This window comes from Ixodes scapularis, unplaced genomic scaffold, assembly GCF_016920785.2.
Source record: "Ixodes scapularis isolate PalLabHiFi unplaced genomic scaffold, ASM1692078v2 PGA_scaffold3__209_contigs__length_174095766, whole genome shotgun sequence".
Classification (NCBI taxonomy): Eukaryota; Metazoa; Arthropoda; class Arachnida; order Ixodida; family Ixodidae; genus Ixodes; species Ixodes scapularis.
The window spans coordinates 70047339-70110467 of record NW_024609868.1 but is presented as its reverse complement, the minus strand read 5'-3'; the positions used below and the strand labels follow the sequence as shown (position 1 = coordinate 70110467).

The 63129-nt window shown below is 43.6% G+C and overlaps 1 protein-coding gene across 1 annotated transcript; it reads right to left on the bottom strand.

Moving 5' to 3' along the window:
* Positions 1-24005: 24005 nt before the first annotated feature.
* LOC8052899 (LIM/homeobox protein Lhx3) lies at positions 24006-56036 on the bottom strand. Its single transcript, XM_040501360.2, has 4 exons — positions 55982-56036; positions 55303-55477; positions 25985-26460; positions 24006-24253 (listed from the first exon to the last, which is right to left on the bottom strand). Exons 1-4 carry the CDS (start codon positions 56034-56036, stop codon positions 24006-24008), a joined length of 954 nt encoding a protein of 317 aa, XP_040357294.1.
* Between the last annotated feature and the right edge of the window lie 7093 nt (positions 56037-63129).

The following is a 63129-nucleotide window of genomic DNA, read 5'->3' as shown; positions in this document are numbered from 1 at the left end:
CTGGGTCACGACACAAACCACTGTTTTGATTTCCGGGTTTCACCTCTTAGAGGAAGGTAGGGCCGCTATTTGATAACCTTGAAAGCTATGAACTTTAAGATTTCATACGAGGGACAGCTGAGGTTTCTATCTCACCATTCCACCCCGCGCTGCACCATAGAAAAGCGGTAAAATAGAATAAAAAAAAAATCAAGCTTTCCAACGACTACGTCAAGGAGTTTAGTGATTTTAATGTGTCTTTTTTAAGTTTTGTCTTGGGACAGTTACTATTACTAATGACCAGGGCGACAATGTCATGTGGTACACGTGCCCTTCTTAGAAATCCAGGGCAGGCTTACACACGCCGATTAATAGATATTTTAATTTTCAGTCTTTAAAAGTATGGAAACATAAAAATCAACATCTTTTATTTCGGAAAATTGGGAATATAATAACTCCGTATATTCGGCAAGAAATGAACCCCAAAAAACAGTCTCCAAATTTCACGATAAATAAACCCTGAAGACGCGATATTTTACTCATCGCCAACACAAGCAGCCCGGGGGGGGGGGGGGGGGGGGGGGGTCACGTGACATTCTAGTGACGTCATCTGTCTACGTCACGCATCTCTGCCGGTGAGGGCCACGCGACCTTCCTTTTCCTAGCGTTTTGTCGGTTGGCGTTATTTGGGTTCCTGGATCGTCAAGCTGATCTCTCGGCGAGTGGGTAGGCTCGGAGGAGCGGGTGGGTCAAGTGGGTTAACATTCGTTTAATGAGCAGCCGAAGGAAGTGTGTGAGTGCGTGTATGTGGGAAGGGGGGGGGGGGGGGTTAACACGCTCCCCCGGTATAATAAACAGAAATTCGTGACGCAGAGAAACAACGACACTAAAGCACCACGTGACCCCCCCCCCCTCCCCCCGGCCGGGTTGATGCTGTGCAAATAGCAACTCCCGTGTGTTACGCTTATCATCCGTGTATGCATAGGACGAAAAGGATACGGTTAGTAAACATCTGGGCTCTGCTCCGCACTTGCTATCTAGCAATAGGTAACGGTTATCCTATTTGGCGATGGTCAAATCACAAACGACAAACACCGGAATTTTGACGTGTTTCTTTGCACTTCATCTCCATTTTATGTAATGTGTATAATTTAAACCAGCTCACATGTTTGCTGTTTTTGATTCAATTTGGTCGGCCAACCGGTGGAACAAAATAAACACTTAGTCGACTCGTTTAAGCTTCCGCAATATCGTAATGTCCCGCTTATATGGACCCCCCCCCCCCCTTCCCCCTTAAATCGTTCCTAATGTGAGTCGTTTTTAACGACGACACAAACATGCACGTATTTACCAAGTTCGTTTTCGAAAATATTGTCTATGTAGCGGGCCATTCTTAATACTTCAATAAATTCTTATTAACGAGACAGCGGATGTGTACTGCTAATTCACAATTAAGCGTTTTCTCTGTTTCTTTCCTTCTCTAATATGTAAAAATCGATGAATATGTTGGCACTGACTTCACCAGCGCCGGCCACTCCATATTATTTAAAACAAAACACACACACACCCAAAAAAAATCGAAGGTTGTGTGTAACTATAACATAAATATAACATAACATAAAACATAGTATGTCCAACTATATGTCACGTACAGATTACACCCGATCGAAAGTATGGAGCGCAGCTGCACCATATATTTACGCATATTCTTCCGGGGTTATCTAAACAATTCTGATTGCATCCAGTCAATAGTTATTTGAGTTATCAGTTTTGATAAGCAAGTCGCAAGAAGCACGCTGTGCTCTCTTTTGAAGTGCTGGAGACGGCCCTAGTCCTGGCACTTCGGGGAGTGCGAAAGGTCGACTGTCCATCGTTCCTAGCCACTGCTCCAGCCACTGGCGTTCCCTAAAAATAAATGAACAAATTCTAACGCTATACTTGAGTCACAAATGACAAAATCGTTATACACTCTAAGAAATACCGTTAAAACACGCGCACGATGTTTCACGCATAGTTACGTCTTGGTTCGTATTACAGCGCAGGCTATTTTAATTTTTTTTTTATGTCGAAACATTTATTTGAAGTTTTCCATTCGTCGAGCTCCCCATTGCTACTATTACCTCTCCTAAGGGATTTGCAGGAAAGTAGACGCACTGTACTTTTAAAATGTACCTAGATTACATATTTGGGTACGTGAATCTCGGCGCAATGCTTTACGTACCTATGCTAGGAACGCTATTGGTTGCGCCGCAATCGTCACATGGTCACCAACGGCAGCCAATGGAAGCGACGTGCCGCCCGCGAGGCAGCCCTGCTGTAGCAGTGACATTTTATTTCTCTCGGCTCTGATGCTATATCCGTTTTCGCTTTCAAGCATTAAGTCGTTTGAGCCCATTAGTGGATTTACGTGGTAAACCAACGAAGGACATCTGGCACACGCTCGGCGGGGGACTGAGGATCAATTTCGGCCACTGGGGATCTTTTGACGTTCATCCGAGAGGTCGGTTACTCGGCGCCTTCTCTGCAATAGGTCTACGTTGATTGGGGGGCACTTCAACCGTGATTCAAATCCTCGTACCGTGGGCAGGCCCTTTGCCCGGAGTCACAGGAGCACGTTTTTGCGTATTGAGGCGGAGTCGGTTCATTGACGTATCGACAGATCTTCACAAGTCTGCATCCGCTGGAAACAGGGAGGAGGACCTGTACTTCGTGTCGCCTTAAGTCCAGACGCAGTTGACGCTACGAGCTGATGGAACGGATCAGACAGCGGGAAAAGGGCACCATCATGGTGTTCGTTATGGTTTTGTACATGTTCCGTCATCGCTGAACCAATCATAAACATGCAAGGCCTAGTGACTTGTGCTTTGGACGCCGCTTGATTGGTCCAATTACCTCGTAGCGTCGGCTACGTCTAGACTTGAGTTGAAACGAAGTATAGAAAGTAAAGAAGAGAGGTTTAGACAAGTTCATTGAAGAAAGGGTAAGTAAACAGGCAAGCTAATTATTGTTACAAATAAAAAAAAAAGGACGACGGGTGAAGAAAGAGACAAACACAAAACGTCTCATGCTTGTTCCCTTCGTCCGTCGTCTCCGGTGATTTTTTTTCAAAGATGCGTTAAGTTCATTAAAGCTGGCAACGATGCAAAAGGTGTATCACCGTAAAATAAAAAGAAACATGTTTACGAAGAAAAATAAAAAATAACAACGGAAGGCTCAAACAGATTGCATTAGGTTTTCGATCAAGAACAATATTTCATAAATCTACCGTTTACCGCCAAGAGAGTATCGTACTTTTTTGTTTGTACGTGTGAGTTCGCGCTGTATTTTTTAATTTTTTTTTGTGTAGGAAGCCTGTCAGCAGCAGGGTGGGGAACGAGAAATTAATATAATCTGAATAGTGATTTAAATCACTATTTAAATTGGGTTATATATTACGATATAAATTGTGATATACATCACACTTGCTTTACCAGTATGGTTTACATCAAACCTACCAAGGAAAAATATTTCGAATAGACTTTTCTCGTTTAATATTTCTTTATCATTTTACGCTTTCTTTGTGCATTTGTTTTGCCTTTAAATAATAAAAAAATAATGCAGAAAACATTATATCCGGCTAAACACGTTCGAAACCGAGCGCTCTTCTGAGCAAATCAGAGCGTTCAGCATGAGTTCAAGCGTCCCCTTCATTCTTCAGCTACGTTAAGTCCCATTTCCACAGAACTTGGAAAAAAAAACAAAAAGACAACAACAACAACTGGAAAAGTAATATTTTTTTGCAATCAAGTCAGAACTAAAATAAATCAAACATTTGTGTTTCACTAACCGAACAATTAATCTGTTTTTGTTCCAATGCGGCGGAGGTCGCAGTAATAAAATGTTGTTAATTACACTATAGTTTACATCTACAGTGATTATTTCTTACGCACTGGTATCGGTGATCGGACAAATTGATCAGTCAGTCTGCCATGTTAAAAATATACGCCCGTGGTAAAGAATCCTTATTTTCTAGCTGCAGTGATCTAAATAAAATTAATGTGAGTAAAATAAAAGAAAAATTATTTAAATCAAATAAACCTTATTGATTTCGTAATAAGAAACAATTATGATTTTTTTGCACTTTGGTCGTTCCCACGAATGCCATAATGCCCCTGTGCCCACTGCAGTATGATATGATGACTAACCTCTGTTAAGCGTCTGGCCATGTGTGTTCATAACATGCGGGAAAGAGAGGAAAGCTTTGTAATCTGTTTAAACCAGAGTAGAAAAAAATCATGATCTTTTAAATACGTTATTTATTATATTTATTGCTTTAAGTTATATGAATTTTATTTAAATCACTGTGATCTAGAAGATAGTGGCAGATTGATTGATCAATTCGTCCGATTACTGATAACAATGCGAAAGAAAGGATTACTGTAAGTATAAAGTTGTTTATTTAACCTGTTTTTATGGCTGTAATATCACAGCCATACTGGAACAAAAAGGGCATAATTGTTTAGTCAGTTAGTTGCTTTATTTAATTTTTCGGGGCCTTCTGACTTGATTGGAATATTACATCACTTTTCTTCTAGTTTTCGTGTTTCTTTTTTTCATTGTGTTTGAATGTATGTTATATAACAGCTTCTTATGTAGCTGACGAACGAGGTGGACGGTAAAAATCAAGCTCAACGCTCCGATTTGCACAGCAGAGCACTTATTGTTGCTCGGAATCAGGCTTACCTAAATCTTCCTTGCTTAATAATGTTTTTATTATTTTATTTTAGATACAAAGCAAACGCGCATAGTAAGCATCAAAATCTAGACAAGCAGTTTATAAAAAAATATTTTCAGTAATATTTTTGTGAGAAAGTTTTGATCTATACGATCACAGAAAAAAAAAAAAAACGGTCTCGATTTAAATCACGATCTAAATCATATTTATTTTTATTCTCCACCATGGTTCAGACCAGCTAGTTCTGCGGACTTGCGGTTTGCTCAATAAAATAAGGTACAGAAAAAACGACGTGCAACTCCGACGTGGTTAATGAGGTTAGTTGAGAAAGGCGACTTAACTGGCGGGCTTTTAATTTCGGTATATATTATAAATTAAAAATAAAAAAAAAGGCACATGCATTTTACACAACAAATCCTTAGGAGTATTCACGCACACTTAGTGTATTTGTTGTAAGAATGGAACACAGTTAGTGGAACTGATACCAAAGGTTACACTGCTGATATTTTCTTGGGGTTTTATGCTTCATACTGGGAGCTGGACGACGGGAGCATCCGCGAGGCACAGACATAATTGTACTTTTAAAACGAAAATAGGGAGGGTGCGGGGAGGGGGGGGGGGGGGGCACACATTTTTCGGACGTGAGTGTACTATATAATCGTACATCAGTCTTCTCATTTGTAGTATAAGTTGCAAGAGTACGCATCTTGCAGTGATCTCAAATAATGCCTGAAAAAGCTTGGATTCTGAAGAAATTCTGAAAGTACCCCAGAACCTTCGAGTTTGTTCACAAAGCTAAGGCAAATTAAGCTAAGGAAGATTGCATCATTTCACTTATGTGCGTCCGACAAGGGAAAACCCTAGATCCTAAACCCTTCTCTGTGTCTCTCATGAGCTCTCTTCCTTCAGATTCGATGCTATACATAGCTCTAATACCTTTTTTTAAAGCACGCCTTGGTTCTTATTTTGTTGTAGGTCACGAACCCTTGCCCACGCCTAATTTTGGCCTATTTAGGACACCGTATAAACATGTTACAATAACACTTTGTTGGAAGAAGATGGTATTCGTGGTCACTATATAGTGTGGTAGTAGAAAACATGTTATGTGTGAGGTCAAATAAGAATTGCTTGCTTGCTTACCGATTCGTACTTAACTCCTTATTTCTCTTCTCAGGTTTGTATGAACGAATCTTCCATAATCGAGTGTTCACAGGACAAGTGAACACACGTTTGTTATTAGTATCATAAGTTCAGCGAACGAGACTCTTTCCACTACAACCGCCAAATACAGGGTAGGCGGAAAGTCGCTCTCTAATTTCAGGTGGCTACATTATTAAAATTAAATATAATTACACAAAGTAATAGGTGTATTGTTTTGAAGTCGATGGAAATGATTTTTTGCACACTAAACATGTATATAAGCGCCCGCGTTGTTCACCATGCAGGCGCTGCAAGCATCGCTGTATGTCATAAAGTGTCATGTGAAGGAAATCCTGGGAAACATTTTCTAGCGCTGATTGATATGTTCCTTTAGCTTTTGCAACCGACCCAGTTGTCGTGAAGTTTACGTAGAGATTTTGTACCGCGTTGGGAAAAAGTGTACCTTGTCGACCATGAATGGTACCATCCTCACTGCACAAGGAGGACTCCAAATTTGAAGCTATATCGGCGTGATTCTTCTGAGACAGTTTTTCCGTCATTTTTCTCACTCGATATTGCGTTACAAGACAAAAAGTACCTCTGTACAAAAGAGCTTCCCTTCCTTTATCGAAATGAAGACATAGTTCAGGCGCAGACGTATAGAACTTTTTGAAGGATTGTACACCGTTTACAGAACTTCCTACATCAGGTTAAATCTCCGTAAAACATATTAATGAGATCGTGAAATTCTTCTATAGTGCAGAGGACGACGCGGTACTTCCAGGCCAATGCTGATAGGGACAAGTATGTCCTTTCATATTCCTGCCGAAACAAACGTGCTGGAGTTCTCTGCCGTGCGAAAAACACATCGAAAAAGACCAGCTATGTGACTCATGACGCACAAAAAAGTTTGGCTTCAAATTCTGTCGTAACCAAGGCTCTAGGATACTCTGTAGTTTAAGGTCCAAGCTTAGGCTCTAAAGTGAGTAACTTTCTTTGTGATATTAGAGCATGCCTACAAGGGACTCGTACCGCCACCGACCGCACCATAACGTCGTCTCCTCGTTCATTTATGAAGGTAGCCTTTTGTAGAACGAAGCCCACGCCCTCTGGATGTGTGTGTAACGTCCTAACCCACACTTGAGATGACTATCAAAAGAGAACAAACACCTCGCCAGAAAAGAACACAAGAGTCAAACGACAAGACACACATGTACAGAGACAGAAAAGTCCATTCGCATAAAACAAAATAAAGCACAAGAACAAAAACAAAATAAAAGAGACTGGGTTATACTCCGTTCGTTTACTTCTAAGCTGACAGTGCGATGGAAGCTATAGTTCTTGTTGGACCAATCGTGCGTCGATTTTTTGGCCACGTGATCACGCCCCCGCCAATTACCACGCCCAGAGAGCGCGGGGTGAGTAAATAAAAGGGATCTGGTTCATTGGTACGGCGAGCTCGCAGCCACCCCCGGACTATCAGCTCAGGGGTGAACGAAGTGGAGTGGCGCGTCATCTGTGGCTCGACACTGGCTGTCCGCAACCAAAAGAGCGAGTTAGCCCACGCCGATTTCCGTGGGTCGACCAGTCGTCCCAGCGAGACCGCAACTGAACGAGTCTCTTCTTGCAGGTCGTAGGATGGAAGCAAAATGAGGGCACGTCGTACGTGCACTAGGGGGTCGCTAAACAAAATGCAGCGCCTTCGAAAAAGAGAGGCGGTGTGGCTACAGAGATCCCCTTCATGCGGCCTTTGAAATGCTGGGTCGACTATTTATGAAGACAGACAGAGGGATTGTCGAACTGGAGGACTGTTTCGAATGAGGTCGATGTGTCCACGCAGTTAACGGAAAAGCACAAAGTCCTGCTTTGATTCATCGTACCGTTTACTACTGAAAAAGAGCTCATATAAGCTATAGGGTGCTCTAAATAGGATAAGCTTTACGAGAAAAAAAACACACACACACACAAAAAAACAAGAGTGTAGATTGAAAAATGACTAATTTACATCGCTCTTGTAGAAATAAGAGAGAGAGGGAGAGAGAAGGCGAAACCTCGTGTGGCTTTAACTTGGTATGGGGCCGCCTAAAAAACAAACATGTAAAAATAAAAAAAAAATATAATAATAAATTTGCTGCAAAAAAAGAAAAAAAGAAAAAAAGAAAAGGCTCACGAGCAGTGTTTGACTGAATATTAAGATCTAAACGTTTCTTCAAAAAGACTTCAGACTATGCGGAGTGCAATTTCGTCTGCTTCTTTTGCAGTCGTTGTGGTGACGTCAGAACGCCGAGCTCGGATTGGCTCTGGTTGAAGGACAGTGAATAGACCATAAAGGAAGCTGCCGATTGAGGCCTACCCACTATCCTTTAATCAGAACCAATCAGAGCTCGGCCTTCTGACGTCACCACGACCCCTGGAAAAGAAGCAGACGAACTTGCGTTCCGCATAGCTTTTGCACTAAATTTTCCTCCTACGTTGATAATACGTCAAACAAACACACATGAATAAAATATTTTGGCAACATAAAAAAGAGACCGGTATTTTCGATCACAACCTCTTTTTTTTTTTTCTGCATCAAAATGTTCGCTATACTATGTCTCATCCTACAATGGACTAAAGGCCAAAGCTACGGGCCGCCAGGTCCAATCACGTTCCACGCTATACTATGACACGCTTAACATTGATAAGGGGTGGACGAATAATGCTGGAATCCAAAAGCGCCGCATCATTCCTATAGCTTCGACGCTGCAAAGAGCCTATATGTCGTGACTTACTTTGCGATGTAAAATTGTTGAGTCACTCAGTGCTCTTCAATTCGAACCACTGTCCACTCGTCCGCTCATCAGCGATCCGGGACGCGGGCACCGATACGTGCATCGAAGCGAAATAACGCACAATTTCTAAGTGGCTCGTGATTGGATCTGGCGGTCCGTAGCTTTTGCTTTTAGTCCATGGTAGGATGAGACGAAGTATAGAAATGCACCACTAATTAATAATAAAAAAAATATTTTGTGATGTTAATATTGATTATCACTTCTTCCCTCAAGAAAACAAAAATGAATGTTTGCAAATATTTCAAGCGCTACGTAAAGTTAGACTCTTGCATCGCTTATCACCTGAGCGAAAAATGCTGAGTCACTGAGCTGTGGACGCATGCGCAGAGTTTGATATACCGCATAGCAGATGAACAGCTCGTGCTCAGAAGGCGTTCCACAGCTCAGCAGACAAATATGGCAGCGCGCAGAGGTCGATTTTTGCGAAGGTGTATAGGTCTTGCGAGTTTTGATTGTCAGAGAAAAGGTATAATCCTTGCGTGTGACGAGCGTACGTTTTGATTAAACTTCGAACAATCAATTTTATATGTACACACAAGCATATATGCCTAACATTTTAAATACGCACAAGTAGTGCATAAACACGGAAATTAGTAACACTCCGCTGGGCGGCGAACTGGTTTAATACGACGCGTAAGATAAAAGCGAGAATATTTAGAGCAATATTTTACACTTCATATCTCAACATTTTCTTCGTTATACATAGTACGAGTGGCGATTAATAAGTTTTGCTGTCTAGACTAACCTTTTTATTTCGTGGTGGAATTAAAAAAAAAAGAAAGAATGTTACATTCAAATGAAAGTTTGGAATTTCTTCTTTCCCAGGAGCACATAACTTTTCAATATAGGCCCCACCGGCGGCGATGCACTTCCACTGTCTGTGCAGTACTCTCTGCATGCCATCGTATATGATTGAGGACGGCTGTTGGCGACACCAACGGCGCTCTGCCTCGCTAACCTTGTCGTCGAACACAAACCGTGTACCATTCAGTGCACGGTGAACACTACACTAACGCCCGTTTCGGCGTTAGGGTAGTGTTCAAGAATGACTTGAGATGAAGTAGGTTGACTCCTTTCATGGGAGGTAGAGAAGGTTGCGGAAAAAAACATAGTATTTAGTATTTATCCTGCCGTTGAATGTCAAGGAGGTGTTGTTTGTAATATTCCTCTGTGGATTTTCATACATAGGTCAAACTGACCGTTGTGTAAATAAGCGACTGATGGAGCACGAAAGGCGTGTTCTTCTGCAGTCTCCAAATTAAAAAAATTGTAAAACATTTACAAATTTGCAACAATTGTCATCCGGATTGGACGGCCACCGCGGTGAAAAGCCGAGAGCGCGATCAGTTTTAACGCGTAGTGAAAGAAACTCCTAGTATTTATTCTGTCGGAAATTGTGTAAGAGTCCCGTCAATGGTTATTGACAAGCGGGTACAAACAGTTTTGTAATTTTTTTTGTAAGTGTTGGTCAGTTGGATCACCTTGCCAAATGTGGAGGCGTCGAGGGCAGTTTTTTTGTTTGTCCTTGCTGACAAACTGGGGGTATGACTTGATGTGAAGGTTCTTGGCGGTGACTGCGGGTGTACCCCTATAAAAGGGTGCGGTTTTAAAATAAATTGCTTCAGTTGTGTTCGAGACGTTGTGTGTGTCGTCCTCTGTTTCGTGTCCCCCTTTCCTTCTTCCGGTGTCTCAGCTTTAGTATGTCTGCAATTCACCAGCTTGCCTGTACCTTTACTCTTCTCTCACTTACCCTTTAGATGTTCCTTTATACTGGAAAGCAGGCAAAAGTCCGATGGGGCGAGGTACGGGCTGTAAGTTGAATGAGGAAAAACACATTGGGACTGCAACTCCTCCACCGCGGCGTTGGTCTCGTCTACAGCCGCGCTCAATAAATTACAACGGCACGCAGTAGCGGAAGTGGACCGCGCCGGTGGGGACACTATGCGTAGAGCAAGTCGTCTGCTTCTTGCACAGGAGTTGTGGTGACGTAAGCACGACACCGAGCTCTGATTGGTATTGATTGAAAGGATATTGGGTAGACCTCAATGCTAGGTGTTCTGAGGCCTACTCACTTTTTTGTCTCTTCTTTTGCAATTAGCCAATACAAGATTGGCTTTCTGACATTATCACAACCCCTTTGCAAGAAGCAGACGAACTTGCACTTTGCAATAAAAAGTTATGTGCTCCTGGAAGAAAGGGCATTCCAAACTAATTTGAATGCAAGGACTTACTGTTTCATCACTAAATGAAGAACAAAATATAAAAAAGCTACAGCCTAGGAGGCAAAACTTATTGATCACGCCTCGTATTTCCGTGAACTGATGCCACGACGCTTCCACGAAATAATGTAACCTCACAACAACTCAACTTATAATGCAGACAGAAACTGAGGGAGAGGAGGAGAGGAAAGCGCGCGGGGACGACCAAGCGCCGTGCTAATTGGACTGAATAGAGGGTAGACGCAAAGCTAGTTTCATCTGTTTCTCACTGTTTGAACGCAATCGAACGTCAAGCGCCGGCGTCCGGCGTTCGGCGTCCGCGTTGGAAGGTGTTCGAACGCCTTTGAACGCGCTGCTGTTCGAATACCTTAGGACGCGTTGGTCGTGCTTTCAGTATAGTATATTTCAGGTGGTATTTCTGGACTCGCAAAGCCCACCGTTGGCTTTATGGCGACATCATGCTGGATATTATATCAAGCCGGTAGGTAGTTCCGTAGAGGCTTGATGTGACATGACATATTCTCAACAAAGTTATTTAATTATGTAGACAGACATTGACGTACGAAGAGTGAGGTGGTTATGGTATTACTTCATACTGGCCATCGGAATTTTACAAAACCAATATGCATTTTGGATACGGATTGAGGTCTCTGAGATAACGTTGAGGTTGCTCGTTTGCCAGAATGGGAAGGTGTGTATAAAGTACACACGCTTAGGTTTTATTAATAGACCTCCAGAACCAGCCGATACCATCGCAGTTAAACATTTTGGCAATGAGAAGTGTTTGGCCGGATACCCCATGCCATTTCTCTGGCATTATATACCAGCGTGCGTTTTTGTTTTTTCTCCACCAATAAGATACTTCAACACGGAAGTCGATTTCAAAACACGCATTGGAACACAACATCGGTCTGACGGTACTCCATTTTATCCTAGGATGGACGACTAAGGATGCTACGAGCCTCTCGGAGCTAATCCAATGCCGTGTGATAGTCACGTGACCTCCGGGTTGGGCGCATCGACGCGCGGGGTGCTTATCACGTGATAAGTGATAAAAAGAAACGAGCATATGTGACCGGCCCACCTAAAATGCAATAGTTATGTACGATTGACATATAATCTTGTTCATATACATTAGGCCAACGTTATTAGATAACCTCAGTTACGGAACTGCTCATAGACGCCGCATGCACGAACAGTTCCCACCCTCACTCACCACGACCCGCAAAGCGTCGCTCGACGCGCCGCCAGACGGCTGCTTTGGTAGCTGAATCAGGATACGTGCGTTTCAACGTTGCTAGAAACGTAAAAACCAACAAAAAAAAAAAAAACACTCTTTTTGTAGTAACTTTTATTAGAGTTTAGTACAAAATGGGGGGCGCGTGATGTTTTCTAAAATCTTTAGTTTGCTAGGTTTTGCGGCACAATAATATATTTTTCATACAACCATGCCTCAGCGGTGATTTCAGGTAGCGCGTCCCGACCAAGGCTCATCTTAACTTCGGGGTAAATTCGTGGCGCGTCCGCTGGGGAGACGTGGTTGGCATCCCTGTCTCCTGTATCTGTTTCGGCTCCAAAATTGCCGATTAAAGCCAAAATAGGTGTTAGGTGCAGTTCCTCGAGTGACCGCTGCAGGGTAAATGGCGGCGTTGTGATCGCCATTTGGCGCTTCAGCTGGGCTCTTTGGAACGCATAGTTAGGAAACGAAAATATAGACGGCGTTTCGAACGACGCTTGGCGGATTGAAGTGAGTGAGGGGAGGTACCCCCCTCCGTGGGAGTTCCACAACTGCGGTAATCTAATAACGTTGCATGAGACTAATAAATGTCCTCCAAAGCTTTGCACGTCCAAAATATGATGGGGGGTAACTAAAAACACACGACCAAATAAAAATAACAATAAGCCATAAAAAAAAGAACGCTGCAAAACTATTTTGCGTAAACACCGTAGAAAAATAAGCTTTCCATCATGATTTATTTACTTAGATTTGATTTGTTAGCAATATCTTGTCCAACGAAAACAAAACAAAAATTAATTTGACCAATTAAAGTTATAGAAACGCACATAAGCTACATTTTAGTGCCCGGACGGAGACACTACTGCATATATATGCACTAGTGTTTTGAGTGGGAATGTTTTGGAATAATAAAGATGTATTAGTATCGGACATAAACCTGCTGTTGCGACAGGTTAATATCTGCTTCATTAACTGCGGGGATTTAAAGTTGGTTTGAATGAACTAAAAAAATATCTATAGTTTTCCTTCGTGGAAATGAAAATGATAAGCACCGTGGTGCGTGCTTTGTACTCTCTACTTTGTACTAGCCGCCCTTGATGGTAATATTGTGTCATTAAACTCGGGAAGCTCTTCCATTGATTGCTGTTTTCTGTGTAGTGTTAAGCAATAAATCACATCCAATCGAAACTATCTAAGCGTTAGATGACTGAAATTGCTCTGAGTAGGTGTATTGCATACGTTACTCAATAAATTCGGTATTTACGAAATGTCAACCTCATAAGCGTGTATGCTCGTCGCCACAATATGTGTGCTAAGGAAAATTGAAAAAATAGGCCGGAAAAGGAGTATGAGAAGAGCGAACCGAAAGAAGAGTTATAAAATAATTACTGAATTTATTCAAAGAAATAGTGATTTCCGGCAGTTCCGACTCGAACATCTATCAAGCTTTTATAAACTCTTCTTTGTGCTTATCATCAGAATTTGAGAAGATAAATGGAGATTGTAATTATTGTAGAGATGTAGCCGGACACTTCAGCAATATTTAAAAAATCACGCTCTCCTGAACTTGATGTACATGTAAATAAATATTATTTATTAACTTTCCCCAGCCCATTATTTCTGGCTTAGTTTCCTTACAGGTATACCCTACAACACGAAAAATAGCTAAAGTGACGTTTCTTTATGTATTACTTCATTTTTACCCTGATTCAGCGTCTGCCTTAATTCCAGCTACTTCCGATTTCAAAATCGCGTCGAAAAAAAATGACAAATTTATGCAGAGGGCTTGATAATTAGAAAAAGACACCAACAGATGACGCAAAGCAAAATTCTAAACTGGATTATAAACAACCACTGCTTGGCGGAACGCTGCCGGTTTCTGAAATTTTTACCCTCATTCGAAGGGGGGAGGTTAATTCGTTTTTAATCTGGATTATGATTTTAATAATTATTCGGGTCTTTGCATGTAAACCAGTGGTCTTTAATAAGTGCAATTTCAGACACGGGCTGCAAGTAAAACGCTAGGAACGCGTATTATGACAATTTCAAGCAAAATATAGTTCGTGTAACGAAGTAAGATGATGATCCCCTTTTGGTTACGTATCGTGATTTTATACTCAGGTAGAAAGCAGTCTTGCCAAAATTAGCAAAGCTTACAAATAAAATGGAGCTTCAAACTGGTTCTAATTTTTACGTATTGTGTGCATTTTATTTGTTTGCGCGTCATGCATGATTGTTGTAAGTCTCGTATTGCACCAGAATAACAAAGAACCCCCATAAAACTGCTGCCGCAAAACTTAGCTCCACTTCCTTTTGATTATTTATTCAGAAAAACCCAAATATTTACTGAAAGAAGAGTTAGGGCACAGGCGAGCAGGTGAATATTGAGCAACATACGGTGTTGTGTGTGTCCTTCATGTTTCGTGTCTCCGGTTTTATTATGTTGCAAATTTCTACCGTTTCTTGGGTGCTTTAACTTAAGCAGCCTGCCCAATCGTGCATTGCAAAATACAGGGGTCACAGATTCAATCCCTGCCCCTGCCCGTTTCGATCTTTGTGAGAACGGTACCAACGCGCAGTTGTCGCAAAGTCAAAAAGCGCTAGTCCGTGTTGTATGTGTCTCTTCTTTATCCGTGTTTTTTGCGCGTTTTAGTCCTCTAGATCACAATAAACCCACTAGCCTAATCCAAAGTTTTAATTCAGCAAATACTACATGAGTGACGTTAAAGAGACACCTCCAAAATATTTTAAATATTTTTTCCAGATGATTCAAAATTACACGAGAGCGCTTAAGCTTTGACTTTAAAGGTGGAGCGCGATAGCTACACACATAAACCCTTGTTCGTTCCCGAGGCGTGCAAGCCTGCCTGCGTGGCCAGATTTCCTTGTTCGGCTGCCGAGCAGTGCGCTCGCACGAATGGCGAGCTTCGGTCGGTCTTTGAAAACAACCGCCGACGGCCGCGGTGACAGGGCTTCATGCGTACCGGCGGACTATCGGATTCTGGTCCCGACGCTGCCGGCTGCGGCGATAGAACGACACACCAGTTCCACCTGCACTGCGATGTGAACGCCAGCCCATTGAGGATTGGAGACTTCAGGGAGCCTTTGGAAAAGGTCGATGGTGAACCGAAATTTGGACTAAAAAAAAAAAAAACAATGCAGGAGATGTAGGCGGTACGCTACAATCCCTACAACACTACTCGTAAGGCGAGATCTCGAATGGACGGCCGTAGTTTTGAAAGAAGAGATCGAGATTGAACCAGGCCGACGAGGCGCGTGACGTCAACATATTTCGTTTCCTCCTCTCTTCGCTTCGCTCCCTCACGGCAGCGAGGTGGAAAAGAATCGAGGCTGTTCCCCCTCCTTCTCGGAAAAACAAGACATTTCTGTCAGATGCGGCTCCTTTTTTTTTTTTAAATACGGTCATCCGTTCGAGATATCGCTGTATGAGTGATGTTTCGCGGTGTATGTAGCATCCCGTTGCACGCTTTGGCTGCGTGTTTTATGGAATCCAGATTTCGGTTCCGCGTCCCTTTGAGGACGTCACAGGGTTCGGCGTGTGCCAGATGGGCCACGTGTGGCTGTGCAGCCTGAAGAGCTCGTACGCAAAGCAACGTTTGCTCAAATTGGGCTTGCTGACTATAAGAGGAAAGCTGTGCATTCCTGTGGACCCCAACAGGCAAGAAGTTAGGGTGAAACTCCACTGGGTGCCTTTCGACGTGCCCAATGAGGTGCTCCGCAAGGCCTTGGAAGAGTTAGGGTCCGTCGGCGAAGTGACCAAGCAAAAATGGCGAGTGGACGGCTTTGAGGACATCGAGTAAACCACATGAATCGCCTAACTGACGCTCAAAGAAGTAGTGACGCTGAAAAATCTGCCTCACCTGCTTAGAACCAACGGATGCATTATCCTCGTCGCCGTACCCGGACGCGCACCGCTATGTCTGCCATCGGGCAGGGCGCATTCGGCGGGACTGCCGAGTGGCCCGGTGCACGGAGTGCTGTGGTTTTTGCCACGTCACTCAGGTTCTCCAGTGTGAGATTAAGGGATTAAGGGATTAATAAATGAATAGTAACTGTGCCGTTCAGAGAACGGAGAATGGAGAACGGCATAGTCACATATACACTGGTTCTCCAGTGTAGTGAGTATGCCGTTCAGAGACCATAGGTAGGTGACGTTTAACGTGGGTAAACGCCAAAAGCGTGGCAGTTTTTCGTGGAAGTTGTTGAAGTTCAACGCAAATCTGCTGGACGATAGAGAATTAATTTACAAAATCAAAAGTAAAATACAAAAAAATAACGGGGGGGGGGGGGGAGAGAGAAAGGAATTTTTAGAGAGTGGGAATGGTTTAAACAGAAAGTAAACTAGACGCAGTAGCAAGGGCATGTCAAATAAAGCGGGAAGAGCGAAAAGTAGAAAACGAACTACGCCTTGATTTACGAAGGCTTCTCGACGAAGAAGGAAAGACACAGGGCGCCTTTAAAGGTGACATCGGCACTATTAAAGCGAATCTTGAAAAAACATTATGAAGAAAGATACAAAGGGGCGATGTCCTAGCCGGGGCTGAGACGTTACTGGTCGGAGAAACGCCCACGGGGCGGGCCCTCGCGCTAGAAAAGAAATACGCTGGAGGTAACAAAATCGCGAGCTTATACAGCAAGCATTTGTAGGATATTATTAACCCCTTGTTCAAAAAAAGAAGAAAAAAAAAACACCAAAAGGAAATGGGTTTGATGAATAATTTTGCCGAATTTAGCGAAGCTAGATAGCGACACCGCGCAGTTTTTGGAAGAGCCGATCAGCGTAACTGAGATCGAGAGCGCTATAAATGAACTCAGCAACAGCAAGTCGTAGGGACCGGATGGGCTCAGCGCAGCATTTTATAAAAAAGTTTAAGCCGGAGATTGAGCCCTTGCTGCATCGTATTTTTTGTCATTTTTATCAGGACCATGAGTTGCTCGTATCTTTTCTGTCCGCACATATTTTCCTGATCCCCAAGAATGTTGAGTCCGCAAAGCTCCGTAGTATTAGCTAAACTCTCTTAATACTTATTTTACAAGTAACGACAGCCATTACAAATGAGAAAGCACATTCCGCTGGAACAAAATGGCGTCATTCAATTCAGACCTCTGCTGTGCACCGCAATTCGCTTCCTAAAACGTGCACCGTCACGCAGTCGGTGCTTCAAAAAATGTCGCTACTTGTAGGAAGCTCTTATCTATACGGACTTTACTAGCCACTATAGGCTAGTTATTCTGGCCAATGTCGACTATTACATTTTAATGAAGCTGTTAGCACGGAGGTTGCAGAGTGCAATTTGGAAAATTGCAGGGCCGCATTATTTGTACAAACACTCACACTGCTAGAAGCATTCTTGAAGTTTCTGACGCCGAGTATAGACAAATAGCAATGCTCCAGATAGATTTAGGGAAGGCTTTCGACCATATGTGCCACAATGTCCTTTTTTTGTAGTTTAGAATATAGGGTGTTTTTGTTTAAGATGTACAGATTTGTTTTAAAAAAAAGATGTGAAAGCTACACGTGTGCAGTTTTTGCAGATGAGTTATACGGCCAGGGGACATAGTATATGGGGCTAATCGTAACGATCAGTCGGCTAATTATGTGAAATTTGTTATTGAATTTTTAATTAGTAAAAATAGTTATATGGTTCCAATTAGAGACTTGTTAAGCGTCGTCAAAACCCCTAAATTAATATTTTATCTAAAGACTTTGAGCGCGTGAGAAGCGCTGTAGTGCGCTAAAGATACCACTCGTGAAGCAGGTAAAAGGCTGGGCTAGATGAGAGACGGAAAAATCGCGCGGGCGCCTCACCGCAACTACTAGCCTTGTACCTGCTCAACGAGTGATAACTTTAGTGCACTACTATACGCTTCTCACGCGCTCAAAGCCTTTCTGAAAATTACTGATTTAGTGGTTTTCGATGACGCTCAGCACGTTTCTAATTAGTACCATATGTCTACCTTCATTAATAAGAAAGTTAACTAAGAAACTTTATTTAATTAGCCAACTGATCATTACGATTAGTCCTCTTTTCTATGTCCCCCTGGCCATATAGCTCACCTGCACAAATTACATAAGTGTAGCTTTCACAACTTTTTTTTTTTAAACATACCTGTAAAGCTTCACAAAAAAACACCCCGTGTATTGCCATTGGTTCACTGATTTTCAAAGGCGTAAAGATGGAGTATTTGCGCAACAAACTTAGTTCCCAAATCAATGTCCGTTCCTCGGTGCGACAAGGTTGCCCCTTTTCTCCATTGGTTTTCGCAATCTATTTGGAGCCTTACTGGCGATACGTCATTCAGTGTACAGGCATTTAAGGATTTATTTTTAATGAAATTGAAGTTAAGCTTCTGTCATACGCAGATGGCGTAGTCATTTTTTGATACGGACGCCCAGAGTGTCTCGAAAGCCGTTGAAGTAACGAGGAGGTTTTGCGATCTCACTGCTTGTGCCGTCGACTGGTCTATATGCTACGGGCTTTGGCACGGTGAGTGGACAACTGTGCCAACTTTTTCTGAATGGTCTAGCGTGCCACGCAAGTGCCTGGGTGTTCCCCTTGAACATTACGACGAGACTGCCGGATACTGGCAGGAGGAAACTGTTAAACTGAAAGCGTCAGCTGAACAGCACGTGAGGAAGGATGTTTCAATTTTCGCGCAAGCGATTGACTGTAATTTGTTTTTGTGTATCAAAGCTGTGGTATGTACTTCAAGGGCTACATTTCTTGCGAATCAATATTCAACGTCTCAACCGTGTTTTCGCAGTGTTTATCTGGGCGTCTCGATGGGAACGAAAAAGTTGAACGAATCTTTTTCTTCCGCCCAGAGCGGGCGGCGTTGGACTCTGTCATCTATTTATTCGTCAAATTATTTCTCGTTTCATGTTTATACGCAATCAATCCGGCACTTTTTTTCTAACGGTGATACAAACCAAGCTGTCTGATGTGTTATCAGGTTTTGTAGTATCGACTTGCTATGTGCGCTATGGACCGTTGTCGGGTTTTCTGAGAGGTAGTATCTACATGTCGTTTTCTTTTCGTACGTTTTTGCTTCGAGTATCTGTCATCAATATCGCGCAAAAGGTTGAAGCAGGACCTCTCGAATATTCTGATGACTACACCCAAATACCGGTCCTTATACACTGGAGTCTCATGACAAGACGTACTAAACGTGTTATAATAATTGGGGTTGTGGGGATATTTATACAGCGTGTAGTTAGTCGGCCATTTCAAAGTTGCGACGAGTCACTCGCTGTAGATGGGCAATTTAGCCAGCGTAGTAAAACCGCTAGCCTGGGGTCTTTAACGTGCACCACTCAGTAGTGATACACGATCACACGCCGGTACGATGCTCATCCGGATCGAAACGGGCACGGGTGGGGATTGAACCCAGGATTCCTAAGATCTGCAGCGCGAGCTTTCGCTCCACGTGCTCCGAGCTGGTGTGCGCTTGTGCACACGGCCACCAATCCCCCCTAGACGTGTTAAAAAAGAATTGGTTCAGCCAGGGGTCGAAGCATTATTTTTTTAAATAGTACAGTGAAACACTGTCACTAAAGACATTTTTAAAGAAAAAGGGAATGAACATTTACTGGACGGTTAACTGTACGTTATGCAAACAACCGGATACTATTGAACACGTTTTTTTTTTTTTTTATTGCAGGGATGTTTTTTTTTTTAGTTGGGACGTGCTCCAGCAAACCATTAAAATGGAACTCATGTTGTGACCGCATTGCGTCCGGTTTTGAACGGTTGACAGTTTACCGGTGCCATACGATAATCATGCTCTTGGGGCTCCATAGTATATGGAAAAGTATGATGGCGGTGCGTCATGCGGACGCAGGCCCTCGCACCTTTCGTGAATACTTTACTGAAAAGGATGAAACGGATTCGAGAATGTAAAAAGGTGATAAATATTGGCTTGTATTTGTTGCCAGTATTGGACTAAATGGCCACTTCAAAGTTCTTTTGACCTCACTCATCGTGGCTCTCAACCAAAAGACTAGTTGTGAGTCATTTCAACATAACGTGTACTTGTCGTTTGATGCGATAATATCGTCATTGTATTTATCTCGCCAGCGTTCATCTGATGTACGGCATAGCATTGCAAACTGGAAATAAAAAAAAAAAGTATCTGGGTGGCCCAGTCGGTAGGGCGTCTGACTCGCAACCGAAGGTTCGAGGATTCGAATCCCGCCTCCGCCTGAAGTTCTTCAAATTTTACGTTTCAGGCAAATGGATTACTGTAAAACCCTTAATGTTCGCGAGCACTTAACTTTAGCGAATTTTGCGAATTGAAAATTTTGCGAAATTCAAGGGCACTCGAAAATTTTGTTCCTTGAGGGTTTTAACGCAGGCGTCTGGAATTCGTGAAATATAATGGCCGCGATTATGTCTCTTTGACCGATTCGCGGAAATAAAGGATTTTGCAGTAATTTATACATTTGAGTCAATTGAGACATGTGGCGATCTTTAATTCGCATTACCTGTCATGTTTTATTCACTTTCATTCCACACGTGACGTCACGTTTCACGTGAGCGTTGTGGGTTGTTTGACATTCCCGCGCGATGTCATATGACTGTGACGTCATTACCATATCGACCAATGAGGATTTTCGAGGCTTTTCTAGGGCGCCACCGGCTTTTCTGGCACACCATCGAGGGCGCGCGACACGAGCTCCATAAAGCTAATACCCTGTCACAAGACTACCCAGTCAATATTTTACTAGTCACGTACATTTTTAATAAAGTAAAAAAACAAACAAAAACGGAACTGCTCGAAACCGAAGTTGAAACTGAACTGGGGAGGAAGAAGAAATATAGAGGGGAGAGTTGCTGGAAGTCACGTGGCTACACCCGACCGCGTTTTTTTTTTTTTTTTTCGTTTTCTTTTTTTGTTGGTGAGAAGCCGACGAGAAACTCGAACATATCATGTCGCACGAAAAGCGCAAAAGTCAAGCACTTTTGCTTGACGTTTGCGACTATTTAAAGCTCTTACCAGTTTGTGTTCGTAAGACGACCGATGTCTTAGGCCAGGAGAAGGGGCGACGACTCAGCGACGTCTTTGTGCGAATCAACTTGGTCGGGCGTTTCGTACGGAATAAACCCGCTATTTTGATGGGCAAACGATTTCTCTTTTGAAGCTAGACAGATTTGCCGGTACCGCGAGCAACAGTTCTGAAGTAGAGGTCCCCCCCTCGTCGTCCGACGCCATCGCCTACCTCGCTTCGTTCAGCCGTCCAGCACGCGACTTCCGCGATACGACGCCATGTTGAGAATTACGCAAAGAAGACACAACTTTTTGTAAACTTTTTTTATCAGCGCATTTGAAGTCACAAAAAAAAATGAGTATCATATTTTTTATATTTTTAATATTGAGTGTGTGCCCTCGATGACCCTCGACTTCGATTATATTCTGTGTATGTGTCTAAGCCATAAGGAACGGCACGTACGTGACCACGAAAAAGAAACTGAGCTCGACTCAAACCGGCCAGTTCTCGATCAGCAGTTTTCGGGCGGAACAGAATCGAATTTCGAGCTGCAAATTGTGTTCGGGGTAGTTGAGCTCTCATATGTCATGTACAAATAAAAACCTTGGCGATCATAATTACCCTGTCAGTGTCCCTTTAAAAACCCCAGGTTAACCGTCGTGCGTACTGCACTGACTAAAATTGTATCTACGTCGGAGGCAGCATAACCATTTCAGGGCATGCTAAATGTAACTCTCCATACATCAAACTGGCAAAGCTTGAGTTACCTTCCTTTTGCAGGGGAATACCCATCCGCATCCTCGCGATGTAAGCTCCAAATTGTACAGTTTTATTTTTAGTATTGGGTGACTCAATATTATGATTTTTGAAAACGCTGGTTTCTGTGGGATTATCTTTACGCGTCTTATTATTAATAAAAAATCGCCACTTCAAATTTGTTAGAAAGGCACCAATCTAACCGTTCGCGCCATGCCCATACTTTCAGAGTAATAATGAATCCTTCAAGAATGCCGATTTCTGCCATTCCAAAGAAACACAAAACGCCTGCTGAAGGACACCAGATTTTGCACTTCCCCATTTTGGCTACCAGGGTACTACAATGCTCTATTAACCAAATATGTTGCATCGTCTCGCCTTTTCGGGATTGTTCGAGGAGTCACCGTGACGTCCGGAAGAGAGTTCGTTCACTTGCGGCTCTGTCTATGGTTTCGTCCTACCACAGGTGGCCAAAACGTCAACGCTGCTTGCAGCCATGTAAGGTTTGAGTAACTCTTTCGAAACCAGTGTTGCGCTCATCATAATCGACTGGTCTCTAAAGAGAATGTCCGCGAACCAACGGTACCAATAAAAATCGTTTTGGGTTGTTAGAAATCTGGTTGTACTACGGCGGGGAGCAGAACTGGCTCATTGTTAAGCGCCGTTTACACACATGCAGCCGAGTAAGACCGAGAGAGTCAAGACCGGGTTTTAAGCCTCTTGCGACGGCGGAGGACGGGATGCGCTGCTGCGGAGCAGGTCCTGTGCCATCGCAAGAGGCTTAAAAACCGGTCTTGTCTTTCTTCGTCCTACCCGGTTGCAAGCGCGTGTGAACGGCGCTTTAACGTAATGAGGCTAGTCATTTTATATTCTAACGCGGTTACTTTTGAACATTAAACCATGCCGGCCTCTACCTTTCCTTGTTCTTCTCACACCCCTTGACTTGTGAATTGTTTGCTGCAAAAGAGGACAAAAAAAAAAGACCGCATTTCCACGCGGTGAATGATGTTGATTGGGGCGAAGCATGGTGGTGCTGATGACACTGATTTTGTTCATAGGTAGTGCTGATGGTTTTGATTTCTTTTTATTGCTCATAGGTAGTGCTGAGTTCCGGGTTGCGTTGGTATGGAACGTGGTTATATACGCATTTGAGCATTTGACCGCAGCGCCCTCTCGTCAATAAACGTTGAGCCAACGCCTGCAAAGTTTAACGCAATTATATACGCATTTGACCGCAGCGCCCTCTCCTGTATAGACGTTGAGCGGCTACATGCAACGTTTCATCCATGACATCCCCAGCTCTTGAGTTACTACCACATCTCAGAGTCCCCTGCTCGTCCCGCAATAGTGGCCGAGTGGTTAAGGCGATGGACTAGAAACCCATTGGGGTCTCCCCGTACAGGTTCGAATCCTGTCGAGTGCGCAAACATTCCTTTTCTTTTTTTTTTAAAAAAGGCAGATAATATGATGAGTTATGTGAACACGGACGCCGGACGGTCAAGCCTAGACCCTAAGGAGCTTCGCCTCTAAAACATTCGTGAGTCAACTTTTATCGCATGTGTGCCCAGCAGAACACCCTCGTCCAGTCTTCTGCGCATAGACGGCGTGCAGGAACGCCGAATCCGCAGCTGAAAGCATGCAAGAGACTTCCGGTCTTTGACTTGGGAATATATTAATATGTATTCACGTCTTATGTACACACACTACTCTCTTTGATGTGACTCCAAATAGTCCCCTCGAGGCCGGTGTCAGGAGGGACAACAGAGGAAAAAAAAATCACACAAGGAAACCCTCCAGGGCAGACAGAGTCCGTGCCAATGGTCGGTAGGAAATCTCCTGGGCAGGCAGGATCCGTGTCATTGGTCGAAGACCCTTAGACGGAGTCCGTGCCAATGGTAGAAAGGAACCGTTATGGGCAGACAGGGTCCGCACCATGGGTCGGTAGGAACCCTCCTGGGCAGATAGAACCCGTGCCAACGGGCAAAGGAGCTCTCAGACAAAGTCTGTGCAAATGTTCGAAGGGAACCCTTCTGAGCAGACAGGGTCCGCGCCAGTGGTCGAAAAGGACCCTTCTGAACAGACAGAGTCGGTACGAACGGTCGACACTGTGCACCGGTTCTCAGAAGTTGGCCGACGAAGGCGTGCTGTCCATGTCTTCGAGCCACGAGGCCGGACTGGGCGGGAACTCCCCGTAGGTGTCGTCTCCGCGTCCCGGGAACTGCTCTCCGGAAAGGCCGAAGTGCGGCCCCATCTGGGCGCCGGGGCTGGCAGGGAAGTAGGACGAAGCCCCGCTGTGGCCCGAGTGCTGGCCCGGCGAGTGGGAGGCCTCCGGGTCGCTGCCGGTCATGCCGAACGGCTCAGAGTCCTCTGAGGCCGCCGGCAAAAGAGACACCACGCGCGGTGGAGGACTTTGTTAGTGTCGCGGCAAAACGGGTTTATCCGATATCGCAGAAAACGCTTACCCGTCCTCTAGGAATTCAAAAATTATTCTAGAGAAAGAGCAAAATGGTATCGTATGAGCTTTCTGCACTCTGTATGTAGAGCTCGAGAAGCCGCATTTTCGAATCATTCATAACAATCGCCAATTGTGCCCGCTACGCCCTAAGCACCACTGAAATGGCCGCACCTCCAAGAAAATCTAGAATTGGAGATACGATGTTCTAAGCGTGACTTGTTTAGTGACTCCGGTCAGTGTTAAGCAACAAAGGCTTTACTAGGCAATTCGTTTATGAACAGGGCGATTAATTTGATTGTGCCTTCAATATATTGGGACATCGAGTCACTAAAAAGATCTTCGCTTAGAGAGCATCAGGACTTCCTTCCCCTACTGTATTGTGGGCGCCGCCATTCTGATGCTGAGTGAGGAGCTGGCGCCAGTGACGATAGTCACGATTCGAAAATGCGACTTCTCGAGCTTTCGATGCGGTGTTGGGAAGCTCAGGCGATATTGCTTTGCTCTTTCGCGGACTTTTTAGCATTTCTGGAGGACGAAAGAGTGTTTCGTGCGATTCCAAAGAGAGCTTTGGGTAACTGACAATAATGAGTTTGAGCACTAAGATGTTCAAAACGTTGAGAATGGTTTTAAACACTATGATGTTGAAAATAATTTTCTATGCTAGGTGGCGGAAGGTACGCCGGCCGTTATAAAGGGTACAGCCGTTTGCATTCATCTATCCATCTATCCGATGGCGGAAGTGTTGTCACTTTGACGCGCAGCTTATCTAGTGGCTGTATTGACGCGTTCATCAGTCACTTCACCGAGCACGTTGCACTATCTCCCAATGTGGAGCATAAGAGGGTACAAGTCTTGTTCATAATCTTTGCCTGTGCGATTACATTAAATTCAATGAATAAATAAATTGTTTATTTAAAGTTGGGTAATTAATTGAGAAAAAGCTTATTTTATCACTGTGTGAGGTCATTTTGCTATAAAAATGTGATGAGCGCTGCTTCTTTACTTAGGTCCATAAAATGGTAGTAGATTATGAAAGTCTGCTGATGATCAATGTCCTATGTTATATTGATGTCAAAATAAATAGCACTAGACCAAAGTGTTGGTTATATTTGACTTTGTTTTACTCTGAACTTACGCATATTTAATTACACGTGGTGAAATATATAAAAGGTAGAACACGTGGAGATTCATGACTGAGGCGCGGAGGCATTCTCATCATCGCAGTTAACTGTGTCACAAGCCAAGACCTCTCTTGTTGCGGTCACCTGTAGGCAGTCGACTTTGTCGTGAATCTGGAAATCTGTTCTTGGGGGGGGGGGGGGGGGGGAGGGGGGGGGGGTGCTAATCTTGGGGATAGGATCGATCCCCAAGATAATTACGCAACATAGCTTAGCACGTTGAGTAATGAACACAATTTGTTGTTTGAAGATGTGCACTTTAGTTGAACGGTGGGAGAGTTTATATTTAAGGGCCTGAAGGCTTTTAGCGCCGACGACATAAAACATCTGCTCAATGGCCTCGCGGCAGACCTTCTGTGGCACACGTTTTCCACCACAGTATTAATTTCTCTCAGCAAGAAGTAGAAATGGTCTAGAGTGAGCACCAGCGTGGTACCGGTGACGTCAAGCGCAAGCCATGCATACCTGGATGGTCCTTGATATCCCGCTTGATACTCGCGCCGGACGAAGACCGGAAAAAGTCTCCCCAGCGCGTCTTGCCGGCGTCCTTCTTGAGACGCTTTTCTTTGGCGCGTCTGTTCTGGAACCAGACCTGGACGACGCGCATGTCCAGGCCCGTGTCCTGGGACAGCTGCTCTCGCACGTGCCTGGCCGGCTTGGGACTGTTGTTGTAGGCGCTCTTGAGCGTCTCCAGCTGTTTAGCCGTGATGGTGGTCCGCGGTCGCTTGGTGGAACCCTCGCGCGCTTTGGCGGCCTCGTAGTCCGCCTTGCAGACAAGTTTATTGTCCTCCATGAGGTAGAACTCGTCGCCCGTGTTCAGCTGTCGCTTGCACAGGATGCAGGCGAAGCAGTGCAGATGGTACACGTTGTCCTGCGCGCGACGAACCACTTGCGTCGGCGGAATGCCGAGCTCGCAGCCCGCGCACTTCGTCCCGTAGCGCCTGTGGGGGGAGAAACCAGTAACGACTCAATTAGGGGCACAGCTGAAGCAAATATGCAGTGGGTCTGTACTCCGTTTTACCTGGGGTGCTATCCTGCATGGTCATAAACGTGAACGTTTGAGTTTCAGTATTACACCTCCCCATGAGAACCGCGCGCTCCCCTTCGGCCAGATTGCATGTGATAATTTGAAGCTGCTGCCATGGGGACGCTCGCAAAAGACGAAATCACCCGTTTGCCGTAACAGTCCATTTCTGAGTTTGGGTCGTGACGAGAAAGTGACGCATGACTACGTATGATCTACGCGGCACATAGCAGAAGTCGCGTAACTGGATTAACTCCAGAATTGCACTGTTTCACCCTAAGTGCGAGCTACTGCGAGTGTAGGAGGTACACGAACGTGCTCCGGGCTTCCCTTTTGAGCTGGCGCGCATGCGCAGTGCAAGCATCGTTCGGGGTCATGTGCTCGTGCTTGTAGCTCCTGCTTCGATCACACGAACAGGATCTAGGCACGATTGTGGAACGTAAAGAAATGAAGGCAATGCTCGTTGTGCAACGATGGTTCAACCAACGAGCGCAACGACGGGTTTTTCGCGAGCACGCAGTTCCCTTCGCAATGCTCGACGACTGCTTACGCATATTTATTCGTCGCGCAGCTGTGTGACCAGCTGCGCGACGAGAGACGGCGACCATTCGCAACTTTCACATGATTTCAAATGGTTGTCATATAAATGATCGTCGTTTAACAGCCGTACGAGGTTGGGTCTGCGACCCATAAGTAATTCTAATTTTCTAAAACACGAGCGATGTAAGAGCCTAACCTCATTATTCGACGTCAGGATAGTGTAGGCAAGCTACTTAATTCTAAAGCCTATCATCCAGGAGCTAGGGATCGCAATTCTCACACCGCGGTCCCCACTATCGCTTAAAGTTGCGAATAATCACCGTCGAGCAGCAGCTATTAATCGCGCTCCGATTTTTCGCAACGGAGAATTGCAAGGGCATGGCCACCACCGATGAGCAAATCGCTAATGTCTAGTCGATGGTAAGCAGAGCCGTGACGGACGTCATTTCTGTCGTAAAGTCAACCGGCTGGGAAGAGACAGCTTGGTCGACTTCCCCGAATCAAGGCAACCAAGGCAGCTGCGAAAGAAGGCTTCCGTCGCCACCATGACAAGCTCACCGACGTCGTGGGGTGCGTTGACTATACCTAGAGTTAACTGAAACTTCGTTAGCATCATCGATCTGAAGGAGATCGTCCTACATTTTGCCGCGAAGACCACCTGGCCATTAACATCATTGCGGTAAACTAACGTTAAAATTTGTGTTTATACCACTTGGTAGTTCGTGCACGCTTAGTGCCTAAGCCTAGAATCGCCCATTTGTTGCGCTTTGTAACTACTGTCATTCACGCAGTAAAGTCTGAATGGGTTGTTGATGGCATTTTTCTGCATTAATTAGATATTTGACCTATTCACGCCAAGCTTCTGCAGTTGTATGCCACTCATCGGGCAGGGTAAAAAACATTCAGTCAACTGAACAGGTGTGTTTAAAAATGAGTCGTTAGTTCTTTAAACAGCACGAGTTCAGTCTCCCAGAGAATGGCCACATAGTTGCCCACTGTAGACGAGAAATTTAACCACAGCAGTAAAAATGTTAGCCCAGAGACTTTCACGTGTGTCGCGCAGTGGTGATACACTACCGCACATCGATACGATGCTCATCCAGTTATAAACGGGCTGGAGGTGGTATTAAACCCCTGGTGGGTCCAACGATTTTGGTAAACTATTGTAAACTGAACCGGGCGTCTATGTTGACGAGGATGAAGGTTATCAGTCATCCCTGTGGATGATTGTTGTCTTCGTGACCAAGGAAAAAACTAAAATATAGGGTGAGTCAAAGGGATTGATGGGTGTTTGAAGGGACGGCACAAATTTGTTTCTGAATGTATCAAGCTAAAATTGTGCACAGAGGTGGTCGCCGACCGTGTATAAGAATATAACATTTTCTTTGAGCAAACTTACCTGACTTTACGGTCACACATATTTTTTCAGTGATGACGAAAGTATGACTTATGGGGACTGTCGTCATAATTACTTTAGATAAAGAGGGCAACAAGCCTACCGGTGCACTTTGAACCGAACTCACAACCTGTGGATTATCATCAGCGAGTCATTTTCAGCGCGCTACCTATTGAGAGACCTAATCGCAGTCACCACGGCAAGCAGGACACTTCATTCACGGCTTGTGTTCAGGGTGGTATCGCATTTGAGGCTTCACGAAAGATGATCGGTGTCGCGACGAACCGTTACACACTACAATTTCTTTTCATAACCACATCAACATCCTCGAAAACAAAAGTACCGACGACGCAAACAAGGCGTCAACACAAAATCGACAACATCATTTCCGCTGCTTCCAGCATGTTTGTTATGGAAGACTGTAGGACAAAACAAGTTGAGATATTTTAGCTTAATTTACTTTCGTTGGGGGATCGGTGACTGAGTGGGCTAGCGCACATTAGCTCTGGACACGAAAGATTGCGCTGCAGAACCCAGGAATCCTGGGTTCAATTCCAAACCCTGCCCGTTTCGATCTAGATGAGCATCGTACCCGCGCGCGGGCATGTATCACTGTACTGCGTGATACACGGTAAAGACCCCAGGCTAGCGCTTGTGATGCACCACCTTAATTTCTGAACCACTCCTAAGAGACCAGACGTCCAATAGAGTTTGAACGCTCCCCCCCCCCCCCCCCCCCTTTTCCGAAAAAAAAATCAAGCCGACATTATCCTTTCATTTACACATCCATTTCAACCCCCTTCCCAACTCCCTGGACCCAAAGTCATAAACATACCAGCTACCTGACCCCCCCCCCCCCACCCCTTCCCCCCTCGTCTTTTACACGTGCACGCACAAAAAATATTCATGGTTACGCCACTGGTATCAATAGCCCTCAACGGTTAGTCAACAATATCAGAATAAGGCAAAGAACCTTTATATAGGAGACTATATAGGCAGTGTTACAGTAGCTTTACAAACATGGATGCAAAACACAATTCCACACACTCAATTTCGAAACGAAACGCGCTAGTTCTTTAAAGCGCTGGCCTTACACTTATATTGCGTTTAACCATAGCCTCCTCTAAGCTAACAAAGCCTGGTACTTTGTCGACAGAGCCATAGAGTGCCCGGTCGCAGATTTAGAGCGCGAGTATCTGGTTGCACAGAACATTTCTCGGGGAGTCCGCGGTAGTGAGCGCAGAGCTTTTGAGCAGGAAAGATCCGAAACACACTGTTCCCTCGGGAGAAACCGATGCGACTGGCTGTTGATGTCGAGGCTATGGTGATTGCGGTCGCCGGGGCCTGTGGCTTCGGCGGCAGCAATTAAAATGTTCAGTAAAATGTCCTTTAACGAATTTTTATTTTCGTACTCATCCTGGTTTCGTTTTCCCTTCCCGGCATGGAAACATTTTGTACTATTGAAAATCATTCGGGAGAAAACCTTTTTGGTCTTCCTAAATAAGGGAACCCGAAAACGTCCTCCAGACGTCTTTTAAAAGATCAGACTGTCCCGACCAGTTCCGGACGTCCCGACGACATCTTCGTCGGGACGAAGACGTCTTAACCAGCTGAGGACGTCCTCAGGACCATCTGCGTTGTCTGGGCAGTTGTGTGCCCTACGGCGCATGGACCGCCGAAAACTCCAAGCAGGGGATAGTCTTTGGTTTTATTTTGTTTTGGTTCTGGGGAGCCGCGGCACCGCGGAAAGGCAGCAGCCAGTACCATGGAGGCCCGCGGTGCCGCGTCTCGTGAATATGATAATGTGATGTGATGAGAAAATTTACACGCTCTTTTTCACCGCAAAAATAAACTAGGCATCGCCGAACGCTCAGTCTCCGCCCAAAGGTAGAGCTAGAGGTCACAACCAGATGCCAAAGTTTCAGCCCGATCCGATAACTCAATCAAAAGTTATGAGTGATTTTCTGAAAATTTCAATGGGAAAATGGAGCCCATTTTCGCCCGTTTTCGGTTTCTGGTGCCATAGAGCCCCATGTGTTTGAAAACGCCGTCGGCCGCCATTTTCCCATTGAAAATTTCAGAAAATCACTTATAACTTTTGATTAAGTTATCGGATCGGGCTGAAACTTTGGCATCTGATTGTGACCTCTAGCTCTACCTTTGGGCGGAGAATGAGCGTTCGGCGACGCCTAGTTTATTTTTGCGGTAAAAAAGAGCGTGTAAATTTTCATTTGTGACACCCTATATATACATGCTTGATGACGACGACATAGGTTGTTGGTATTGGGGAGGATGGCAGTCCGATTCGCAGAAGTCCAGATTTCGTGGAGGCGGGCTGGGCGGGTCAGCAGCGAGCCATGGGGTTCTGGCACGCCATTCGATCAGTGCAGGGAGAAGCCCGAGGAACGTGATGGCGCTGTTGCTAACTGAGGTCCACTGGGGTCGAAGCATCGGGCTCCAAGGAGGTAGCCCAGTCAAAACAGAAGCTGCCGCCTCCGACGAACCGAGGCCCAGGGCTCAGATTGAGGCACCGCCGTCGCCAGGTGTGTCATTCTCTCAACGTCCTCGTCGTCATCTTGCGTACTGACCTTTCGACACTGTTCCCATGTATTAATGGCTGTAATCTCTAATCAATCAGCCCTGCAGTTTGCCGCACAATTTTGAGCGCGAACGAAGTAGACAAAACAGAAACAGTGAAATGGGGAAGGGGTGGCGCTTTATGTATATCCCCGCCAACAGGACAAAAAAAAATAGTATAGTGTGTTTCGGCGTCTCGTCGCAGCGGGGCGCCCGTTACATGACTCTTTTCTTATCCGTTGCTTGCCGCTCTACCTTTTCACTTTCGGCGGCCGCGTCACGTGACTATCTGCCAGGCTTTGTCAGTATAGAGGAGGCTGTGGTTTAACAGGGTCCGCCTCTGTCGTCTAACTGATTAGCAATCCATGCCACACAAATCTCAGTAAACTCATCGTATGGCTCTTTTTTTTTTCGTTGCAATTGCTGACGATTGTTGACACAAGTCTTACTGAGACCATTCACTGCAGCCTAGGTAGAGTGGAAGCCCTGCTCGCATGATGTTAGAAAAAGGTTCGGATTATTTACGTGTGACTGCGCCGAATAAAGAAAGGTACAACATGCACCGTCACTTTCAAGCTCCATAACACCGACGCAAGTAGAAGTCGAATTTTACTTCTCGGCAAAAATTATGTTAATGACTTAAAAGAAAATGGTTGTGGGTACGCTTATACAGCCTTGAAGTCAGTCTGCCTTCAATGAGCGACTTGTCCCTCAGCTGTAGATGGGTAATTTAGCCTAACGCCATTTCACCGTGCTCTTCAACTCTGTATTGCCGCCGAACGAACTCACTTAACATCATAAAAGCATTTTGGGGCGCGTTGGTCGAGCAGCCGATCCGTAAGTCAAACCCCGGTTGCGGTCAAAAGCATCGCGGCCATTTTGTTCCAAGTTTTGCGTCTATATTTTTCAAATTTCATTTCGCCAAGGGTACGAATTTGAACAATGCAAATAATCCCGTGCAAACTAGGCCTTACGTCATTTTGTCATCAAAACTCAAATTCGGAAAGCTGCAGTTAAGGGCGAACTAAGACATTCTATGTTCCACGAATGTTACCATGGCAAACAGCGCCAGATCGTCACGCGCACCATGACCAATGAGATTTCGCGGCGCCTAGGTATAGGGAGATGGGCAGCCGTTTCCGAGAAAGTCGTCTTTGACGATGTTCGCACGAGGTCTCGAGCAAATTAAAGTAAAAGTAAGGGGAGTTTGTGCCTGAGACTTTACGGTCACACATATTTTTTCAGTGATGACGAAAGTATGACTTATGGGGACTGTCGTCATAATTACTTTAGATAAAGAGGGCAACAAGCCTACCGGTGCACTTTGAACCGAACTCACAACCTGTGGATTATCATCAGCGAGTCATTTTCAGCGCGCTACCTATTGAGAGACCTAATCGCAGTCACCACGGCAAGCAGGACACTTCATTCACGGCTTGTGTTCAGGGTGGTATCGCATTTGAGGCTTCACGAAAGATGATCGGTGTCGCGACGAACCGTTACACACTACAATTTCTTTTCATAACCACATCAACATCCTCGAAAACAAAAGTACCGACGACGCAAACAAGGCGTCAACACAAAATCGACAACATCATTTCCGCTGCTTCCAGCATGTTTGTTATGGAAGACTGTAGGACAAAACAAGTTGAGATATTTTAGCTTAATTTACTTTCGTTGGGGGATCGGTGACTAAGTGGGCTAGCGCACATTAGCTCTGGACACGAAAGATTGCGCTGCAGAACCCAGGAATCCTGGGTTCAATTCCAAACCCTGCCCGTTTCGATCTAGATGAGCATCGTACCCGCGCGCGGGCATGTATCACTGTACTGCGTGATACACGGTAAAGACCCCAGGCTAGCGCTTGTGATGCACCACCTTAATTTCTGAACCACTCCTAAGAGACCAGACGTCCAATCGGGCTGACTACTTTCCGGCCGTATAAACACACAACGCAATTATTTATTTGGTTGACCTTCGGTTGGGAGGGAAAAGAAACGGTGCTTCATAAAATAGTCGATTTAAATTTCTATCTGATTTAATGAGACATACGTTATTTACGTAAAACTTTGCTGCTAATAACGTTCAAAATTCCGTTAGCGACCCCTTTTTTTTTCCCTTTTGCTCATTTCCTCTGACGCCTTCAAAAAACCACCCGTAGGTTTTTCGAGAGTTTCTTTTAATCTTTTTTTTTATTAAAACGTTATTTTTATCTAGAACAAAAATGAAAAGAATTTACGCCCACGCCCCTATTGGCGGCGTGTGCGAAGTACAAGATGCGCTTCTCTAGCTATCATGATCATTGTTTCTGACGTGACGGGTAGTTCAGACCGGGACAGACCTCGCAGGTCTTGGATCCCTCAGCTCGTCAGCTCGCTTCCTGCGTTGTTTGGGTAACGCGGGGAAAAGCCCGTTTCACGCGTTGTGTTTATTTGGTAAAGTGATATCCGTAATAGGAGAGTTTACCAAAGTTTGAAACCGCACGTGCCAACAAACAGTTTTGGCACAGAGGTGTCGAAGCGCTCAGATGATTGTGTGCTGTTCTCTACTCCAGTACAAAAAGCCCGCCTTTCGTTTACTGAGAATGTTTAGAAGATTTGGATGACTCTTATTGGGTGCTAGGCATTATTTCATGAATGATGCGGAATTTTCGTACTCACGCTAGCATGAATAATCTATTTCGCGCCCTTGTTTTGTCTAGAGTTTTGCTGAGTGGTATGGTCGTGCTGAGTTGTGACGCGTCGTTTCGTACGTATTGTTTGTGATAGATATGTTGGAGAGCACATCTATTTTGATTACGAATACCTACTTGATCTGCTTCATATTGTACCCTTGCACAAAAGAAGATTAGCGGAAGGCATGGTGTTTTTTATGTGAGACAGAGAACGCTATGGGTTGATGCATCCTTGCTTTCAAGTAAGATTAATTTTTGTGTATCTCAAAAGCGTATAAGATGTTCATTTCTTTTTTTCCCCCAGAGAAAGTTGGTGTTCAGTCCCTAATGACACGTCTACAGCTCCTTTATAACAATGATGGGAGTGATTTAGACTCGTTTTCACCCCTCATAAGTTTTAAACGAGTCTTGTTGGCCGCTCAACAAACAGCCGAGGTCTTTTTTTTTATGTAGTTTTGTTTATTTACTCTTACTTTTCCAAAAAGAGTCTTGTTTCTGGCATATTGGGCAGAATTATTTCAAATTCAATTTAAACCAAGAAGATACGTGTTGACTTGCTCTACAAGCCAGAATTCGAGGTTTACAGTTTGTGACCTTAGGCAGTGGTATACGGAATGGCGTTCCAAAAAACGGCGTTCCTGGAACGCGTTCCTTTTAGGAGGAATGAAGGAATGCCGCCGTTCCATCTTGCATCGGTAGAACTGGAACGGGAACTCGTCACATGTTTACTGAAACAGAAAAAGGAACGGCGTTCCTTTTTTTTTTTCGTCCATTGGGGTAATTTTTTTTTTTTATTTCTAAGAGGGAAATTTTAAAAGTATAAAAACAATATGTTTACGAAGAGCAGGATCTCGTTAACGTTTTGGTTACTTAACTTAGGGTTTAATTTGTGTGGTCCTCGCTTGGTAACAGTCGGGTGCAGAACTAGTGGACATCGATTCTTTTTTCGGTGCCTGAGACTGCAGTTCAAAAAGCAAAACTTTTAGTCGAAGGAAAAGACACTGAAAGAGGGCGTTTCAAACTCAGCTACTTCCTTCGCTTCCACGACTCCTCATACAGGAGAAATCTAAGGCCAACAACAGCGTTTCCTGAACTTCCACAGAGAGACCTACAGTTACAACAAAATAACAGGTTACCAGACATCGAACACAACTTTGTATGCCGAATATTGATCACTTAAAATATACACAAAAATGTATCTTTATTTCTTTTCCCCATGCCCTCACCTTCAAACTGAACAACGAATCCAACCTTCACGAAGAAGGACTTGTAGTTTTCAAGACTATCCTTCCAAAACCCCTACCCTCTTTTTCACTTGCTCGTCTTGCGGACAGCAACACCGAGAAGCAACTGTTGTTATGTTCAAACAACGGACTTTGTTTAAATAAAACGTGTCAGGTTGTTGTAAAACGCTCGTGCAATAGGGGGTCACAGTATATTTGGTTCGTCTGAATCGCCCACCAGAAACATGAATATGGTCAAAACCTGAGATTTTTAAATATGAATATATCAACAAATGAAACCCTGCTTCCGCTTGTTTTCTTCTCCTTGTGCTCTTCCATCACGACATTCAAATGTGTATGTTCCCACTGGATGGGATATATATATATACAGGGTGTTTCACGAAAGGTGGACAAATTCGATATTGCGAAAACTACGCGTTGCAACAAAAAAAAGAAAAAAAAGTTTCTGTCGTTTTAGTCCTAGGCCACGGGCCTATTTAGGAAAGTTATTAAAGTCCGGGATAATTAAATTGCTAATTATTTTTGAGTAATTAAATTTTTGAATATTATGTTTAAGGGCATGGTTTCAGTTAGAGAATTGCTCAGCATCATCGAAACACTAAATCAACAAATTGCACAACGATAGAAGGAACGCGAAGCATTTTACGGCTTTCTAAAAAAACGCACAAATTCGACGGGTTTTTAAGTCTCGGTTTGCAATCGGAGCGCATCTTGGCCCCGACGACACCGCGCGCCGTGGAGAAATAGTGCAATCAGCCTCTACTGCGTTGCGCGAGGGCAGAGCAGCACAGGGTTTTCGATAGTCGACTATCGAATAAATATAGATAGTAATATCGAAAAACTCTCGATAGTACTATCGAAAAACTATCCATTGTACTATAGATAGTCGGCTATCGAAAAGCTATAGATAGTACTATCGATAGTCGACTATCGAAAAATTATCGTTAATCGACTATTGGAAAACAATCCATAGTCGACTAGCGTAAACCTATCGATAGTACTGTCGACGGCTTAGAACGATAGCTTTATGACACTAATAGTTTGCGTCAATCCCTCTTCTGTTTTTCTCGCTTTGGGACACCAACTAGCCCAAGCACTTACCATGCAAACATTGGTTCAGCTTTCAGTGATGACGAAGACGGGAGTTCGGGCGAAGAGAGGAGGAAGGGAGGCGAGCGGCGGTGTGGCAACTGTGTTCGCTCCGCACGCGAATACTACTACTAACGCGCGCCAAGCTTCGAGGCGCGCACGCAGACTGCGGAGCATACGGCGCCAGCCTCGGCGGCACTAGCTGGCGCCTTCTGCAAGAGTCGTCGCTGGTGGTGCAAACCTATCGATAGTACTATCGATAGTATCGATAGTGGTCAGACATCTGACTATCGATAGTAAAAAAAACTATCAATAGTAGTATCGATAGTCGACTATCGAAAAACTATCGATAGCACTATCGGTAGTCAACTAACGTAGAACTATCGATAGAACTATCGATAGTCGACTATCGATAGTTTTGCGTCACTAGTGACTGGTTTAGCTGGCGATAGCAACCCCACAAAGACGACTGCGCTACTTAAATGGTTCCATCGAATCTTAGAGTCGACTGCGGTGAGACTTCGACTGAAACGGAGTAAATGGTCATTTTTGGCGACTTTGGTCTCGAGAGCGGGGACATCACCAACTGGCATGTTAGTAATGGATGTCGCTAACAAGGCTTGTTCGGAATGTCTTCGAACAGCGTTTGTTGTGCGTTCGTTTATGTGTGACGATGTCATTACGGCGGTGACTCCGAAGCTTGGGCAAGAGACCCTAGCGAGTTTCGAGACGAAACTAGCAGAGATGCCAAAGCCCGCAACGCTCTACTTGCGGTCGCTTGTTGTATTGACAAGAGAATTGAACTTGGTCGACCAACCATATGAAATCGTGTTTGTGTAGAAGACGTCCATGACATAGGCTCTGTTTTTCTTTTGCACTAACTATACACATTACGTGAACTGAAGCGCGAATTTTAACCAGTTTATTACCAGGGTTGAAGCAACTATGAGTGAGTAGTGCCACCGAGGCATCGATCCCTGCACCTGAGCCATAAGGATGCTCGATCAATTGGTGAAACAAATTTAGAGAGTTCAAGAATAGGTAACTATTACTTTAAATTTGGATGGGTGGCTGTATGGTCTAACTAATGGTGTATTAGTTAAGATTATCTTAATTGTGTGTGAACGTTGTTTTTTTCTTCTTGACATGGCGTGAGATAAATATGATCAGTTTATCCAAGATTTCGTCATTAGTTCAATTCGTGTTGGGAAAGTGTTATCGGTCTTCAGTGTATAGCGCGATACTGTCACGCGGTACTGACACACCTCGATATGACTTGCGGAAAGTGTACCGGGCTCGTCGATCATCATGTGACCGAACATCTGTATATATTGGATTGCTGGCATAAACTCGGGGCTTTTTGGCCTGTCCGTCCGGGCCTGCGGCTAGAAGTCTTCCGTTGGCAGCACCTGGCAAGAGCGACGGTACTGAGCAACCACGCTCACGACTGATCATCGTTACAGGCTCGCTGGCCTTTTCCTTTCTCTAATCAATTTAAGTAAGGGTAACCGTTGCTGGCTGCCAGAGCTGTTATCGGTTCACCTGCAATTATATTGTTTGCTCACTTTTGCGCTTTGGTTTTGTTTTTGCGCTGCCAAGTGATATTCCATGGCGAAGGACATTGCCACATTATTTAGTGACTTCAAGGAAGAATTTCGACACGAGTGGAAGTATTTCAGGGTATCATTAGAGCGAGACATTCGAAGTGATATACGTGAAATTAAGGCTGACATAAATAGCTTAAACGACAGTATGAACTTCATGAACCTCGAGTTCCAAGACGTTAAGGCAAAGTTTGGCACAGTTTTAAAAGAAAATGCCGAGCTTAAGAAAGAAAACGGAGATCTTTCGGAAAAAATCAGCCAAATGGAAAAGCGCCTAATCGACTAGCAGGATCGGCTCACATAAGCTGAGCAATACTCAAGAAAAACCAACCTAGAAATCAAGGGGGTTTAAAGCATGATCACGAAGTATTCCCCGACCTGGTAAAACGTCTGGGGGAATCAATCGGCGAGCCAATCGCTAGAAGTGACATTGCGATCTGTCATCACGTGCCAACCAAGGACGCCACAAGACCTAACATTGTTCTGCAATTAGTAAGCCGCAGCAAGCGTGATGCCGTCTTTGATAAGGCAAAAAAGAAGCGCATTAAGAACTCGGATCTTGGCCTTGACACCCAGATTTCCCTCTGTTTCTAAACAAACACCTATGCTCATCTCCGAAGCGGGTTCTAGGAAAAGCGATTGCCAAAAAGCATCAATATAATAAAAGTATGTCTGCGTTCAAAAAGGCAAGGTTTTTGCTTGTCAAGCAGAGAGGACCCCGCATGTTCAGATTAACAATGAGGCTGACGTTGGAAAGATCTGATAATTTTGCTACGTTGCTTGTACAGCGTTTTCCATTTTTTGAAAATTTTTTTTATGGAATATGTGGAACTTGTGTTGCCGGAAGAACTGAGTCAGTTCTTTTCTTCCCAAAATTTCACAGATATCTTTAGCTTGAACGCGCGTTCTGCAACAAATAAACATGACTGTATTATATCATTTCTGGATCGGTGCAGCGTATCATTCGATAAAATAATGTTAACGGAAACCTGGTATCAGCAGGATGCTGATATGCTGGTCCTGCCAGATTACACACATTTTTTTTTAAACCGCAAGCATAATTGCGTAGCGGCGGTGTCTCAATTCACGTGAAATCTTCAATTAAACGTGAGCTGCTGGATATTTTTACTGAAACTACAAGTGATTATGAGATTCTAAGCTTAAAATAATGGGGATAATACAAGAGCTGCCCACCTTCGGCGGATTTTGAAATGTTTATCTCTTTTCTTGAGCGCTTTCTAAACTGTATCAGCAAATAACTACCCTCTGGTCTTAGGGAGTGATCTCAACGGTAATATACTAGAGGATTCTTTCCAAACTAAGGCACTCAATAATACGCTGCACTCTAACAGGTTTCGACATGTTATCACGTCTCCCACTAGAATCACTACATCCACATCAAGTGTAATTGTTTTTTTTTATTACCAATATTACAACCAAGGTCAAAGTAACCGGAACCATAAGCTGCGACATAAGCGATCATATCCCAATCTTTTTGACTTTACATAATCATGACCCATAAAAAGGTGGTGCTAAATCTTCTGTAAAACAAACCAGGAAATGTCTATTGATTGTCCACTTGCATTTAGGAATGCGGCATTAAACTGTGATTCGACATCGGTTCTCTCAAAACTAGATGTGAATGATGCATATAATGAATTCTTAAATATTTTAAAAGCACTTTATGCCCTACATTTTTCGTTAAAAACCGTAACCACGAACAAAAAAATATGAAAACCTTTGGTAACCCCAGCACGCATAAATATGATGAGGTTGAAGACTCGCTTATATAAAACATTTTTTGAAGACGAGGGATCAAAATAAACTGTCATGTTATAAAAAACTTAGGAACGAATTGACATCTGAGCTTAGAAAAGCAAAAGCACTTTATGCCCTACATTTTTTGTTAAAAACCGTAACCACGAACAAAAAAAATAAGAAATCTTTTGGTAACCCCAGCACGCATAAATATGATGAGGAAGAAGACTCGCTTATATAAAACATTTTTAAAGACGAGGGATCAAAATAAACTGATATGTTATAAAACCTTAGGGACGTATTGACATCTGAGCTTAGAAAAGCAAAATCATCATATTACAAGCAAAAGTTTCATGAGGCTACTAAACAACGCCCTGACGTCGTATGGAAAATTATTAATGAAGTTTTAAATCGTAGTAAGGTTCCCACTCTATTGGCGAATTACTTATAGACGGCCGTAGCATGTCAGGTGCACGATTGGCTGAACATTTTATTGCTAACTATTCAAATGCACAGCCCAATGCACAGGCCAATGTAAATAATGAAACTGTCCTCTTTTTGCAAAAACATACTGATGTTGCGTTTTTTCTCAATCCAACTGACGAAGTAGAGGTGTTTAACATCTTTTTAGGACTAAAAAAAACAGCGAAAGTATTGACATTGATAAATTGCAAATAAAGTCAGTTAAATTTATAACGGATATAATTGCCCGACACTTAGCATACATACTTATCATTATCATCTGGTCAGTTTCCCACAAACATGAAGTTGGCTAAAGTCACTGTAGTAGATAAAGGAGGCGATAAGCATGTTATGAATAAATATAGGCCAATATCTCTGTTACCTGTGTTCTCTATGATACTCGAAAAGATTATTCTTATTAGCCTCGATCACTTTTTTTTGGTAAACGTTTTATATTAATAGACTATCAGTTCGGCTTTCGCAAACGGAAATCTACGGAAGCCGCCCTGTTATATCAAAATGAAATTATATTACAAAATATAGAAAAAAGGTTGATTGCTTTAGGTGTGTTCATTGATTTCAGTAAAGTGTTTGATGTCCTAAATCACACAATACTACTTATGAAACTTCGTCGATATGGCGTCCGCAGTGTACCAATTCCCTTACTTCACTCGTATCTAACAAATAGGAAACAGTGTGTAGCTACTGACGGTTTTTTCTAATCTTTCCAAAGTGTTTTTTGTGGTGTACCACAAGGAAGCATACTTGGACCTTTTCTATTTAACGTCTACATCAATGACCTAGTAAACATCAATAACCAAGTGCAGTTCGTTATATATGCGGAGGATACGAGTACGTTTTTCTCACCGGCCGATGCTGATATACTGTTGTGCCAAGCCAATCATACTCTTACCAAATTTGCACTGTGGTCTGATGCTAACCACTTTAATGTAAATACAATGAAGTTTAAGCAATCTTATTCAGATCGAAAAATAAACCCATTTCAATAAATTGCACTCTCTCACTAGGTACATCATCAATCGAAACAGTCAGCCAGCATAAAACTTTAGGCGTATTTATTTCCGAGATTATGACGTGGGATTGTCATGTAAATTATTTGATAGCTAAACTCTCTCGGGTCATTGGCATTGTTTCTCGTGCCGCAATGCTTTACCCCTTAACATTAAACTTATTACACATTATTTCAATCTCACTTAAGTTATTATTCTCTTGTGTGGGCTACTACAACAAAAACAAACCTTAAAAACATACTATTACTACAAAAAAAATTATACGATATATTGCTGATGTTTCCTACACAGACCACACAGAACCTTTATTTTTAAAATATCAAATAATTCCGGTTGAACGCACGTATGAGTATCGTTTTCTTTGTTCCATTCGTTTCTCCTCCACACGATGCATTGATTTCTTATTCACTCTTCCTGAGCTTGTAAGGCATAGCAATGATGTCAACATACGCCGCAGAGAAGCATGGGTCCTCTCTTGTTCCCGCACAAACTACAACTTACAAGCTTTAAATTATAATGTACACTTGTTTTAAATAAATGCCTCACAAACAACATAAACATATACACAGTTAGCAAACGAGACTTGCGCTCTTATTTATCTTCGTTGTTTCCTAACTTAGTGTTATAATTTTTACAAAGTTCCGATTTTAATTTATTTTTTGTTTCATCAAATGTTACGCTAGTACTACCAAGCTGCTGACAATGTAATAAGGGTCCCAGACCCAGTCAAGCTGTCTCAACAGCTTTTTGTCTGGGACTCCTTCCAGTGTTTCTGGAGCAATTAAGCTTTGAAAGCTTTCATTCATCCCGGTAGAAAACGCGACAGTTATATCACATTAAATGTTTTTGTTAGGTCGAGGTTATCAAGAGGTAGGTCAGATATGCTGAATCGGGTCTGAGTGATAAGAGAAGAGAGAAAACGAGGGGTGAAAAACATCACTCCCACTTAAAGAGCCACCCTTGCAGCTTTTAATGGTATGAACAAACTAAACTTCATTCTTACTCACAATAGAGCTGTTGAGTGTGTCACTTCAATTCGCATAATAAGACGAAAAATACGCAGGATGTACGGTTCAATTGTGACTTCCTTTAGAATAGCAGCGCTGCCTGTGCTACAGGTGTCCTCTCTCTCTCCCTCTTTTTACTTTGTTTCGTCTAACAAGTAAACCTACTCATCTGCTTGTCTGTCGATGTCAACACCGATAATAGAGATCTATCGATTTGTGCGTCACTTTAGCAAAAACAACCGGATATAAGTTTACATGTTGCAGTACTACGTTGCCGCACGTATTACGTTCTTTTTTTTTATTTCTTGACCTTAGAAAACGTTCGTTTCAGCGGATGCACCCGTCATGAAGGACTCAAAAGAAACGGTTATTTTAGAAGCACTTTAGACTTGCATTTTCATACACTGCCAATTAAGTATTCGTGATTAAAAATATCAGAAAACCCCAATCTAGTATGGCGAGAGAAAACATGCGAACCACTGAAAACAACTTGAGACTTTTTGTAATTGGTGCGTTCTACAATAGCAAAGGTAATTATATTTCTAGATATATTTTTTTAAACGAGTGCGTTTCGGTAGAATTGTGATTTAGAAAACAAAGCTACTAAGAGAAACAAAATATTTGCCTTTTTCTCCTTCTTATCACCCATCAAGGGGTTTAAAAAGTACTGAACTAGAATCAAAAATATGCACCTAACAGTCTTTGTGCTTGTGTCGTTTTGGTACTAGGCCAGGTGCCTATTTAGGAAAATTATTAATGTCCAGGATAATTAGATTGTTAAATACATTTGCGTAATTGACTTTTTAATTATTGTGTTTAAGGGCATAGTTTTAATTAGAAAATTGCTCAGCATCATCGAAAAACACTAAATCACCAAATTGCAGAACGATAGACGGCACGCGCAGCATTTTACGGCTTTCTAAAAAACCGCACAAATTCGACGGGTTTTTAAGTTTTGGTTAACAATCGGAGCGCATCTTGGCCCCGACAGCACCGCGCCCCGTGGAGAAATAGTACAACCAGCCTCTGCTGCGTTGCGCGAGGACAGCGCAGCAGAGGTTGGTGGCGCTATTTCTCCGTGGGGCGGGGTGCCGTCGGGGCCGAGATGCGCTCCGATTGCAAATCAAAACTTAAAAACCCGTCGAATTTGTGCAGTCTTTCAGAAAACCGTAAAATGCTGCACGTGCCTTCAATCGTTCTGCAATTTGTTGATTTAGTGTTTTTTGATAATGATGAACAATTTTTTAATTGAAACCATGGCGTTAAAAACAATATTGAAAAAGTGAGTTACACGAAAATGATCAACAATCTAATTATCCCGGACTTTAATAATTTTCCTAAATAGGCCCCTGGCCCAGGACCAAAACGACACAAGCCTTTTTTTTTTTTTTACGATGAATAGTTTTCGCAATATCGAATTTGTCTACGTTTGGTGAAACACCCTGTTATATATATATATATATATATATATATATATATATATATATATATATATATATGAGAAAATACTCATATTAATTAAGGAGAAAAACGTACCTCGACATGGCGTAAAGTGCACGGCGTGCATAGGACTTACCCTGCGCCCTTAACCGCAAACAAAGATGGCAAAGCTCGCGGCAGAAAACCTATTTCGACTGTGTCTATGTGGCATTTCATGCGCACTTCTCATCATTATACAATGCGATCCACTTATAACGATACCCCGTATAATGAAGTACCGCTTATAACGTTCAGTTTAAAAAGTTTGTAGACTAGAAACGATCATTTTATATAATCCAGATACAACGATAATCAGTTCTAACAATTAATTTTTTTCGTGTCGTCGCATTATTGTCGTAAGGAGATTGTACTTCGTTTCACACTATTCGACTCGATGTCTGCGCCAAACGTGACGGCGCTCGTCGTGTCTGTGCTTTGCTATCACCAGTTGAAGCACTCACGCGGAGGACGCGGAGGAAAAAACATGGCGGCGCATCCACTGTGCGTGACTGCTTCAGTTGGTCACATGGAACGCACAAAGGCGGTTAGCGCCGTGACGATGCACTTTTCGCGCCGCCCAATTAGCTCCGCTAGAGCGGGGTGTCGGCTGCGCTCAGACGTATAGTGAAACGGAGTGTGGGACCGTGACCCCCGGCACTCCTCTTATTTAAAACTAAAACTGATACCGCGTAATAAAAAGGCTCAGCAGCAAGTGCCTGTTCCTTCGACGTATATGATGGCACAGTCTTAACAAAAGCGAGTGTCCTTACTACTGACCAAGCTATATACGTAGCTTCTTAGCGTCAACATGGAGTCACAAAAAACGATTCGCATGCTATTACGAAAAAAAAAAGGAAGGTAAGGAGGGGGTAATGATTAACGAAATGTCGCTACGATGTATATTGCCCTATTCGTGAAGTTATATTTTCTATTTGCTGTGTCTTTTCGTCGGCGATAGAACGATCTCGGCAGCCAGTCTGACTATACGCCACCGCTGCCGCGATGCATCGTGGAAGCTTTAGTTTTTCTGCTCGTGTGAGCAGCTTGGCTGGAGCGCCGCGTGTGTGGAGCAAGCACGAGACGGCGTGAACCCTCTCGTGCACTGCCGTCTGAATTGTGTGAACTAAACCAACGTTATTAGAGAGTTTTAGTAGATCGTGTTTTCAGGCCACGCTAATCGTACCGGGAGCTCACGCTGCCACTTCAATGCATGCTCTGAAGCGCGCGCTCGTAGCGGTAGCGGGCCTTTGAAAACGATCGACTAAAACTCCCTATTAAAATTGTGACGGCGTGTCGCATATGCCGGATGGCTTAGTGAGATTGGTTCATTAGATACGTTTGCTAGAGAAGGTACGCTAGAGAGATTCGCGTTGTTAGCGGGAGCTCGTGACATCACTGCGAAGCATGGATGAAGCACGCGCCCGTTGACACTGGACGCCATATTTGAGGGCGATGTTTAAGGCGCAAGCTCAGAACGAGCTTACATTAATAGCCCGATAAGACCGGCAATCTTGATGGTGTAGAATGCACGTTGCAAGAGAATTGTGGAAGTTCGCCTTCAGCACGCGCTCAGCAACCACGAACAAAGATAAGGCCGCCAGTGAATACTCCCTATAGAGAGTTTTAGTTAATCGTATCTTGAAGCTACGCTTTGGTAGCAGCTTGTGCCGTTGTTTTGAAGCGTGGATTGCGCCCGCGCCCACTAGGCCTGCTCTCCGTAGCGTACAATCTACTAAAACTCTCTAATATTTACAACTCCCCTGCCCAGCGTGTGATCTCCCCAGCTCAGCACGCGCAAGTTCGTCGCTTCGCAAAGCGAACAAATCATCCGCCATACTCACGAACAATTAAAATGAAACCGGCTAGAAACCCGTTTTTTGAAAGGACTATTGGCGACGTGCGCGATCGAAAGCGTCACTGTGGTCGGCCTTCCACGATTGGCCGAATGCTGACTATGACGTTAGCAATGAATTTCTCATCAACGGAAATGAGAGGAATGTAAGAACTTCAATTTTGGCGGCGTTGTCAGTGTTGGTTTCAGAGCGCAATGATTTCAAGCTTCCACCATGCTATTTACAAACACCATCGAACTTGTTGTTTGCAAGGTAATGACGTCACAAGAGGGAAGTATAGACGCTTTGCAGCAGCTGTGCATGGACGCCGCCATAACTGACCTTCAGTTTTTGTTTCCCCTTATTTCGTTTATTTCACTTCATCATTACCATAGCAGGCCAGGTTATTGCCATATCAGATTCAACTGTGTCCTTTTCTAAAGCATCGGCCTTTGTAGAGGATCGTCAACTACCGTTTCAGTTGCTCGGCATCGCGGTAAGACAAGAGAAGGTCAGCAATGGCGGCTGCAGTTTGGCGCGTGTGTAAAGCGTCTATAGGAGGGCGCCACCAAAACATCTCGTCATGCGTGCGGGGAAGCCCGTGCAAATAAGCGTGGCCTTCACGCGCACGCCGAACGTGCTTGCACGCATGGGGCAACAGCCGTGCCACATGCTTGCAGTTGTCGATACAGTCTACTAAAACTCTTAAGGTACGTTTATACTTCAACGTAACGTCGACGGGCGCGGCGTAGCGCAGCACACACTGATACTGATTGGTGGCAGATATCGAGTTCTTGGTCGCCGGCCAATGAAAGGCGCACGTTCTGAGTTACGCTGTGTTCACTGCGCTCAACGTCGGACTATAAACATCCCTTTAATTAGAGGCTTTTCGTATATCGTACGCAGCGGATTGCGTGAGGGCGCGTGCTTAGTCAATGCTTCAAGGTGACGGCACGAGCTCCCGCTAGTAATGCAAATGTCTAGCGCACGTTCTACTAGAAGACTTTATTGACATTGACGGACTAAGAACAACAGGGAATTTCTTTCTGAAGCCAGCCCTGCAGCATCCTCTCATTTCGCTGCGCCGTAACGTGGTTAAACGTGAAAGCTAAAAGATCGCGAGAGGCTGGAGTGTTCTCGCAGAGGAGGCTGGAGCTGGAGACGGGACAACTGAATGATATTTCAGCCGTTTTAATTCTGTCAGTGAGAATGTATAAGTTGCAAAATAGAGTGTGAGAAATAAGTCATTCACGAACCCCCTTGTGCAAACTGGAGGCTTATGACCTCTTGTACAGAGCCGTTTGTTACTGAGCAGTTGACAGTTACGGTTGCGATACTTGTTACTTGACTGACGCGCGCGACTGGGGTGCATGCTTCTTGCACGATAAACTGGACGAACCGAGAAACAATGAGAACAACTTTAATATGACGCCTTATAAAAGTCGTCAATCATGACATAAGTTGAGTACGAAATAAAGGGGTCTTCGCGACGTTGCGTGCGAAGTATCTGTACGTGGGATTGCGTGTATTTGGTAGGCTGATGCACTAACCTGTGCACAGCGCGACATTTCTAGCGCGAGCGTGACAACGGGAATTTTTGTTTTTGAATTTCATTTGAAAAGTACACTGTCGGACACTATATATGTAACTGCTTAGGTTAGTGCACCAAGTAAGCAATTTGTACCACCATAGTAGTTATGATTATAGCCCTTAGATTTTTAGGACAAAAGAAATACGAACTGTCGATCGCTTGTTGGTGCTAAAAGTGTTGCGCAGTCTACTTTCCGCTTTTGTGCGGCTTGTTTTCAAGAACCCGGAATAAATATAGGAGAACGGCCAGCAGCTAAGTAACTTTCAAGAATTGCCCAGTCATTTGAACTGACCTTATCTTATTTGACGGGAAAATAAAAGCATTCACGTTAAGTGGATCGATGCCAATGGGGTAGCTCATTCCCTTCGATAATAGATGCAACAGCGATGACCAGGACGCGCTCATATACGACGCGAGCCACAGTGCCCGCCACACGCGCCCCAAAACACCCTCACTCACTGCCCCTCCCCCCCAACCGACCCCAACCTCTCTGTCCCTTTCCATACACAACCCCACACTGCAATGCGACGTCAGTCCGACAGATGGCGCCACCAGCCGCCTGACCTCGTCCCTGTTCCTGCGGGCGTCGGTCGCGTGTGCGGACCCCGAGTCCGCCTCCTCGACCGACGCACGCCCACCCGAGCGAACGCGTGCGCGGACCCGTTGGTCGGGGGTTGTTCGCGCGGTTATTTATAGCGCGCGAGGTGCCTCTAATCCGTTCCGGGCTTAGCGCCAGATCATCGTTCTAATCTCCGACGAGTCGCGAGGCGGAGTTCCTTCATCCTTCAGAGCCCGGTCGGGGGTCTGTTGACGCGGATGAGGAGCGACGTACCCTCGTGCAACAAGCCCCCGAGCCCGATTTTCTGAGGATTACGGAAGTGATAAAGGGGATAGATTGAGGCAGTCGCGATTACGATTATGTGTCGCGAGATTGTTAAAATGCATTAGTAAATTATTTTCCCCGAGTGTCTAAAAATGTTTCGTTGATACAAACGAAGCAGAAGGTAAATTATGGTGCAATTAAAGGGGCGGGAGGAAGATTCTTGCAGATTTAAGCGAGTTTAACATATAAGTTATCAGCTTATAAGAGAGTTTTAGAATAGCGTAAAGACCCTTGCGTCAGCACTGCGTACAACGCACGCAGGCTGTTCGACGAAACGCTACGGAGCGCGTCGAACTCGCACTTTTAGTACAGCGGAAAGCAGACGCAGGAGGTAAAGACTTGCAGCGTCATCTAGATGTGTTCCTGCAAACTGCTTTAAACAACCCAAGGCGGGTATTCGGTCAAGCCAATCCAACGCCACGAATCTCCTCGCTTTGCCAAGGTATACCTTGGCTTTGCTACGAAGTGCATGAGTCTCTTTCCGGGTGCCTGTTGTGAACGTGTTCTGTACTTTATTTGGGACTGTGCTACCAGCAGTTCGATCTATGGTTCGCTCCAGTGTGTGGTGGGATCCAGGGAATTGTTGTTCCAGGGAATTCCAGGGAATGTTCCTTCACAGGTGACGAGCACCGACTTGCCGCTTTCGACAATGGGTCTAGCCGCGATTATTTTGTGAGTACGACAGTCAAGCTCCTACATGAGGGAATCCGGTGTCTCCCTCGCATTACTTCCATGGAGGTAGATCACTTCCTGCACCTAGTTACTTGCCACCACCATGTATGACGTAACCTCTTAGATTTTTTGTCGCTTTGTATTTGGTTGATGTTCATAAGCTCGCTCGTGATGAGCAGATTTCTGGTGGTGATTGCAATAGTATTTGGTTTCTTGCTCAGGTGAGCCGAAAAACCATCTTTGTTTTGAATGCAGGTTTTTCTATCGTGGCAAGGATATCCCTTCTCGTAAAAGAGTTCATCCCATGCTTTCACGTTGGTCTCAGCACAGTGGTTTGATTCGGCGAATTCCCGTTTGACGACGTTCGAGGCAGTGGTGGGTGAGGTTACTCTTCCGAGATCTCATATCTTGCGATCTCTCCGTGTCACTTTCAATGGTCGGTATTGCTGCCACGCAGGGCCTGGTCAGCGATGTGGCTCTCTGCGATTCCGCTTGTTGCCCGGCTGGTAGGTGTCGGGGATTTGGCAATTTTCGTTGAGTCAGGACATCGTCTACTTCTTTCTTGTTTCCTGGCTTCTCTTCAAATATGCTCCTGTTTGGAAAAATACCTTGAGTGCTGGTTTATGTTTGATGGTTGTTCTTGAATACCAGGTACAGATGGTTTTCAAGCTGCGGGACAATAATAAAGATAGTAGTGGCTTGACCTCGTGTGATCGGCTGGGCGGGGTTTCTTTGGCTGCTGCCTGGCGCTGGGTAAGGGCTGCTGGTTTTCTGGCCCCATGGCGCGACTTTTCACTCCAACTCGTAACTTGCCAGTAAGAGTCCTCAGAATTGTCTCTGTAAAAATTTGAAGGTCGTGTTCCTGGACCGCTGAGGTAGCCGATGTAGCCGTTGTTCAAGTCGTATTGGCTGTTGAGGATCAGGGCGAACACCGAGGGCGCGGGCGAAAGGCGTTAGGTTTACCTTGTTAGGCATAGCCAAAACACTTCGATGCGAAAAAAAAAAAAAAAACACGTTTGCACTCGCTCGAGGCAGACGCGGCCCACAATTCAGATGCACATCAAGGTATTCTTGAACACGTGTGTGTCGTCATCTGCATTTTATATTAAGAAACTGCAATTTGCCGTGACTGAACGAGAAAAGATTGAGGTCTAATCATAAACTTTGCGTGAAATATATCGATATGAAAGTTCTGTAAAAAGTAATGTCGAAAGACGATTCGTAAGTTAATGTCTCAAAATTTTAATTAGTTGATGTGATTTTAAGTCTAACTTATACATCATCTGTACAGTTCGTTGCTGACTTTTTTTAATACACTATAACAAACCGACCATTCACGTAAATTGTCGTTGACTGACGGGCGTTATAACCCGATAAAAAAAAAAGAAACGTTTATTATTAGAGACTGTGCTCTATAAAAAGCTCAATAATAAAGCAACAGCTAAAATGATTGTAATATCGAGACAGTAAAGTACAGTTAAAACGGTTCTTTAATTTCGCATTAACTTTATGAGTGTAGAATACATAGAAAATTATACACCGCCAGAAAAGGACCAAAATGGTATGCATGGTGGGGTTGCACCTTAAAGGATGAGGCAGCAATTTTTGTGCTTTCAATAAATACAGTTGAAATTTTTCTTTGCCATTTATAACCTATGAAACACTCGGCGTGTTCGTGTCCCCGCGCTATGGTAGTTAAAAAACAAAATCAGAGAAAAACGGACGTTTACCCACTCAACTCGCAGCCAGGGAAGTCGGACACGTGGTCCGAAGCCAATTATACGCCGCCAATGTTTTTTTTTTTTTGTTTTTTTTTTTTTTTGCACAGCCACTCGAAAGGCAGAGCACAGGGCGCGCGCTGAGTTCGACGCATTGTTGAGGTTCGGTTATTTCCGTCATCCCAGCAATGGGGCACGAGCCACTACCCGAATGCATGTCGAGGTATTGATTGTCACGAGCCAAAATTGAATGCCTATGTATTGCTCGTTGTTCACTGTATGGGAAAGAAGAGAGCCGGCGGCGTCGCCTTTGTCCCCTATTGTTTCTAGAGACCTTAGATTGTAGAGAGGGTTCAACTCAAACCATAATGAGCGTTTGCAATTTAATGGCAGACGACTCCATCGGAGATCGGTCGAAAGTGCGCTTGCGTTGCGCATCGCGTGGATAGGAGGAAAGCAGGCGGGACGGCGGAGACGCTTGCGGACGACCAACGCGTTTGTCACCTGTAGCTCGTATTGCAAACGCGACCGATACACCACGTTACCCCGACCGAGCAGTTGGAAATTCCCTGTAATACAGGCCCTCTGATTGTTCGCTGCCCCATAGCGGTTGTCGCCGCCTAATCGTCGGGAAGCAATGGTGACGAATTGAATGGACCTAGTGTGTCCGTCATTATTACGACGAGATTTAAGGTTCTCACAAATTCGTCAAGTTTTTTTCCGTGGCGCAAACTTTGAGCGAGAGTAATCTGAGTGCGGTGGCTAAAAAAGTGCCTACTACAGTCTAGTGCCTACCAAAGAAAATGATCAGTTTGCAGCTAGGGGCGCCCTGGTCGGGTCTTGAGTAATGTCCGCTCCTCTCCCCATTTAAATATCGTCACAGCGGGGATCGCATAGCCTGATGACGCACTTCTGGGGATCGCATTGTTAGCGTTGTCCCTGCAGCTTCGTCATCAAGTTTTGCGAAGGAGAGACTGAAAGAAAAGGGCAGCGATTATCTTTAGAATTCCCCCGCGACAAAGCTTTTTTCTTGGTCAGTGGCGTTGCGCTTGAGTATTCTTGGGTCCCACTAGTGCCAGTAAGAAGTGCCAGTATTGGGTAGAAAAGTGAGAAACTTTCCTACCCAATATCGTTGCACGGCCCCTTTAAACTAAATAGTTAAAGGGACACTGACACACCCCAAAATTTATTTTTTTTATTTTTTGCCAGGCGATTTATTATGGTGCCAGAAGACTACCCAATCAATATTTTGCTGCAGAGTCACGTATATTTTTATTAAAGAAAAAGAAACGCAACTGTTCGAAGCCGAAACCGAAACCAGACTGGGGAGCAAGACGAAATGATAAAGGAGGAAAGAGGTGGCGGAAGTCACGTTGCCGGAATACGTTTTCCCCCCAAACAACGCATTTGCAGCTTTTCAGAAGCAACAAAGAAGGGGCATCATCTTTTTTTTATTTTTAATCTTGTATGCGTGCATTCGATGACCTACGACTTTGATTACATTTAATGATTGTGACTAAACCATAAAAAAAAAAAAAAAAAACGCCACGTGACCACGGAGAAAAGAGTGAGCGCGACTCAAACAGGCCAGTTCTCGATCGGCTGTTTTCGGTCAAAAAGACAACGAATTTGGAGCCGCGAACTGTTTTCTGGGAAGTCGGGCTCTCATATGTAATGTACAAATGAAAACCTTGGCGAGCATAAATACCCTGTCAGTGTCCTTTTAAGAGAACAGTTGCCACGCGAGTGGGAAGCAGCTCATCAACTGGCATTGAAAAGGAGAAAGAAGCAGATTTGTTTTGTTTAGTCTCGTGAGCGAGACACGTGAGGCTCTTCCGTCAACTCATAGCGCCGTGAAAGAGTGTAAAAAATCCGAGATATTTTACGGGGGAAAAAAAAGACGAAGAAAAAAACTAAAATAAAATATCACAGTTCTCACCGGTAAATATATTAATAAAAAAAGCGGTCCATGTTACGACGGATCGTAAACCGACACTTTCCTTTTGCCCCTCGCCATAAAAACGTTCATACCCGGTCCTCCCACATAAAAAAAAACAAAAAAAAAAAGAACACCGAGGACTGAGCGCAACAAGGATATGAAATCAAAACAAATGGCCTAAGAACAATCGATGGTGCGGCAATAAATGTAAAAAATAAACCGAAGGCTGTCCGAGCAACCAGGCGTAAAAGCCGAGAAAAAAAAAAAAAAAAAGGAAAAGGAACGGCCTTTTTTTTTTACAGCGCCACCCGCAGCCTCCTCGCACTCGCTCCTTGCCTCATCCGTGCCTTACAGACGTTAGCCCAGAAACGCACACAAATACAAACAAGGCAAGCCCAGGCACTCACGCCCACACACACACGCGCGCATATACGCACGCACGCACGCACTGACGGAGACACATACAAAAACAAAAGCGGCAAAGGCGGAAGAGTAATCATTTTAATGCATGCCAGATCCTGGAAGCGACGGGAACCCGGGTGAGGATCTCGAGCGTATCCGCCATATTGGTAGTCCCAAAGACAAAAAGACAAAATAAAACGAAATAATAATAAAAAAAAGTGGAAGGAGGAAAGCGGGGGAGTGGAGGAGGCAATGGGATGTGCCAGGCGTTATCACCTCGCGTGAGCGCGCCGGAAAGCCGAGAGCGTTGGGTCACGTGACGCGACCGCGCGCGGCGCGCACGCGCGTGAGTGCGTGCGCGTGCGCGGTGCATCCCCGTATTTTGGCGCGTGAATTGCGCGGGCCGTATGTTTCCTTGCCCATGTGAATGACGGTGGGACAGCGTAAATAGAGATCGAGAGGAAAACAGGACCTTGTTAACGTAAAGGGGTGTCATCATTCGTAAATTTCGAGTAGGAGCGAGTTAGACCCTTTATTTTGTTTTATTGTTTGGACACCGTTCTGATCAAATGAATTTTGAGTTCGGCAGCTATGCTAATAAAAGCGCTTTCCCGCCTTTATGAACAAAGTGGAAATCGAATGAAAACAGAAAACCTGCGAAAAAAAATATAAATATAAAAATAATTTAGTGTATTCTTTGTACAAGCTTAGCTTGCATGAGCAAGAACTTCAGAATACCAACTATACTTTGTTGCAACGTAAGATTGGCAGTCATGCTCTGAAGTAATATAGAAGCTAGGGTTCCGGAAGGAATGTCCCAGGAAAAAAATGTCCCCAGAAAAAAAGTCCCCGGAAATAATGTCCCCGGAAAAGAAGGCCCCAGGTGTAAAGAAGGAAAAAGATGTCCCCAAAGAGACATCTTTCCCCGCTTGCCTGGGTTTTCCCGGATTCTCATGGCCTTCGGACGGTCCTGTCGTTGTCCGGTCACAAATGACCTGAGTTCACACTCGTCGAAATACAACGCCGTCTTCACAACCTCCGCGAAAAGTACGCCGCTGGGGCAATCGGAATTGCAGGTTTCATGTGTGCTGTCGGCCGTGCAATTCGCTTCTGACTTTTGTGTATGAATCTAGAGTGTGTCATTTAAGTCCTGATTTCGTAGCATTGCATCTCAAGTGTTTTCGTTTTTCATTGTGAAATAAACATTTATAACACTTCTAGCCAAAACCAAATTATTGCCTTTGGGAACTTTGAGAGGTACTTGTGTACCATTTCCAAATAGGTAAAAAACGCGACACTGTTATCACGAAGAAGCGATCGCTAGTTTTTTTTTTTAATCTGTTTTTAATATAAACAAAAGGTTAAAACTTAATTGTCATCAAAGTTATTATACGAGGTACTGCAACTGCTTATTTGGAAATATAACGCAGACGGTAAAATTTCGTTCCCACCAATATTCTTTCTAAGTAAAATGTGAAAATGCGCCGATGTCGTGTTCGCGCTAACAGTGTCGCGATCTCTACCTCGGAGAATCGTATATTTTCTTATTTGTTGGGGCCGTTTTTTTTCTACTGACCAGTGGTGCCTTTTTTCCGAAGGACATATAACCGGACCACCCGAAGGCCATCAGGATCAGTGAAGCCCAGAGCGGAAAACGTTTTGGGAACATTTTTTCCTACCTTCCACCTGGGGCCTTTTTTCGGGGGATATTTTTTTCCGGGATCATCTGTGATGATTTCAGGTGGAAACAAAATATAGTAAGCAGTTTCTTGTGTGCAATAACTTAATTTGCGTATGATGTCTATACAAAGCAATCCACTGGTGGTAAATTATTAAAAAAAATAGGCTCGGTGAACACTACCGTGTAATAACCTTAAAACGAGTGAAGAAGCCAGAAAAGTTTAACGAAAACCGTTTTTTTTTTTACCGTGTAATTTTTAAATGCATATAATTGGGTGAGAACGTTTGCCTTTATTATAAATGTTCCTCGATGAAAGCAATGGAAACATTTGTTCGACTACCACTTAGCATACAAGCCCTACTAAAATAATGTAGAACTAAGCCAATGCGGTACCAAAAAATGCAAGCAATATCGCGGGCGTAAATTGACATCCAGCGGGGCTAAAGCTTGCATTGAATAAAAATGTATTCGTAAGTTGGTAAAAAAAGAATACCGCATCCAATGTCGAATTAAGTCATTGAATGCATTTGTCTGCAATGTTAAAAGTCGCTAGTAGCTCAAAACATTTGCAGAGGCAAGGCTCATTCGCTCATTTTCAATAAATGACTATCGTTTTCTTCCGCGTGAGTCCAAACTGGCTGACTCGACTGAAATATTCCCCCTTAATTTTTATTCACTGCGGGACTCTACACTAGGAGTTGCCGTGGTTTTTTTGCGACAAGAATTAAGCTAAAAAATAATTTGTCAGAAACAGGTAACAAGTAAGAACGTGAATGCTTTCAAGTACAAGAACTCCCAAGTATAAACGGTATTTCATGTTTTTTTTTTAAATTATTTCTTGCCTTCTTCAATATAATATGCGCTGAGCAGGAACATACCCTAAAATAAGTGCATGCCGCCCTTGCTTCCTACTATGATAAATGGCTCCAATTTCGGACTGCCGACAAATCTATCGCAGCTTTGTGACAACCCAAGAAATGTTACGGTGCACAGCGTGTTGACAAACATATATATTTATGCTACCAGTTGAGGACCATTGAGCGTTAGAAAGAATGCTTCTTGCAAGATGTGCGTATGTTATGTCCCCAACATTGTTTGTTTTTCGTGTCTCTAGTGGCTTCGTGGCCCCAAGCCAAGCCTGGGCTCGAGAATACGCAACAAGAGCAGGGCGAGGTCTCACTTGAAGAAGTCGTCCTTGCAGTAGACGTGCCCGTTCCTGGCGAAGCACTTGTTGGCCAACTGTGCCTGGCAGTCGGCGCACTTGAGGCAGCGCGCGTGCCACGACCGCTCCAGAACCTTGAGGATGAACCGATCCAGGATGGGTTGTTCGCAGCCGGCACACTTGGGGATGCTCGCTGTAAAAGGGCAGAAAATGATAGGACACGGGATAAAGGTCTGAGATGCCTTAGTCGGTAATATGGCAGCCACTATATTTTGTTTATTATTTATGTATATATATTTTTTTAATATTCATAATACCTTGAAAGTCCTGGCATTAGGTTAGATTTGGTTGGGTTAGTTTAGGTTAGGTTTAGCAGCGCAGGGATGAGCTGCTAAAATTTGCACGGCGTTTGTAGGCCGACATATTTTTTTTTTTAAATATTGTTTCATCTGAACAATAATCACACTAGGTTTTAGGCATAATTCCTAAGTATTGAGCTATTACGATTAAACAAATATCTGAGGTTGTATACAAAATAAAACTTTCAGAAAGCGCACGAATGTTTTAAGCTGTCTACGGGAATGGGGTCTTTTATTTTTCAAAGATGCATCCTAAACGAAACATATTCTAAATATTCTAAACGAAAATTGCCCGAAGTCGGCTCAAAAATTGCACACAAAGTGCATTTGGTACTGACCACTGATATACTCTCCTAAATAAATGTAAAAAATGACGGCTATTTTTTTCAACATTACTTGCGGTTTACCAAGGATAAAATATCAAATTTTCGCGACATTTTTCGGCATAGCAGCGATTGTGTAAAAATGGGCATCTGGATGCACGTTTATCGCTCTACACTTTTTTACCAGTTCGTCCCCCAAACCTGGACTTCAGTTGTGGCAATAATTGCAGGCGTTTTAACGTATGAAGGACTTTCGGCAAAAGATTCCAAAATACCCCGACTTCTGTACACAATCATACGTATGAACATGTTTCAAAGTCCTCAATACACTCTATAAAAAGCCCGTGCGTCTGCTTTCCCGCACAACACTCGTAGAGCCAATCACCGCAACTTATGGAGGAAGCTTAGCGAATGACAATGCCGAAACATATGTTTAGACCAAAAAACGCAGTCTGAGGAAAGCAATGCAAGCGTGACGTTTTGCATTGCTTAATGCCACAACTCAGACGACGTTTTTTGGTCTAAACATATATTTCGGCATCGTCATTCGCTGAGCTGCCTCCATAAGTTGCGGTGATTAGCTCTCCGAGTGTTGTGCGGGAAAGCAGACGCACGGGCTTGTTTTAGAGTGTAGAGTTTTAAAATAGATGAACTTTGCTTTTTGTGCCCGATTGGTTGTTCACTCTAAGAAATGCCTGCGCGTCAACTTACCCGCAAAACACTCAAAGAGCCAATCTCTGCGATCTAAGAAATCGGCTCAGCGAATGATGAGGCGGAGCATCCGTTTAACCCAAAAATGAAGTCTGCGCTGTGGCATTACGCAGTGCAAAGCGTCATGATTGCATTGCGTAATGCTACAGCGCAGACTTCATTTTTAGGTCTAAACAGATGTTTCGCCTCATCATTCGCTGAGCTGATTTCCTAGATCGCAGAGATTGGCTCTTTTAGTGTTTTGCGGTAAGTTGACGCGCAGGCATTTCTTAGAGTGTTGACAAGTTGACAAAAGACAAGTTGCATGGTGTGTAAGAAGACCATGGAACTTGTGATTTTAAAGCGATGATAAGTCAATAGACTGATTGCCGACGAGCGCATATGTCCGAGTGACGCCATGCTTGTGTTCAATGGGTGAGCGGCAGTTGGCTGCCGTGCTTTGGCCACCGTGAATGGATCACGGTAAAAAGGCGGAAAGCCAATGAAGAAACTGTACGAAATAGTCCGCTATATTTTTGAATTTTCATACCGGAAAGCAGGCTTTTGACTTTCTACACTCTTTCTTTTGACCCCCTAAAGAATGTGCGATTAAACAGATTCCAATTTAAAATTATTTATACCAGCTCAAAAATTATTTCATGACCATTTAGGTACAACATTATCATTACAAATTTATAATTTTTGTATTATTTGTTATTATTCATCATTCGTCTGTGAAAAACTAATAGTTTCACTTTATATTTTATCGTTGTGTTTTTATTTTGGCTTTATATATATGTTGGTTTGAATTATTCTTTGAGTTTAGGCTACTTATAAAATGCGGCATTTGGCTATTGCGTATTTAAAGGGGTACACCGGCCGTTTTTTGAGCTACCCAAACAAGTTGCATTCTCTCAATGCCCGGAATGTAGTCTTAACGGTATGCTATTTATTGTCTCGAAATTGAACATAGGTATTACGAAAACCGTAAATAAGGTGATGCCGAAACTGACATTCAAATTTTCGCGCGCTGTTTGTTTAGCATTATTTTTTTCGTGCTTCGCAGTGAATGAGCTTCCAAGCATTCTTTTCCCACCATCAAACGTTGTGTATATGTGGTTTACTGCCTACCAAGTATTATTTCTGTCGTCACACTTCAGTGTTGCCAGTAGAGGCTCTCGGTTTGAGAAACACAATGAGAACGAAATAATAAAATTTAGTAACTTGGCGAATTTTTTTTCTTCCACACAATACTTGGGGGACTAGTACAGTCGTGTCTATCGCTGTGTTGAGCCAAATTTGAGGCAAAATTAGCGACAATAAAATATCGTTAAGGTACCTCTTTAATATAACTGTGTATTACATCTGAGTCACCAACATGGTTTTGTAAGAAAAAAACATGTGCCATGCCTACATAAAAATAAAATATAAACATAATTGTCTAGCATCATTTGTTATTTTAACATTAAAAGTGTTAATGTTATTTGTTATTTTAACATTAAAAGTTTTAAAGGGAATGCAAAATCCCCTTAACGATTTCACAACACCATCATATTCGGTATGCCAACTTGTATGCTTAAACCCATAACCATGAAAAATGTTTCATTCACTCCTTTTAAAATTCTAGTTGCACAACTGAGCAATTTCCATTTGGTTTGGGACAGCTTAAACACAACGGCGATTGACTTCTCCCGAGGCAAATCCTCGTCAAGTGCGTGAGTCGATCTTTGATAAAAAAACACAATCTGTAAAACGTTTCACAATGCCATATTTAAACTTACTTTTTTCTCTTATTCTTTATAGTACAGCTGGCAATCCGTGACACATAGCACGTCGCTCGGGGAAGGAAACCTAAGCACTCGAGAGAAAGGAACGTGGTGACAATTCTGACTAAATAATTGGCTACTCTTTGTTAAAACAATGATGAAAGAGGACCTTATTTTCTAAACAAAATGCAGACTTTCCAAGTTTTACTTGGGAAGTCTAAAATGAAATCTAAAATTTCTTTGGAATTGGTCTCCTCGAAAATTAGGGATACATGCACAATTCTATCAAAACGCGGGCGATGTTCCACCAATCTTCAAAACCATTTAAAAAGTTATTAGATGTCTGACTTCCTATAATCTCCCTATCGCTCTTATCTCCTCATTATCCTGCCTTCGTGAATATATCTGTACAAATCGTTCAACATGTTTTTAATATTTTACCACTTTAGGCTAGTAATAAAACAAAACCTAAAACATGTTGCCTGTGTTTCGTTATTAACATTAATACAACATTTTTGTACGAGTATCACTCATTGCTTATGTTATTATAGTTCCCCAGAAAACTCTGCAACTGCAAAATACCAAATAATAATTTAAAAAAAACATGTGTGAAGCAGCAGTGCAACACACAGGCCGACACCGCTTATTGATCAGTTGTTATTGTTCATGGCAAGGTTACGAAGCCGTACCCGTCGTGATATATTTCGAAAGAAATTTCACAAATTTTCCAAGAATTTCCGCAATAATTGTGATTACAAATAAAATATTTCTCGTTGCATCTCATACCAAATGTCCACTGCTTGTTGATTTCACAGTAGACGCAAACATAAGACTAATAATTAGGTCTGCGCTTTGATTAAAAATTGTAACCGAATTAATAGCCCCACCTTAATCGATAAATCGGTTTCGTTCTTTCCGTAGCATAAAAGTTAAAAAAAGTCAAGATTATGTCTTTTGCCTCTGCTTAATATAAAGAATGGCGCAATTTACAATTTTGTATTTTACATCAAATTTGATGTGCTGTTGAGAACAGTCCAAAGACACCCAGACTCACAAAAATATTACTTCAGCCGCAGATGCAAGGATGCTCATTGATATTCACCAGCAATGGCGATTGTTCACATGTAGTCTCTTCTGCGCTAAACGGACACTCGCAGGGACACTTGAACAGCGTTGAAGTGACTCGGACACGTATAACATTCTCCACTTGTTTAGGGTGACGAATCTCGCCCCTTCAGTTTACATCAGGTTAAAATTTCAACTGAAGTTTCCCTTGATATGAGGCTATTCGCCCAAGACTGCGTGGTGAAAGTGTGCAATTTTTACTACTTTGTTTGTAAAGATTTAACCGATTAACTGGTTACAAAAATGAATCGCGATTAAAGCATTAATCGGTAGGTTAATCGACCAAGCGCCCAGCTCTACTAATAATAGTCAGCTAACTCCAAGCGGTTTTCTAACTTTCATATATAAATTTTGTTTCCTTTTTTTTTTAATATTCATAAATTATAAATAAAAAATATTGCTTCAAAGTTGACTTTTTTCTATCATAATCTTCTCCAGGTCGCAGTTTAAAGCAAGCTATTCTCAAACCAGCGGATTTTTTTATACTATAATTGTTTGTTTAAGCGTTAGCTTTAAAATTTTAAATAAACGCTCAAATTCAAACGTTAGGTTTATATCCTGCATAACGCACCGCTATAGCAGCTTGGGGGAAAAAAACACAAGTGAAATCGGCCTGCCAGTTTGATGAACCTGGCCACGAAACCTGTGACCTTGTTTCTTTAACTCTTTCCTAAAAACTGTTCAGATGCTCGTATGGAGACGTATTAGGCACCTGACCCGCTTTAACAGGGGTCTTTGCGCAGATACCGAGGGCCAAGACCTCAGAGATTCGGCGGCACTTCGCGCACAGAGGCCAATTTCTTATTCAGGAGGGATCGTGAATTCGATACGAACTCTCGCTCCGAGCCGAGGCGGCCGACATCTTTTGTTTTGTTTATGCGCGTTTTTAGGCAGGTATTCTTGTTCTCTTACTGTTTAAGAAATATATATATATATATACATTTATTTATTTATTTATTTATTTATGTCTTGAACGCGAGAAAGAGCACGTTGTTTCCGAACAGTTAGTTATTTGGGACGCCGTTTCTTCGTCCCCGCAAGCCCGTGAGTTGGCTTTACCGCAGTCTGAGTCTTGATGCGGCAAAACAACCTTACGGGCGTCTTTTGGTTTGGAGAAAACGCTGGTAAACGGAATAAACTCAAAATTTTATCTTTTTTTTTTTTTATCTATTAATTTTTTTAAGTATATTTATTGGCAGAAATAAAATATTACAGTAGCTTTTAACTTTTTTGAATTTTAATGCGTTTTTTAATAGGAAATTTTTTTAAGAGCGCACACAAACCCCGTGAATTGTACCGACGGTTGTAGAGTAGTGGCTTGGGTTGGGTAAAAAGGGGCGTGCTTACAGCAACTGCGATCCTGAAAAATAGGCCCGTCCATTCGATTCATATGTAGATGTTTGTGTATTGCCAAACAAATACACCTTAACGCTTCCTCCGCTTAGCTGAATTAAGAATTTTACGCCCTTCGTGAAACAAACATTACTATTATGAAAACACACCTAGCTCGCAACATGACAAAAAAAAAAAAAATTAAATATTGCAGTTGCGCTACCGATACTTCTTGTTACGTTAGCACCGAAATATTTTGGTCATCACGAATTAATGTTTAAAATTCCTAATGGGATTTTTTTTCATACTAGTTTCATTGAGTCTCAGAGCTATTGTAGCAGTTACTGATATATGCCAGTGCGGATTGACTGCAGCAACCTATCTTCAAACGTAATTTGTGTAGTCTCAATAGCCTTCTGCAGTATTGAAAGTGAACAGCACAAAACCACGTAGGTAATTTTATGTTTTTTTCTTCTAGATCAAAATGATTGGTGGAACAATTTTTCCGAGGCGAGCAAGAAATGCCAAAGAAATATTCGTAGAATAAACGTATCGTGGGTTCCACTTACTTACTAGGAAATACTGCGGCCCATTGCTCTTTTAAGCATCTTCCCGAATTCCCGTGCTGACATCGGTGTCGACACAAAACAGCACTCACGCACAAACGCGAGAGAAACTAAGTAGATGAGCGCAGCAAGAGAGCTCATGCAATCGTGCGATACGGGAGAGAAAATTTCTCCGCCGCCACAAAAACCACACCGCGACTCGTAATCGACTTCGCTGATTGAGTTACCCGTCACCTCGCTGTCAATGCATCGTCGGGAGGTCGGAGCGAACATCGGCAACCTAATCTCGTTGCCCGCAAAATTTCTTCGCAGAAGCAAAGTGACGTTGCGGGGTGCCATCTTGTTATCCTCTTGTTTTATCACTGTCAAGGAGGTCATCGCCCTCCACCCTGACACACACACAAAAAACAAAAAAAGAAAACAACAACCAGAAAGACCAAGGCCTAATCAAATCACACGTCGTCTCAATCGCCGTCATAGCGTCATCCAATACCAGCAGGACGCCATAATGAATGAAAATATAGACAATATATATTAAGAAACACCCAACGCTATGAACGGCTGACAAAAAAGAAAAGTATGGTATAAAAATGGAGAGAATCGAAGTGAGCACATCAGGCTAAAAAACGGGTGATGTCAATGATGTGGTTCGCTGCCTGGTAAAACAAAATATTACGTGTCAGACAGGCCTGTCGAACCATACGAAGAAAAAAAAAAAAAAGGTAAACTTGAATATAACATTCTTCGGTGTGTGTGTAAAGGGGGGGGGGGGGTGGAGGAGATCAGGAGGGCAAGTTTGTTTATGCTTGGCAGTCCTTGCGTGAAGGCGGAAATAGAATTAGGAGCCTCACCAGCGTGTCAACGAACGAAAGGTGCGTTCGCTGCTGCGCAAAATAATTGCGAATGTCAATATGCTCAACACTCCTGGGCTGACGGGTCCGAGAAAACGCGTCGGATGCTGTGTTTAACGTAGACCACACCAAACTGTTTTTTTTTTTTTCTTTCACAGAGATATTACGGAGAACATGAGAGGGAGGGAAAAAGCGGGTATAGACAAACGTCGGTGGTGGCGATGCATTAGAAGAGACCAGAATAAAATAAAAAAAAAGTTCCGAGCGATCAGGAGGGCAACTTGGGGACTGGGGGAAGGGGGGGGGGGGGGGGGGGAAGGGGGTCAGAAGCTGAAAGGGCGGTAATCACAAATTACGGGGAGGGGGAACAGAAAGGGTCTCGGCGAAGGGACACAGTTAAGGTAATCGAATAAGCAAACAAGGCCAAATCGAATTAGGTTGCTGGCTTCTCCATTTGCAGTGTTTCCGCGTTGCGGGATGCCCGAAGAGCGTGGCGAACTGCGAACGAGTGGTTATAAGCGTGCCTGGGTTTGCAGCGCGGGGAACTGGGAGTGCTTTGGCACGCGCGTGAAATGAATATGTCTCTTTCTGGCGCTTTTTATCTTTTTTATTTTGGTTACAGCTTGTAGACTCATATCGAGAGCCATTAAATGAGCTGCCGAGGTGCTTCTGAATGTTTAAAGTAGAGAAACGCAAGATCCGGATGAAGATTATGTTAACAAACCTCGGTATCTAGAAAGTGTTTTCCTTTCTAGTTTTGTGTTGTGCGCGTTAATAATGTAATAATCATATTTGATATTTCAATCTTTAATATCTATTGTCAACTACCGGCC

What these genes read in the sequence shown, in the direction of transcription:
- LOC8052899 (XM_040501360.2), bottom strand. Translation starts at nt 56,036, where the DNA reads ATGTTGAAAAAAATAGCCGTCATTTTTTACATTTATTTAGGAGAGTAT. An exon ending in TTTAGGAGAGTATATCAGTG is followed by an intron (nt 55,478 to 55,981) that starts GTCAGTACCAAA and finishes GCCCTTTTACAG; the next exon opens with CGAGCATCCCCAAGTGTGCC. An exon ending in GGATATCAAGGACCATCCAG is followed by an intron (nt 24,254 to 25,984) that starts GTATGCATGGCT and finishes CGGCGGCCTCAG; the next exon opens with AGGACTCTGAGCCGTTCGGC.